The 71756-nt window shown below is 44.0% G+C and overlaps 3 protein-coding genes, 1 long non-coding RNA gene and 3 pseudogenes across 4 annotated transcripts; 5 read left to right on the top strand and 2 right to left on the bottom strand.

The window, feature by feature from the left end:
- The first annotated feature begins 8214 nt into the window (after window positions 1–8214).
- On the top strand, window positions 8215–10304 carry LOC147982593 (ABC transporter B family member 20 pseudogene; annotated as a pseudogene).
- Window positions 10305–10515: 211 nt separating this feature from the next.
- Window positions 10516–16156, top strand: LOC147982592 (ABC transporter B family member 20-like). The gene is made up of 2 exons (XM_087514471.1): window positions 10516–10600; window positions 14570–16156. Exons 1-2 carry the CDS (start codon window positions 10526–10528, stop codon window positions 15797–15799), a joined length of 1305 nt encoding a protein of 434 aa, XP_087370597.1. The 5' UTR covers window positions 10516–10525; the 3' UTR covers window positions 15800–16156.
- Window positions 16157–19156: 3000 nt separating this feature from the next.
- On the top strand, window positions 19157–23103 carry LOC125546407 (disease resistance protein RGA5). The gene is made up of 4 exons (XM_048710664.2): window positions 19157–20114; window positions 20354–22396; window positions 22547–22589; window positions 22768–23103. The coding sequence occupies exons 1-2, from the start codon at window positions 19294–19296 to the stop codon at window positions 22305–22307; spliced, it is 2775 nt and encodes a 924-aa protein (XP_048566621.2). The 5' UTR covers window positions 19157–19293; the 3' UTR covers window positions 22308–22396; window positions 22547–22589; window positions 22768–23103.
- Window positions 23104–24131: 1028 nt separating this feature from the next.
- Window positions 24132–24569, bottom strand: LOC147982591 (uncharacterized). The gene is made up of 2 exons (XR_015617870.1): window positions 24476–24569; window positions 24132–24359 (listed from the first exon to the last, which is right to left on the bottom strand). It is a non-coding gene; the product is annotated as an uncharacterized LOC147982591 (long non-coding RNA).
- A 13071-nt stretch (window positions 24570–37640) lies between these two features.
- On the top strand, window positions 37641–38922 carry LOC147982590 (uncharacterized). The gene is made up of 3 exons (XM_087545722.1): window positions 37641–37703; window positions 37824–37970; window positions 38398–38922. Exons 1-3 carry the CDS (start codon window positions 37641–37643, stop codon window positions 38920–38922), a joined length of 735 nt encoding a protein of 244 aa, XP_087401848.1.
- A 748-nt stretch (window positions 38923–39670) lies between these two features.
- Window positions 39671–43680, bottom strand: LOC147982589 (uncharacterized; annotated as a pseudogene).
- A 2211-nt stretch (window positions 43681–45891) lies between these two features.
- Window positions 45892–64231, top strand: LOC125547408 (disease resistance protein RGA5-like; annotated as a pseudogene).
- The last annotated feature ends 7525 nt before the right edge of the window (window positions 64232–71756 follow it).

Here is a 71756-nt window from a genome sequence, read left to right as displayed (position 1 = left end):
TTCACGAAGAAGAAGAGGTGACCTGGAGGAGGGAATGCTAGTGTTGCTGACGCATGAAATAGGGACAATGGAGCCGTCGCCGATGGTTATGGATGGAAACAGAATAGAAGGATGCAGAGAGGAAAGCGTACGACTAGATGCAGACATATGAGAAGATGCACCAGAGTCGAAGATCCAGTCGGTACCTGTGTCCTGTGTGGTAAGTGAATTCAGAGCGGCAATGAGAGCAGCTTGATCCCAGGCAGGCGGTGCCGATGTGGAAGTAGAGGCAGCCGGCGGGTACGGTGATGAAGATGGCCGCGTCGAGGGACCACCCACGTCCCAGGTTGCGAGCGGAGGAGCGCCGTAGGGGTACATGGATGATGCTGTGGGAGCTGGTGCAGATTGGTACAGCGGCGCATAAGCTGTGTAGGCGTGTGGCGGCGGCCTGGAGCCGAGGAGGCCGGGGGCACCGACAGACGGGCGCATGCCAGGTGCCCAAGCCCCACTGTTGGAGAAGGCACTGTCCAGGGCATGGGCCAGGCTTGAACAAGCCCAGTCCATGGGTCAGGAGAAGGACGCCATGCCGGAGAAGCTGGTGATGAAGGCATCGATGGCGGTGGTGGTGGCGCCGGGGGACCCGAAGGGGAAGGTGCAGAAGACGACGAGGAAGCCGACGCCCCGTGCTTTGGTGGACGATAAATGGGGTTCTTCCCCTTGTAGTTGGGGCTGGGACGCCATCCTGGAGGCGGCTGCGCGGCGGGCGGTGTAGGTGATGGGGCCGCCGGTGGTGGAGCAGGCCGCGCTGTGGTGTGGAAGAGACAAGGAGCGGCAGTCTTGCGCGCCTGCGTCTGTTCCTCGAGCTGCAGCATAGATCGTGCCTCGGAGAGGATCGGCAGGGGACGAAGGAGCGGGATCAGCGACGCCTGCTGAGCGAACCGCTCATCGAGGCCGCCCATGAGCGCGTGAAGAAGAGATCGATCGCCAACGGTTTCGCCGAGTTCACGGAGCTCGTCGCCGATTGCCTTGATCTGCTGGCAGAAGACGCCAACGGGGCGATCTCCCTGGGTGATCGTGCGAAGCTCGGTGTTGAGGGCGGAGATGCGCGCATCACGATTGTCCTGGAAAAGACGTCGGAGCTCCGTCCAGATGCCGCGTGCCGTGGCGCCGTCCTTGACGACGAGGTTGAATAGCTCGGTGGAGATGCGCGTGTATAACCACTGGATGATGGCCAGATCATCTTTGAGCCAGCGACGGTTGTGTGGCTCGGGGGGAGACTGATAACCCACAAGTGTAGGGGATCGCAACAACTTTCGAGGGTAAAGTATTCAACCCAAATTTATTGATTCGACACAAGGGGAGCCAAAGAATATTATTGAGTATTAGCAGTTGAGTTGTCAATTCAACCACACCTGGATAACTTAGTATCTGCAGCAAAGTATTTAGTAGCAAAGTAGTATGATAATAAAGGTAACGATAGCAAAAGTAATATTTTTTGGTTTTGTAGTGATTGTAACAGTAGCAACGGAAAAGTAAATAAGCAAAGCACAAGATGTGAAAAGCTTGTAGGCATTGGATCAGTGATGGATAATTATGTCGGATGCGATTCCTCATGTAATAGCTATAACATAGGGTGACACAGAACTAGCTCCATCAATGTAATGTAGGCATGTATTCCGTAAATAGTCATACGTGCTTATGGAAAAGAACTTGCATGACATCTTTTGTCCTACCCTCCCGTGGCAGCGGGGTCCTAGCGGAAACTATGGGATATTAAGGCCCCCTTTTAATAGAGAACCGGAACAAAGCATTAGCACATAGTGAATACATGAACCCCTCAAACTACGGTCATCACCGAGAAGTATCCCGATTATTGTCACTTCGGGGTTGTCGGATCATAACACATAATAGGTGACTATAGACTTGCAAGATAGGATCAAGAACACACATATATTCATGAAAACATAATAGGTTCAGATCTGAAATCATGGCACTCGGGCCCTAGTGACAAGCATTAAGCATAGCAAAGTCATAGCAACATCAATCTCAGAACATAGTGGATACTAGGGATCAAACCCTAACAAAATTAACTTGATTACATGGTAAATCTCATCCAACCCATCACCGTCCAGCAAGCCTACGATGAAATTACTCACGCACGGCGTTGCGCATCATGAAATTGGTGATGGAGGATGGTTGATATGACGATGGTGACGAATCCCCCTCTCCGGAGCCCCGAACGAACTCCAGATCAGCCCTCCCGAGAGAGATTAGGGCTTGGCGGCGGCTCCGTATCGTAAAACGCGATGAAACTTTCTCTCTGATTTTTTTCTCCGTGAAACGGAATATATGGAGTTGGAGTTGAGGTGGGTGGAGTGTCAGGGGGCCCATGAGACAGGGGGGCGCGCCCAGGGGGTGGGCGCGCCCCCCACCCTCGTGGACAGGGTGTGGGCCCCTTGGTCTTGATTCTTTCGCCAGTATTTTTTATATTTTCCAAAACGTGCCTCCGTGGATTTTCAGGTCATTCCGAGAACTTTTGTTTTCTACACATAAAACAATATTATGGCAGTTCTGCTGAAAACAGCGTCATTCCGGGTTAGTTTCATTCAAATCATGCAAGTTAGAGTTCAAAATAAGGGCAAAAGTGTTTGGAAAAGTAGATACGTTGGAGACGTATCAACTCCCCCAAGCTTAAACCTTTGGTTGTCCTCAAGCAATTCAGTTGATAAACTGAAAGTGATAAAGAAAAACTTTTACAAACTTTGTTTGCTCTTGTTGTTGTAAACATGCAAAGCCAGCATTCAGGTTTCAGCAAATATTATGAACTAACCATACTCACAATAACACCTTGGTCTCACAATTACTCATATCAATGGCATAATCAGCTAGCGAGCCATAATAATAAAACTCGGATGACAACACTTTCTCAAAACAATCATAACATGATATAACAAAATGGTATCTCGCTAGCCCTTTCTGAGACCGCAAAACATAAATGCAGAGCACCTTTAAAGATCAAGGACTGACTAAACATTGTAATTCATGGTAAAAGAGATCCAGTCAAGTCATACCCAATATAAACCAATAATAATGAATGCAAATTACAGTGTGCTCTCCAGCGGGTGCTTTTTAATAAGAAGGTGATGACTCAACATAAAAGTAAATAGATAGGCCCTTCGCAGAGGGAAGCAAGGATTTGTAGAGGTGCCAGAGCTCGATTTTAAAATAGAGATTGAATAACATTTTGAGCAGCATACTTTTGCTATCAACGCAACAACTATGAGATGGTTGTATCTTCCATACTACATGCATTATAGGCAGTTCCGAAATAGAATGGTAAAGGTTTATACTCCTCCAACCACCAACAAGCATCAATCCATGGCTTGCTCGAAACAACGAGTGCCTCCAACTAACAACAGCCTTGGGGGAGTTTTGTTTAATTATATTGATTTGCTTTGATCTTTTTGGATCGTGGGACTGGGCATCCCGGTTACCGGCCCTTTCTCGTGAATGAGGAGCGGAGTCCACTCCTCTTGAGAATAACCCACATAGCATGGAAGATATAGGCAGCCCTAATTGAAACATGAGCTGCTCGAGCATATAAAACATAATTTCATTTGAAGGTTTGGAGTTTGGTACATACAAATTTACTTGGAACGGTAGGTAAATACCGCAATAGGTAGGCATGGTGGACTCATAGGGAATAACTTTGGGGTTTAAGGAGTTTGGATGCACAAGCAGTATTCCCGCTTAGTACAGGTGAAGGCTAGCAGAAGACTGGGAAGCGACCAACTGAGAGAGCGACAACAGTCATAAACATGCATTAAAATTAATTCACACCGAGTACAAGCATGAGTAGGATATAATTTACCATGAATATAAATATCATGAAGGCTATGTTGATTTGTTTCAACTACATGCGTGAACATGTGCCAAGTCGAGTCACTCAATTCATTCAAAGGAGGATACCATCCCATCATACCACATCATAATCATTCTAATAGCATGTCGGCACGCAAGGTAAACCATTATAACTCATAGCTAATCAAGCATGGCACAAGTAACTATAATCTCTAAATTTCATTGCAAATATGTTTACTTCATAATAAGCTGAATCAGGAACGATGAACTCATCATATTTACAAAAACAAGAGAGGTCGAGTTCATACCAGCTTTTCTCATCTCAATAAGTCCATCATATATCGTCATTATTGCCTTTCACTTGCACGACCGAACGATGTGTATAATAATAATAGTGCACGTGCATTGGACTAAGCTGGAATGTGCAAGCATTCAACTCCAAAAAGAAGACAAGGTAATATGGGCTCTAAGTTAAATAAACAATCATGCATATGAGAGCCACTAAACATTTTCAATATGGTCTTCTACTCTCGACCCCCAAATAAAAGAAAAAGAAAATAAAACTATTTACACGGGAAAGCTCCCAACAAGTAAGAAGAAGAACGAGAAATCTTTTTGGGTTTTCATTTTAATTACTACTACAAGCATGGAAATTAAACTAACCATTTTTTTGATTTTTCTTAAGGTTTATCAAACACACAAGAAGAAAACTAGAAAAAGAAAATTAAACTAGCATGGATAATACAATGAAATAGTGTGAGCACCGACAACTAGAATAGTGTGTGAACATGAATGTAAAGTCGGTGAGAAATACGTACTCCCCCAAGCTTAGGCTTTTGGCCTAAGTTGGTCTAATACCAAGGACCGTGGCTACTCTCCTCGGTGTACTGGGAGGTGTAATCAGGATACCACTGGCTGGCCATCTCCGGGTCCCACTGGTAGGACGATGCACGATAAGGGTCCAGTTTAGGTTCTGGAGTGGATGCTTGGCCTCGATGAGCGTACACCGCTTCCGGTGTGACAATAAAATTATCTACAATCAAATCAAACAATAGAGGCACATGCAAAATAATAGTCTCACTGTGTTTCTTATTAAATCTCAGGTTATGCAAGAGCATCTTATCTTTGTTGTCAACAATGAACTCATGCGCTACCATGCTCTTGTAATCTAAAATGTAAGGAGGCAATTTTGTCTCCTCTTTCTCATGATGCCTAATAGGTATCTCAAAATGTCTAGCAAGACGTGAAGCATAGATACCTCCAAAGATGGGGCCTTTTGTACGATTTAGGCTTAGCCGTTTAGCAATGACGGCACCCATACTAAAACTATTATCTCCAAATAATGCATGTTGAAGAATGATAATATCAGGAACACTAAAGTTTCCACTATTTCCATGACCAATCAAGCATCTACTAGCAAATATGGCAAAGTAGCGTAAAACAGGAAAGTGTATGCTAGAGATTTTCGCATCGGAACCCTTCTTTGGATCTTCTACAGTGATGGTGTTAACAAAGCCATCCACATCTTTACGATGGGGTTCCTCTAATTCTCCCTCAAAGGGTGTCCTACATACCGCGCGAAAATTACGTAAAGACATTTCTCTGAATTCATCATATAAATGAAATGATACTGAAGGCGGTGACTTCTTAGGATAATAATAAAAAATTTGCATGAAAGTATTGGTAAGTAAGAGATACTGATCAATCCGGTCATGGAGGAAATCGGTGAGGTCTGCATTCTCGATTAAAGAATGAATTCCAGCTTCTTTCAAGAAATTATCGCATGGCCATTCACACGGCCGTACTTCCGCTACGCGAGGAAGATTATACTTGGCTTTTTCCTTCTCTTTAGCTTGTTTTTCCTGAGAGCCTTGGCTAGAAGAGCCCCTCAAAAGTCTCCTTCACATTTTCTGAAAATTTCTGAAATTTTAGTAACTTCAAAATAAAAGTGAATAAAACTAAACAAGATTGGTAGCAACTACTCCTACAAGTGCCTAGAGCCTATATCATGCACTAGAATTGCTTGGGACCTCATAAATTTAACATGCAAGCTCAAGAACATGGTCACCTATACAGCAAAAATTTGCAATGAATAAAGCACTAGAACAAAAACTAATTGGACCAATGGAGGAGTCACATACGAAGCAACAATCTCCCAAAGCAGTTTTGTGAATGGAGCTTTGAGCAAGGAGATCGAAAATCGCAGCAAAATAAGCTAAAACTCGTGCTTGAGCTGGATGGAGATTTTTTGAGAAGAAGATGGAGTGTGTGGGTGCTGGCATAAGTGGAGGGGGGCCACCAGGGGCCCACGAGACACGGGGGCGCGCCCAGGGTAGGTGGGCGCGCCCTCCACTCTCGTGGCCTGGTGCTTGCCCCTCCTGCAGTGATTTCAGTGCCTAAAATCCTCAAATATTCCATAAAAAATCATACTAAATTTGCAGGGCATTTGGAGCACTTTTATTTTCAGGATATTTTTTGTTGCATGGATAATTCAGAAAACAAACAGATAATACTATTTTTGCTTTATTTATTCTAAATAACAGAAAGTAAAAAGAGGGTACAGAAGGTTGTGCCTTCTAGTTTCATCCATCTCATAATCATCAAAATGAATCCACTAACAAGGTTGATCAAGTCTTGTTAACAAACTCATTTCGAATAACACAGAACCGGAGAAATTTCGAATAACACTAAGTTACCTCAACGGGGATATGAAAATCCCAACAATAAGAATATCATACTTTTTGTTGACAGTAGAGAGAGGAAATTCAAACCTCCAATAATGATAGTTGGAACTTTTCCAATAGAATTGATGCTATGAACTTGAGATTGTTTCCTCGGGAAGTGTACCGTATGCTCATTACCATTAACATGAAAAGTGACATTGCCTTTGTTACAATCAATAACAGCCCCTGCAGTATTAAAAAAGGGTCTACCAAGGATAATCGACATACTATCATCCTCGGGAATACCAAGAATAACAAAGTCCGTTAAGATAGTGACATTTGCAACCACAACAGGCACGTCCTCACAAATACCGACAGGTATAGCAGTTGATTTATCAGCCATTTGTAAAGATATTTCAGTAGGTGTCAACTTATTCAATTCAAGTCTACGATATAAAGAGAGAGGCATAACACTAACACCGGCTCCAAGATCACATAAAGCAGTCCTAACATAATTTCTTTTAATGGAGCATGGTATAGTTGGTACCCCGGGGTGTCCAAGTTTCTTTGGTATTCCACCCTTAAAAGTGTAGTTAGCAAGCATGGTGGAAATTCCAGCTTCCGGTATCTTTCTTTTATTTGTAATGATATCCTTCATATACTTAGCATAAGGATTTACTTTAAGCATATAAGTTAAGCGCATACGTAAGAAGATAGGTCTAATCATTTCAGCAAAGCGCTCAAAATCCTCATCATCCTTTGTCTTGGATGGTTTAGGAGGAAAGGGCATGGGTTTCTGAATCCATGGTTCTCTTTCTCTACCGTGCTTCCTAACAACAAAATCTCTCTTATCATAACGTTGATTCTTTGATTGTGGGTTATCAAGATCAACAGCAGGTTCAATCTCTACATCATTGTTTTTGCTAGGTTAAGCATCAACATGAACATTATCATTAACTTTATCACTAGGTTCATGTTCATCACCTGATTGTGTTTCAGCATCAGAAATAGAAATATCATTGGGATTCTCAGGTGTGTCTACAACAGGTTCACTAGAAGCATGCAAAGTCCTATCATTTTTCTTTTTCTTTTTTTAGAAGAACTAGGTGCCTCTAGATTATTTCTCTAAGAATCTTGCTCGATTCTCTTAGGGTGGCCTTCAGGATACAGAGGTTCCTGAGTCATTCTACCAGTTCTAGTAGCCACTCTAACAGCAAAGTCAGGTTTATTATTTAATTCATCAAGCAAATCATTTTGAGTTTTAAGTACTTGCTCAGCTTGAGTAGCAACCATAGAAGCATATTTGCTAATGAGTTTGAGTTCATCTTTAACTCTAGCCATATTATCGCTCACACGTCCTATTTCGAAAGCATTATTCTATAACTCTCTACCAACATAAGCATTAAAACTTTCTTGTCTAGCCATAAAGTCATCAAATTCATCTAAGCATGGGCTATAAAATTTAGCAGAGGAGATTTTAACTTTATCATATCTATAGAGAGAATTTACCTTTACTACCTGTGTCGGGTTATCAAGACAATGTGGTTCTTCAACAGGCGGTATATTAATACCATGTTTTGATTTATCATATCTTGATTTTGAGGCTGAGAAAGCTGTTCAGGAAGCACTAGATGTTTTGATGCTTGGGAGGTCTACTATCATCACAGCTAGACGTCTCAGCCTTATCAGGAATGCTGATTATATAGTAGTGATGGAGGAAGGCCAACTTGTTGAGATGGGGACACATGAAGAATTGTTGAATCTTGATGGTCTTTATGCTGAACTTCTTAAGTGTGAGGAAGCAGCAAAACTTCCAAAGAGGTCAGTGCATCATCTCTTGCGCAACTAGCAATTCACTAATTCCCTGGAAATAGAACTTGTATGTTGGTGTAGAACTTCCTGATCCTTGTTTGGTGAACAGCTGCTGTTTATTTTGGTTTGAGTTCCTATATTGATGCAGAATTATGATCAAAAATACATGTGCTTGTACGGGACTACCATTCCACATTTCATGGCTGATTTGTCATATCTTTACTGGTTTAGTATTTTTTGGAATCCATGCTTTATTTTTGTCAATATTGTGTTCCATACCATGTTAAATTTTGTCTAATTTTATGTCAAATGTTTTGGTGATATTTCCCCGTTCTTGTTGTTTTATTTGTTTGTAACATCTATCTCTAGTTTCTGTTCACCGAATAAAGAATAAAGATGGTAATTCATTTGCACAAGTGGTATTTTATTTTCATATTATATGGTAATATGGACAGATGACGTTGAGGTGGAATTTGCTCATTGATTCCTGGTCTCACTCATCTATCCATTTGATATGTACAAATTTTATTTTTACTACACATGTGACCTACATGATAAAACATCCAAGTTATGTACATATATGTTTTGATTGGGCTGCTTGTGTCGAGCAATATGTATAACTGGCCTCTTAGCTTGCAGAAGAGCTGTTAGTTTTGAATCCTTATTCCATACACCACATATCTTTGGCTTCTGAAATTGTTTTAGTTACACAATTTCAGTCCCTTGTATATACACCTTACCTACTGTAAGCTCTGAACTATTTATTGCACCATTAGCTTTAAATTGATGTAATTTTGTTTCTTGTATACACCTACTGTAAGATCTTAACTACTCCCTCTGTAAAGAAATATAAGATGGTTTAGATCACTAAAGTAGTGATCTAAATGATCTTATATTTCTTTACAGAGAGAGTATTTATTTTGCTCAGCTATCATAAAATGTTTGTTCTTCATGTCTGCGCCAACAGGCATAATATTTTTTCACAGATTTATTAAGTTTTGTTGGTCCTTTGAAATGTTTATTTGTTTTGTTTGTTGATCGAGGCACTTGTTTTCTCCTGAACTGTTTCAGGACACCTATGAGAAACTACAAAGAGCCCAGCTCCTTCCAAATTGAACGGGATTCGTCAGCAAGTCACAGCTTCCAGGAGTCATCTTCTCCTATCATGTCAAAATCACCTTCACTTCAGAAAACACATGGTTTTCTTGCATTTCGAAATTCTGGTGTTAACCCTAACTCACGTGAGTCGCCAAACATTCAGAGTCCTCCTTCAGAGCAAATGGCAGAAATCAGACTACCTATGGTTCCTTCTGAGAGAGCTCCATCCATCAAAAGGCAGGATAGTTTTGAAATGAAATTGCCTGATCTTCCCAAAATCGATGTCCCCCTACATCGACAGTCTTCTAATAATTCAGATCCAGAATCACCAATATCACCATTATTGACTTCTGATCCAAAAAATGAGCGTTCCCACTCGAAAACTTTCAGCCGAACTCTTGATATGTTCGATAATTTTCGTTCTGATCCATCAAAGAAGCATCAAACAAAGGCTCCATCATTTTGGAAGCTTGCCGAGCTTAGCCTCACAGAGTATTTTTATGCTCTGCTGGGGAGTGTTGGTGCTGCCTGCTTTGGTTCATTTAATCCTCTTCTTGCTTATACGATATCCTTAATACTGGTGGCATACTACAGAATAGGTGTCCGCGATGTACATGATGAAGTGAACAAGTATTGTTCATTCATTGTTGGCATGGGTATAATTACTGTGCTGGCTAACTTCTTGCAACACTTTTATTTTGGTATAATGGGAGAGAAAATGACTGAGCGTGTAAGAAGGACGATGTTTTCAGGTATGTTCTATACTACGGAAAGTTCCATTCTTGCGTCATAACATATTCTTGACCTAATATCATACTGTTACATCAACCACATCTCATCAATATCTAATGCATTTAATAATGCCACAAATGTTCTAACATCATAGCTTAGTATAAAAAATGTCATTGACTGATCTGTGATTGCTGCCCCTTCACTGCAATCCAGCGATTCTGCGCAATGAAGTCGGATGGTTTGATGATGAGGAGAACAGTGCAGACATTTTGTCAACGCGACTTGCAAATGATGCAACATTTGTTCGTGCTGCTTTCAGCAACAGGCTTTCTATATTCATCCAAGATACATCGGCTATTTTTGTGGCACTTCTCCTGGGTATGCTGCTAGAATGGCGGGTTGCTCTTGTTGCACTCGCAACCTTGCCTATCCTTGTGATTTCTGCAGTTGCACAGGTTAGCCCTCATCAAATTTCATCATTCTGATTCCTGAAAATTGCAAGGTCATTTGTTTTGGAACTTCCATTTTGCATGTACGGATACATCTTTGTACCAAATGTCTATGTATGTTACACTGTTACGGTTTATTACCTCTGTACGCTAAATAAGATGTTTGCAGTTAAAATTGAGCTGCAAAACGTCTTACATTAGTTTACAGACGGAGACATGATTTGTTTAGTTTTTTCTTGGTAAGGTTCAAACTGTGTCCAAGTATGAGCTACATTAAAATTTGAATCATGTTTTTATGATATAGATATATCTGTTGTGTTATCTTTATCTGGCAATTGCAATACTTAATAGTGCCCTGATGGCCTTTCTCTCTGTTAGCGTAATCTTGATTGTTAGGTTTGGATAGTAGTGTTTGTGTTAGACTAAGTATTAGACGTGTAGGATTAGCAGCCGTGGCTAAGTAGTACTCCTACGTACTAGTATAGTAGTCCGGCTAGGATTTGTACATTGTCTAGTACGTGTCGTAGGAGTTTGAGTCTGGTTAGAAGTCCAAGTAGAAGTACTAGTAGGTTTCGGTGTAGCTGGTCGTGGCTTGGCTGTGTCATATATATACACAGTCAAGGCATCAGATTGAAACGTGGTATTGAGAAAAAGAGAAAAAGAAATAAAGAGAAGAAGGGGCACGACACGTGCCCTTGGCCAAAGTTTTTGCGCGTGTGTGTTCATCGTGATTTGATGTGATCGATTCTGTGGGCGAGTTCCAACAATTGGTATCAGAGCAAGGTTGATTTGAAGCCGCGCTTGCCCCGGGGTGGCGATCTGCTAGCTCCTCGGGGCGGGCGATACGGTCGTTGGGTGGTGCAGCGACGAGGAGGATCACGTGATCTTCGTTCGTTGGAGCGACAAGGATGGAGGCGATAGGCTATCATCGGCAAGGCGGTGGAAGGAGGTCGTCGATGGGAGAGGTGGTGCCGAGGTGCGGCGCTGGAGCTCATCAAGATCGTCGTCCGAGGGATTCGGATGAGTGAAGGAGTCGTGCGAGATTGCACGATCAGTCGTCGTTGCGTCTGTGAGTCGTCGTCGTGTCCAAGTGCTCGTCTTGGCGATGATTCGTTGAAGTGGAAGCGGTGTGCACGGTGTTCCGTGAGTCATGTCCATGTCCTCGTGGAGCGTCCTGGTTGCGGCCAGTGTGGATTCGGTATGGTGCCGAAGGCGGACGGTGGTAGGCGAAGCCATCGTAAAGCGAGGAGATGTGCGGGCAGTGGAGAGTGGATCTACTGTAAGCAAGTACAAGGAGTATGGTGCGGACCGAGTGCAAGGCAGCGGCCAAGCAATGGCGGTGGCACAACATTGTAGAGCAAGGAGGTTTTGCATGTTTCCAGGCGGGTCGTACTCAGTGTACGGATATGGCAGTTGAAGATCAAGCTTGGCGTGTAGTGGGACAGTGACCAGTTAAGTTGACGACATGAAGATTGATGGTGCCTCCAATCTTGCATGTTGCATGCGTAGATGCGATCGTGTGAGCTGGTAGTCCGGATCATGCGTTGGAGTTTGGATCGACAAGTCGCGGATCTACAACAAGTCAATATCGGAAGAAGCACGAGGAATGTGACAAGTCAAGACTAGGGGGAGATTGTTAGCATAATCTTGATTGTTAGGTTTGGATAGTAGTGTTTGTGTTAGACTAAGTATTAGACGTGTAGGATTAGCAGCCGTGGCTAAGTAGTACTCCTACGTACTAGTATAGTAGTCCGGCTAGGATTTGTACATTGTCTAGTACGTGTCGTAGGAGTTTGAGTCTGGTTAGAAGTCCAAATAGAAGTACTAGTAGGTTTCGGTGTAGCTGGTCGTGGCTTGGCTGTGTCATATATATACACAGTCAAGGCGTCAGATTGAAACGTGGTATTGAGAAAAAGAGAAAAAGAAATAAAGAGAAGAAGGGGCACGACACGTGCCCTTGGCCAAAGTTTTTGCGCGTGTGTGTTCATCGTGATTTGATGTGATCGATCCTGTGGGCGAGTTCCAACAATTGGTATCAGAGCAAGGTTGATTTGAAGCCGCGCTTGCCCCGGGGTGGTGATCTGCTAGCTCCTCGGGGCGGGCGATACGGTCGTTGGGTGGTGCAGCGACGAGGAGGATCACGTGATCGTCGTTCGTTGGAGCGACAAGGATGGAGGCGATAGGCTATCGTCGGCAAGGCGGTGGAAGGAGGTCGTCGATGGGAGAGGTGGTGCCGAGGTGCGGCGCTGGAGCTCATCAAGATCGTCGTCCTAGGGATTTGGATGAGTGAAGGAGTCGTGCGAGATTGCACGATCAGTCGTCGTTGCGTCTGTGAGTCGCCGTCGTGTCCAAGTGCTCGTCTTGGCGATGATTCGTTGAAGTGGAAGCGGTGTGCACGGTGTTCCGTGAGTCATGTCCATGTCCTCGTGGAGCGTCCTAGTTGCGGCCAGTGTGGATTCGGTATGGTGCCGAAGGCGGACGGTGGTAGGCGAAGCCATCGTAAAGCGAGGAGATGTGCGGGCAGTGGAGAGTGGATCTACTGTAAGCAAGTACAAGGAGTATGGTGCGGACCGAGTGCAAGGCAGCGGCCAAGCAATGGCGGTGGCACAACATTGTAGAGCAAGGAGGTTTTGCATGTTTCCAGGCGGGTCGTACTCAGTGTACGGATATGGCAGTTGAAGATCAAGCTCGGCGTGTAGTGGGACAGTGACCAGTTAAGTTGACGACATGAAGATTGATGGTGCGTCCAATCTTGCATGTTGCATGCGTAGATGCGATCGTGTGAGCTGGTAGTCCGGATCATGCGTTGGAGTTTGGATCGACAAGTCGCGGATCTACAACAAGTCAATAACGGAACAAGCACGAGGAATGTGACAAGTCAAGACTAGGGGGAGATTGTTAGCATAATCTTGATTGTTAGGTTTGGATAGTAGTGTTTGTGTTAGACTAAGTATTAGACGTGTAGGATTAGCAGCCGTGGCTAAGTAGTACTCCTACGTACTAGTATAGTAGTCCGGCTAGGATTTGTACATTGTCTAGTACGTGTCGTAGGAGTTTGAGTCTGGTTAGAAGTCCAAATAGAAGTACTAGTAGGTTTCGGTGTAGCTGGTCGTGGCTTGGCTGTGTCATATATATACACAGTCAAGGCGTCAGATTGAAATGTGGTATTGAGAAAAAGAGAAAAAGAAATAAAGAGAAGAAGGGGCACGACACGTGCCCTTGGCCAAAGTTTTTGCGCATGTGTGTTCATCATGATTTGATGTGATCGATCCTGTGGGCGAGTTCCAACACTATCTAGCTATGTTCCAAGTAAAGCAACCTCCTAAGGGCTGCTAAAACAACAGCATGCACAATATAATCACATTTATAGTACAAGATGCTTAACTTCACAGCTCTGTTGAACACCGAGTGCACTTCCTGGTGTCACAGGCTTGATGTTTTTGTGTTACCTGTGCAAATTCAGCTCTGTCGAGGCACTTTACTAGCAGATGTTCCTGTCATCGCTAATTTATTTGGCAATTGTTATGGTATCAAAACTGGTTTTGTATAAAAGAAATATTTTTCTACATGGTGTAGTCAAACCTGAACTCAGATTTGACACTATGACAGTACAGAGTTAGTTTTGCATTGACCAAATTTGTTCTGGAACAGCGTGACATCTTTCACATAGGTGGACTTCAGGCTGCTACACTAGTCCACCTGTATTCCCACCATATAACCATTTACAAAGGTTACTTTCAATTGGTATATTTCTAACACTGTCAGTGATATACTTCTAGTGTGTCTACTGTCTAGGAGACTATGTCAGTATCGTTGGCAATTATTTTAACTGCTTTTACTTCTCTGTTTTCAGCCCATTTAAGTTCAAGTACGCAATTTAATCCATAGTTGCATTACTTTTGAGTAAGTTCTTACTGAGCTCTTATTAAACTGTACAGTGGGGCTGATACTTGGATTCTTCCGTTCTTTTTTCAGAAAATGTGGCTTTCTGGCTTTTCTAGAGGAATTCAGGAGATGCACAGGAAAGCTTCTTTAGTTCTTGAAGATGCAGTCAGGAATATCTATACTGTGGTGGCATTCTGTGCTGGTAACAAAATAATGGAGCTTTACAGATTGCAGCTTGGAAGTATTCTCACAAAAAGCTTTGTTCATGGGATGGGCATTGGCTTTGCCTTTGGCTTCTCTCAGTTCCTTCTTTTCGCCTGCAATGCGCTTCTGCTGTGGTATACAGCCGTAGCTGTCAAGGCTGGGCATCTCAGCCTGGTAACAGCACTCAAAGAGTACATTGTCTTTTCTTTTGCAACTTTTGCACTGGTGGAGCCATTTGGCCTTGCGCCATACATCCTCAAGCGTCGGAAATCCCTCACCTCAGTCTTTGAGATCATTGACCGTGTACCCAAGATTGATCCAGATGATGCCAGTGGCCTGAAACCGCCTAATGTGTACGGGAGCATTGAGTTCAGGAGTATTGATTTTTGCTACCCAACTCGTCCTGAGATGATGGTTTTGAGTAATTTTAGCCTTAAAGTCAATGGTGGACAGACAATTGCTGTGGTGGGTGTATCTGGGTCAGGGAAGAGCACGATAATTTCTTTGATCGAGAGGTTCTATGACCCCACTGCTGGCCAAGTTTTGCTGGATGGCCGTGATCTGAAGTTGTTCAATGTGAGATGGCTGCGAAGCCACATGGGGCTGGTTCCTCAGGACCCTGTCATATTCTCCACAACCATAAGAGAGAACATCATATATGCCAGGCACAATGCGACGGAATCCGAGATGAAAGAGGCTGCCAGGATCGCGAATGCCCATCATTTCATCAGCAGCCTGCCTCACGGCTACGACACGCACGTGGGGATGCGTGGAGTGGATCTGACACCTGGGCAGAAGCAGCGGATCGCAATCGCCCGTGTCGTGCTGAAGAACGCGCCCATTGTGTTGCTTGATGAAGCCAGCTCAGCCATCGAGTCCGAGTCGAGCAGGGTGGTGCAGGAGGCACTTGATACATTGATAATGGGGAACAAGACGACGATCCTCATCGCACACAGGGCGGCCATGATGAAGCACGTGGACAACATTGTGGTTCTCAATGGTGGCAAGATTGTGGAGCAAGGGACGCACGACTCGCTGGTGCAGATGAATGGATTGTACATCAAGTTGATGCAGCCTCACTTCACCAAGGGGTTCCGGCAGCGTAGGCTAATATAGATGATGGTCCGGTAGATCTTGTACATTACCTTACTCCAATGGAATTAAGCTAACCGGTTCCGCTTTGCTGACTGGTAATGGGCAAACATGGATGGAAGGCAGCTTCCTGTCACTGCGTGGTCTGAGAGAATAGGATTGGCAGATGGTATTCAATATTGATTGTATGTTACTGGGGCTTCGATGGGGCTAAAATTCTATTGGTATTTGTCATTTTGAAAATCACACCGGGGCGTGGAGTGGATGGAGCTGGAATACCATTGTAGCGCATCAGATCGGCTCCATCGTTGCATGATTTGGCGAGCGAGCATGGACTTTCTTCTCAAGACATTTGACATGTGCAGGCTGTCCTACCTATACATTCATTGTTTAGTTTGTGGTGGTAGCTTAGCACAGCCTAGGACCATTGATCTTGTTTCATCATGTTCATCATACATACTCAACCTCTTAATTTTGTTTCGTCGTGTTTGTCATACATATCCAACCTTTTAATTTTGCTGGGTGTGTTTCTATGGTCTATATAAGTTTCCTGTTTTATTTAGCCGCAGAGGGTGTTACATTTTATTTGAGGCAAACAAAAATATGAATTTGCTGCTACGTACATTTGTTTGTTTATTTTGAATGTTGCAGGCGAGGAAAAAAAGCAATCTGATCAGCGATCGACAAACTATAACAATGACCATATATACATCAATCATCTTATGACACCATATAGAGAACGAGGTTCTTCAACAGCAACGCCTTTAGAAAAGGAGCGACACTCAAGCGCTGCCGTCACCGGATCCGACCACAAGGCCAGAATCTAGGTTTTCACCTTGAAGAGTTAGTCCGAGCATATCCGAGCAATGCCTTCAACAAGGTAATGACATGAAAACATGGTCATTGCCAGGTATATTCAAGACGGAGGACCTAGGTTTTCACCCCGGAACTAGAGACCGGGTGCTCGTGTAGCACCACCATCGCCATCAGTTATGTGTTTTCACCACCACTTTTCCGCAATCCTGACAGCCACTGCACAACCATCCCTCTGCATCAAGTCACCGACCATAGTTTGCATCTCTTCGCTGAAGTCAGCCAACGGGTGTGGAGATACCTTTCGATGGCCACAGTAATCCGCGGCGAGTCCGCCACTTAGGTCGGAAACCGATGGCGAAGCACACCTCCTCGGACTACCACCCCGTCGAAGAGAGCCTGCTCAGACCCGTCGGCCTAGAGACCGACATCACTCGCACGGAGCGCAGCCGCTGCTAGCCTGCAGATCAGTACCATGGACCTCAACTGCCGCGATCTAGCCGCCGTTGGGTCAGCAGCTGCAGGAACAGATCTGGGCAGAGAAGCCAAGCCATCCGCTCGATCCCGCGCCGACCACGCCCACGCGTGCCACCGCATGGCCATGCTGCCCCAACCTGGTGTCGCCGCGTGCTGATTGCAACGGCCGCCACGCAAAGGTGCATCGGCCAAGCCCACCACCACCGATGCGCGATGACAGCATGACAACTCAGCCAGGAAGCCGTCCCCCGCGTGCAGGCGAGCTAACCATCTCTGCCCCAGCAGTTCCAGTCAGTTGCCGCCCCCTCAACCCCTAGCCACCTTTGGCAGTAGGGCCGCCGCCACCACGGCCGAGGCCGGCGGCGGGGGCTTTCTCGAGCGGATCTGGGTCACGCCCCGATGCCGCCCCGGGGAACGACACAGGAGCGGCTTCCGTAGTGATATATAAAAAATTACACTGAATTGACGGTTGAAGGCAAGTTTATATAAACATTAAGGCAAATTTTAACATGGTCCCTCTTACCTTCTTTTTTTACATGTGAGGTAAGAATGTAAGAGTCAATCAAGCCATTCATTGATGAGATCAACGGCTAAAATCTATTTTATACTCTTACCTTTCATGTGAAAAGAGGGGGTAAGAGGGACCATGTTAAAACTGATGAAAAAAACTATACATATCTTATACTTTATAAATGCATAAAACAATATCTATGTTTGCTCTTACACGAATGACCGCGTCCACGGTCATGCTCCTCTTTTCCCTTCATTCAGGTGTGGTGCCACGTGTCGTCCACTTCACTAATTCACGTCGCCCTGTTTGATCAAGCACTAATTCATCTCAGTTTCATGACGCCCGAGTTTTTGTTTGGATTTTTTGCTGAAAGTTATACATGATTCTCTAGAAGTTTGGCATTTTTCTGTTGAATGTTCAATGATTGGAAAACATTGTTCATACACGTGCGAATAATATATGTTCATATAATGTGGAACCAGGTGGCGCAGTGGATCCTAACCCTTGCTGGTGGAGGTCTCCGTTCTTAGATGTTTCTTTGGATTTTGTTAGGGTTTGTGTCCTGCTCAGGAACATGAGTTAGCAACGGCTCCCTGTAGATGGAATAAGGTTCTTCCCGCCTATCCCCCGTCCCAGTGGTGCGTCTTGTATTGTCGGTGGGCATGTCGAGGCATGTCTTCGGTGGATCTGTCTTTGCTGGATTTGCTCGGATGTGGTTATTATTCGTCTACATTTGTGTGTCTTCAGGTTGGATCCTTTCGATCAATGCTATTCTTCATCGGCAGCGGTTGCTGTTCTGGTGCGCTAGTCCTATGGGGCCTTAGCACGACGACTTCCCGACTATCTACTGCAATAAGTTTTGCCCGGCTCCATTGAGGAAGGGCGATGATGGTGACGCGCCTTCGGCTTAGCTTCGGTGCTTGTAGTCGTCGCTAGGTGGTCTGCTGATCTGGATGTAATTTTATTTTTCTGATGTTCGTTGTACTGCCATGATTGAAGATGAATTTATCAGAAGTTTTTTTTAAAGCAGTACACAATTCATGCAACTTAAGATAAATACTATTGAAATTGTTTTCAGATAGAAAGTTAACGGTATACGATTTTGTTTCATAAAAAATGGTGTACCTTTTGGTATATAATCTACATTTTAACCAAAATAAAACGTAAGTGCTCTTTTTTTAGATAGGAGGGACTAACCATACCAGATAAAGCGTACATAGTGTCATTACATTTAACTAGCTGCAGCTTTGATTCATCCAAGGATGGTGGTAGCAGTATTCAAAGAAAAAGTATTCAAGTAGTAATTATCTTGTCAGTGCATGTGATGGTGCATCGGTTGTAGTAATCTTTGTGATTACTCTGTGATGTTACCGTTTGCACAATTTGGCAGTTAGTGCTATTCAACTAAGTGCCGACCTGACTACCCAGTAATCTAGGCAGCATCCAAGGCCATTGTCGCGTGTTCTTGTATAGAGAGAGAGACACAGCTCACGTGCCTGCGCGTGACCGCTTTTACCAATACCCTAAAAGCTGTGCTGCATCACATGAATAATCTATCTTTACCACACCCCAAAACCAAGGGCAAAACACCTATCTCAACCCACTTTCACATTTTCTCCTCTACACCAGCAAACGAATAGCACACTGTGAGAGCATCCCTTGTTCCGCTCACACTGCCAATACACTAGCACAATCTCACACCCATAGAGGTCTAGCCATGGAGGTCGCCATGCTGGCCATCCGTCCCCTCCTCCCGAAGCTGGGGAGCCTGCTCGCAGGCGAGTTCACCTTGAAGAAGCGCGTGAGGAAAGGCATCGACACCCTCAACAGGGAGCTGAAGCTGATGCATGCCGCCCTCGGCAAGGTGGCCAAAGTGCCGCCGGATCAGCTCGACGAGGGGGTCAAGATCTGGGCAGGAATGGTGAGGGACCTGGCCTACCACATGGAGGACATCGTCGACACCTTCATGGTGCGCGTCTATGATGGATCTTCCAACCCGAAGAACAGAGTGAAGAAGTTACTCAAGAAGACAGGCAGATTATTTAGTAAGGGTAAAGATCACCATCGAATCTCCGATGCTCTAAAACAAGCGGTTGCTCAGGCTGAACAGTTGGCTGAGCAGCGCCAAAGGTACGAGGTGGAGACGCCAGACACCGGCCCTGGTATTAGCATTGATCCTCGCATCAAGGCTATGTACACAGATGTGACAGAGCTCATTGGCATCGAAGAACCACGAGAAGAGTTGATCAACATGTTACTTCAGGGTGATGATTGGTCGAATAATCCATTGAAGACGGTCTCAATTGTTGGATTTGGCGGGTTAGGCAAGACGACTCTTGCCAAAACAGTGTATGACAAGATCAAAGTGAAATTTGATTGTCGTGCCTTTGTGTCGGTTTCTCAGAATCCCGACATAAAGAAAATATTGAAGGATATTCTTTTTGGACTTGACAAGGACAAGTATGCAAAGATATATAATGTATCACGAGAAGCAAGCCATCTCATAGACGAACTCATTGAATTCCTCAATGACAAAAGGTATGCCTCATTTTTTTCATGCTATAGATCGATAGCCGTTTCATCTAGTAAATTCAAAACCACGTTGTATTGGTTTATACACATCCTAATAGCACATACTTAATTGGTTAGTTATAGGTTTACAGTGTTTCATGTAAATTTTTGGGGTTTAATATGGTCCATTTTACCGTAAATATAACCTGTAGTCTCTCCTTATAAAATACCTTATATCTGTCTTCATTTATTGATTATTAATATAGGTATCTCATCATAATTGATGACATATGGGATGAAGAATCATGGGAAATAATCAAGCTTTCTTTCTTCAAGAAGAGTCTCGGAAGTCGATTAATCACGACAACCCGCAATGTCAATGTCGCTAAAGCATGTTGCACTTCTACTGATGATATTTATAGAATGAAACCTCTTTGTGATGATGTCTCAAGAAGGCTCTTCTGCAAAAGAGTATTTTCTCCCAGTGAAGGATGTCCTCATGAGTTGTTGGAAGTATCTCAACACATCTTGAAGACATGTGGCGGAATACCATTAGCCATTATCACTATAGCAAGTCTTCTGGCTAATAATCACCGGATGAAAACAAAGGACCACTGGGATGCCGTGCTCAACTCCATTGGCCGTGGACTCACAGAAGATCGCAATGTAAAGGAGATGAAGAAGATATTATTATTCAGCTATTATGATCTACCTTCTTATCTTAAGCCATGCTTATTGTATCTCAGTATCTTTCCAGAAGATCATCTGATTATGAGACGCCAGCTGATATTGAAATGGATATCTGAAGGTATCGTTTATAGTGAAGAAGAAGAGACTAGCTTATATGAGCTCGGTGACAGCTACTTCAATGAGTTAGTAAACAGAAGTATGATACAGCCGATAGGTATTGATGAGGAAGAGAAAGTAGAAGCTTGTCGTGTACACGATATGGTGCTTGACCTCATATGTTCATTGGCTAGTGAAGAGAACTTTGTCACTATATTGAATGGCACCAAGAGAATAATTCCTGACTCGCAAAGCAAGGTCCGAAGATTGTCAATCCAAAATAGCAATGTAGAAGTGGCTACCATCAGTATGGCTCAAGTAAGATCAATTTCTATTTTCACAAATGATAATGTTGACCAGCCGTACAAAGTTTCAAGCTGTCCAGTTTTGCGTGTGTCGGATTTAGAATATTGTCCGTCTCCAGACACTTGGAATTTTTTGCATTTGAGGCTGCTACGACTGAAAGGTCATGGGGTTAAGGAGCTTCCAATGGAAATAGGAAAGCTATTGTTTTTGCAAGTCCTGGATATTAGTGAAACAAGTATAAAAGAAATACCTTCAAGTATTGTTGCACTTGGTCGTTTGATGTACTTGCATCTTGGCTCGGGTGTGAAGCTCCCGTCCGGGGTTGGTAACTTAACTTCCCTAGAAGTGCTAATGGGACTGACAGTGGGTAAAACACGGGGATCTTCTGACAGCTGTAATCACCATCTTGTGAAAGAGCTGTGCAATTTGACCAAGCTGAGGGTGCTCCATCTTTATTGGGGAGTTTTGGATGAGAGCATAGCTAAAACTTTGGTGGAATCCCTAAGTAATCTCCACAGATTGCAAGTGCTAGAGATTTTTGGTGGCAAAGGCGGACATGTCAATCTCATGCACGATGGTTGGGTGCCGTCTCAACAACTCCGTAGAGTATTCATTATGGATTGCTCGTTCTGGACACTGCCGGCATGGATTAATCCTTCATCGCTTCCTCTGCTCTCGTATCTGGTAATAACTCTGAGTAAAGTGCGACCGGAGGACATCCCGCTTCTTGGGATGTTGCCCGCCCTTCGTCATCTCAGTCTAAGCGTTGATGGATATGGGTCCCGACCTGGGCTGATGGTAACGGAAATGGAAAAGTCTGTTGTTACTGCTGATGCATTTCCATGTGTTGAAGTGTGCTGCTTCCATGGTATCGTTATTGCGCCATCTAAATTTCCACGAGGAGCCGCACCAAGGCTTAAAGGACTTCACTTCTGGTTCCCAGCTAGGTGGATCGTCCGTGGCGACAATGATTTGAGCATGGGGCACCTCCCGTCCCTCAAGGAAGTCTGGGTTTGCCTTTTGCATAGGCAAGCCAGCGATGAGGTGGTGGAGGAAGCAGATGCGGCTCTAAGGGCCGCAGCGGAAGACCATCCCAACCGTCCCGTCATTAAAATCAACAGAATTTAGAAATATCTCCTTCCTTCATTCATTCAGAAATCTATTGACGCCGAATTCGCATCAGCTGACTGATGTGCAGCTAAACTGAATAGGAACAGGTATACATCTCTCTTGAATTCCCGTTTTCTGCAACTAGTGCTCCCAAGTGCCCATTCCTCTCTCCGGATTTCTGCAACTAGTGTTTTTCATTCCTTACTTTTCATAGTGTTCAGTAATCATTTCCCCACTTTTTTCTTCTTCATTTTCAGGTGGATCAAGGGCTCGATTCATCTTTTCCTGCAGCATCATCAGGTACAACCAATCGACTGTTCTTTCACCATTTTCCCTAGCTAGTGTGTTTCCTTATCCTGTTGGGTTGCAATGTTAATTAGTATGAAGTACGAACTGGTTTTCTTTCTTCGTCCTGTTACATGCACTCAACTGAACCATTTGCATGCATGCATGTGTGTGCTTCCAAATGGCGTTGCAGGTGGGAGGAGCTAACTGCAGATTAGTTTCGTCGACGTCTACGACTCGACCGCTTCGATGAAGAATCGGACGATGAGGGTCTACAGCACTACGTTTGATCCGTCTTCCTTGCGCAGCGAACGAGATGAAGCGCACATTATGTTTGTCCGCTCATGTCCGAATTCCCTTCTTGCTCCCGGCAGGCAATTCAGGAACCACCAAGTTTGTAGGGCATTTTGCCCATGATGATGAATTATTGCAGCTGGTTGGTTTGCCTATTAATCCTTCGCTGCCCTGCTTGATTTGTTCCTAGCAGCTTAATTTTAGACTCTATGCTGATTTGTTTCTAGCAGCTTAATTTCAGACTCGATGCCCCGTTCAGTTTGTACGATGATTTTGTAAACTTTCACCTTATATTTGTCATGTTGGTTCGATAAAACGAAATAAACAGGGGTCCGATCCGTCTTGCTGACCTGTGTCGACGGTTGGATCTTGGAACTTTGTGCTATAGTAGTTCATCGTACATGTACATACCAGCTGTGGTTGGAACATGGAAGACACGAGGATCGATTGGATGCTAGACCAGCTTTAATCCATCCCTAAAAGTTAATTAGACCTCCAAAAACCATGGGTATTAGGTGTTTTTAATTTTCAAGACCTAATTTAATTCCATAAGCCAAGAGGTTAGTGTCGAACCACCAACATCTACGGCAGACAAGCACGAGACGGAAACAAGAAGGAATAAGTATCAGCGCAAAGTCTTGCGATCATTGATGGTGCTGAGGTACTGCCATGCGGGATTTCTGCTGCTCTGATGACAGAACAGGTTGACACTATCAGACAGCGATGAGAATTGGGCTCAGCGCCAGAGATGCAAAAAAAAGTGTCAAATCTAGAAATAATTCAAATGGATTGCTGAAATTTTATAATGCAGCTGAATTTGTACATTATAAATATGGCTTACACTTGTTTTCCTTGTTTGAAATGTGACAGAGCCATGTCAGAATGTGAAAGGGTCAATTTTTTGGCCGGAAATTGTGCTCATTTCAAAAGTGCTTGAGAAAAGCAAAATAAATAAATAAAAGTGGTAATGTTGGTAAACTGTAATCCCTTCTCAAGCTCCTAATAGTATAGTATTTCCAAGTGAAGTCGCCGGGTGATAAGTCCCTGATGAAGACGAAGCAGCCGCTCTCATCGCATCAGAAAACCATTAGAATTGGGAGTGTCGATACTGTAATCTTTGTTCATTCATGTTGTAACCGTGAGGCCATGCAAACAAAGGAAATCTCGTAATCACGAAAAAATCAAGGCTGTTTTATTATTGGAAAAATCTCGTAATAGAAAAACAAAGTAGAACAATCAAAATTGGCGATCAATACACATTGCCACAAGAATATTTTATTATTGAATCACATCACTGTCCATTGATTGGCGTGATGGGTACCAGCAACAATCACTTTTCATCACAAATAAAGCAGTAACAATATTGCTGAGTTTCGCCAGCCCTACAATAAGCTCTATAGACGTGTTCTTCCCAGGAATCCTGGCAGGATCTCCGGCAATCTAATGTTGAGCATTCAGCGGCTGTAAAAGCAATCACCTTCACGCAATCATCTGTAGACAAGAACATGCATCATTGAGGTAAGTCCAAATTGTGAAACATTGCAATGAAATTCGTGCAGGTCTGCTGAAAATATAGACATGTAGGAGAAAGGAGATCAATTTCGTACCAATATGAATGGGATTGCCTATGCCTAGTTGCACAATCACCATAAGGCAAAGGAGAATGATTTTTCCCTCCATAAGATAAGACACAAACTTCTCCTTCTCGTCTTGTTTAGGTGTCCAGAAGAATACACGACGTCATATTTATAGACTTGTGGCTAGGGAACATTTACCTGCATTTCAATCAATAAGATCAAAACTATCCAACTATATCGTCCTTATAATTGGTAAAAACTGATCCCATCTTTAATTGTATATATATATATATATATATATATATATATATATATATATATTTGATGTTATTATATCTGTCCATATATGTGACAATATAAATTTAGGAGATATTTATTAGTAATAATTAGTTTGCGAAAATAGGTTATGTATATCTTGTAAGATAGTAACCACTTGATCTCGTTATATGTTTCTATTTCTATGCCAATATAAATTAGGAGATACTGAAAGTTTATCTCCGAGCGACCGATGGAAAGGGATGGGACCTGCGCCAGCATTGCTTTTCTTTTTCCGTACGTGATTATAGGAAAGTAGTAACTGGCCACAAATCACATGGTTGGAGGAAACAAATCCATGATTTAAGGACGCAAAATAAATCATAGTAGAAAACTGCTTCTAGATTTTAAAGCATAATAACCAATCTGGCATAATAAGCTTCCGCACCATGCAGTTTGTTTCCATATGAAGCGAAAATTGTATCCAGTGTTACCAAAATTTGCTTCCAATGCAATTAAAACTTTTGATTATGCGTCGACTGAAATTAACATGCTTCATTGGCTCGTATAACATGTTACCAATACCCAAATATTTGCTTAATTCTGATATGATCATCAAAATCATAGGCTATCCGTGTCCTTGCTTCCTTGCGTGCTTAATATAATCCATTAAACAAGTTGGTAGCCATTGTCGAGTGCCGACTGAGTGTGTGTTGTGAAACAACAGGTTGAAGTCATTGACAAGATCAGACCAGGTGATCAAATTCGAAGCATCCTTCCATTGAACCATGAAAGCAAGTTATATGTTGCAGAAGAACAAAATGTACTCGAAGCATGTTTCCATGGAAGCATGAACACAAGTTGTTTGAAGCAGAAAAAACATGTAACTAGTCACATTACTTGCTGAGAAATTTCTTCCAAGCCAGTTGATAATTGCTTCTATTGAGTGAAAATTTATGTACAACATAGCAATGTATTATATTTGCTATGCATAGACAATACATGAACCGGAAATTTGTTTCTAATGTAACATGGAATTCGTTCCAACAGCAAAATATAATTGTTTCCAGAAATCAAACATTGCTTCCAGAGATGTTAGAATATGCTTCCGAAAGAAAATATTATTTGCATCGAAAGAAATCAAAAAATTGCTTCAACTTGGGCCAGATGCTAGCACATTATCCCTTCCGCAAATTTTTCTGGAGTTTTCTCGGTCAAAAAAGATTGATAAATGGCCGAACGTGACACAAGTTGCATATAGTATTGAAAATCGTTCAAACCTAGCATGGATGCATAACATGGGCATGCCCACCTACTTGCAAAAGTTGGGGTCATTTCAAGATTGTCCAATAACAGACCAGATGTGTCGCAATGTGCATATGGTGTCGGAAATCATTCAAACCAGGCATGTATGCATAAAATGCCCACTTGCTTGCAAAAGTGGGGTCAGTCCCGAGATTTGTAGAAAAATAGCATATTCAACGGAGAGTGTTCGGGTAAGCAGAGGGGTCCGTTTGGGGGCCCTAATTTCTCGACATCCCTTAAATGGCCCAAATTTCTTTTACATTGTCTTGTATGACTAATTCAAAGCACGACATCTAGTTGTTTGGGTTTTTGACAAGTTTTGCATTTTCTGGAGTTTCCTCTGTCAAAAAAGACCGATAAATGGTCGGACGTGTCGTAACTTGCATACTATGTAAAAAGTCATTCAAACCAGGCATGGACACCTACCATAGGCGTGCTCACCTACTTGCAAAAGTTGGGGCCATTTCAACGATGCCCAAAAATAGACCATGTTCAAAAGAAGAGTGTTTAGGTAGGCCAGAAGGTACGGTTCAAAACACGTTGTTTTTCGACTTCCGTCAAATGACACTATTTTTTCCATCAACTGACCAATTCTTTTTTACAAATAGACCAACTGACCAATTCAAGGCACCATGAAAAGCTGTTTGGATTTGTGGCAAGTTATCGACCATTTTTCACCGAGAAAACTTCAAAAAATGCAATACTCGAAAACCCAAACAACTTGACATGGTGCCTTGAATTGGTCATACATGACCACGAGAAATCTATTCACAAATTCAAAGAAATGTTCGGGGATTTTCAAATAATGTCCGCACTTTCAAAATTTGTTAAGAATTTCAAAAAAAATCCCATTTTTGAAAATCTACACAAATACAAAAAAATGTTCGAAGAAATTGAAAAGCAAGTTGGTTTCGAATTTTTATTCATATTTTTATAATTTTTTAAACTCCAAATTTGTTAGTGTTTTCAAAAAATTGAAAAATAAAAAAATAAAAAAAATCATTTCAAAATTCTGTTTGCTCTTTTTAAAAAGTGTATTTGACATTCTGAGCAGTTTTGAAAGACACAAACATTTTTCTGAAATTTCTGTACAATTTTTGAAAATGCGAATATTTATTTCATGAACCAAATTTGAAAAGGTGATTTTTAAAATTTTGAAATAAAATAAAGGTGTGAACATTTTTGAAAAATAATAAGGAAATGAAAAAAATGAATATGAAAAAAAAATGGATATTCTAAAAGAAAGAAATAATTGAGAAAAGACTGGTTCAACAATATGCCGGCCCAGCAAAACCGTGGGCTTCCGCAAACTGAAGAAGAAGAAAAGGAATAAAAAGAAAAATAAGCATGAGCCTTAAGATGTTCTAATTGGTTAGTGTGGTTCTCTCTCAACGTAGAGGTCAAGTGTACGATTCATGTGAAGCATACTTTTTTTTGAAGTTTAAAAAGAAAGAGAGAAAAAGTTGAGGGCACCATGTATAGGCGGTATGTATACAGGCCGTGTATCGGCGCCAGCGACATATTTTTGAAAAAGATCATCTTACCCTTTATTATGAAGGGATGCGGAGAGATCTATTGATGTGTTTAGAGAGGTTTCCGTGTAGTTAGAGCCGAAATGTTATTGACAAGATTTTTTTTTCTTCGTCTGAATATGATATGAGTGTGTTTCTAAAAAGATAAAAATGATGTCCGCCTGCATCCCTATTGATATTCTTTGTTGTTCGAACTGCGCTGGAAACCACATAGAAATGGAAATGATGGACGGTAAGAAATACAGCACGGATGCCACACTTGCTTATATCCGCCCAAAATGTACTAGCCCCTATTGCTTTAAATTTTATGCGTTCTTTAAATTTGCTGTTGCGGACAGACGCGGACGCGCGGACACCGACGTCTTGCATGCCTAGATATCAATGAGACACACATGCCATGTTGCCTAGCTAGCTCACTAAGAGCAACTCTAACGCGACGACTCATTTCGTTCGCGCGCGCCTGTTTGGGTCAATGCGAATAGAAAAGTCGGCCAACACGCCGACTAAACGGACGCATGTTCGCTTTTCGTCCGTCTGTCGACCCATTCTCGGCCCATTATTTACCCTCATTTATATAGGCGCAGACACAAAACGGACGCGCGCCGCGTCCGCTAGTCGGTGGCACATTGGCCATCCTCTCTCATTCCAACAGCAAACCCTCGCCCGTCTCCTTCTTCGCCGATGTCGCCGCCCATTTTTCCGGTGCCTTTGCCAGCTGCCGGTGCCGCAACATCCCCTCTACAATGCCACCACCTCCCACATTGCTGCTACCACCGTCTTGCCACCGAGGATCCGAAAGCTTTCCATCCCACTCCCGAACACAGCCGCGACCAAGAAGCCGCCTCGCCGCCCGCCAGCTCCTTCACCTTGACACCGGCAAGCTCGTCGGATGCCGCCAGGGCAGCTAGCTAGTCCGAGGGCGGCGCGACTCCCTTCGCCGGCTGGCTCCTTCGTCGACGCCCGCAAGCTGTTCGACGGTTTGCCAAGGTACAAAGTGGACTCCGCTGACGAGTTCTTTTTTTCACAATTTTCTTTGCGACTCCGACGATTCCTCGTCCGATGATGAGGAGGAGATCTTGGCTGCCGTGTTGGTCCATCACCACCTCAATAGCCAGTGGCCGTTGTTCCGTGGCTCCATTCCGGACACCTTTCGGCGCCGAATGGCAACCGAGAGAGTGAGCATTTCCTTCTTTGGAAGGACTACTTTGACACAACGAACCTGTTGTTCAAACATCGGAAATTCCACCACCGTTTCCATATGAGTAGGCATCTTTTCAACCGTATTAGAGAGGGGGTGGTCGGCTACGATGACTATTTCGAGTGCAAAGAGGATGCTCTTGGAAAGATTGGCTTCTCCTCTTACCAAAAATGCACTGCAGCCGTCCGGATGCTTGCATACGGAGTGCCCGATGATCTCATTGACGAGTACGTCCGTATGAGCGAATCTACATGCCTAGACTCCATGTACAAGTTCTCAAGGTTGTGATTGTTGTGTTTGGCCCTGAGTACTTGAGAGAGTCGACTCCTCAAGGTACAGCCCGTTTGTTAGCGATGAATGCCAGCAGGGGCTTCCCAGGGATGCTTGGCAGCATAGAATGCATGCAGTGGGAGTGGAAGAACTACCCTTATGCTTGGCAAGGGCAGTATGAGGGCCATGTCAGGGTTTGCACTGTCATACTTGAGGCCGTGGCATCTCAAGATCTCTGGATCTGGCACTCTTTCTTTGTCATAGCCAGATCACACAATGATCTCAACATGCTTCATCGCTCGCCAGTGTTTGCTCGGCTAGCCGAACGCAACAACCCACCGGTGAACGTTACCATCAACAGCCACAACTACGACAAAGGATACTACCTGGATGATGGTATATATCCTTAGTGTATCATTATTGTGAAGACAATTCCCAACCCTGTCGAAGAAAAGAGGAAAAGATTTTCCCAAGAACAAGAGAGTGCTAGGAAGGACGTCTAGCGTGCCTTTGGTGTTTTGCAATCTCAATGGGGCATCGTTCGGTATCCTGCTAGGACTTGGAGCACGAAGAAACTGTGGGAGGTGATGACTGCTTATGTGATCATGCATAATATGATCATACAAGATGAGCGTGGAACGTCTCTACGTTCAAGGGTTTCAGTTTTAGGGTGAGAATGTTGTGCCTGAGCATGGAGGAGCGGCAACGTTTGAACAGTTCACCCAATTTCATTGTGACATGCGTGATTGGAAAACTCACATAGAACTGCAAAATGATTTGGTTGAGCATATGTGGGTTCATGTTGGCAACCAATAGATGTATCTTTTTTATTCGGCTTGCAAAACTATGTGAGACTATTTTATTTTTATTCGGCTTGTAAAACTATGCTATTTATTTGGTTGAAACTATGCTATTTGTTTGGTTGTGGATTATATGCTTGCTTGTGAAATAATGCAAAAATTGTGTGTGAAATAATGCAAAATTTGTGCTATTTGTTGAAAAAGGGCGGCCAGCCGCCCACGCCGGCATATATGAGTCGGCGCGTTGGACGCACTGCCGACCCAAATCTCAAATAGGGCGGACGCCGAGCAGGCGGCCACCCAAACGGACAAAAGCGCCGTCCATTTAGGTCGGCGCGTTGGAGTTGCTCTCAGTATTCTATTCTGGAATAAGAAAGACCATCTTGCATGCATGTTCCTAAAAAGCAGTGAGCAGTCCCATTAATCATATATACCTAAATATTTTATTTCCACTATCTCTATTCACTGCTTGTACATTGTAATGGATGTATCACATCTAGTAGCATACATGTCAACTACGCTATTTTGCCGAGGTGACAGACTTAAACGAAGAAAGAAAGGGTTAAATTTCATAGCATAATATATTATCATAATAAAATATTGTACTACTATGATTCTTGCATGACAATAAATAAGATCATTTAAAAGATTAATCTATAATACTATGCATTAAGAGGCAGTATCATACACTAGTATGATACGGTTATACTAACTCATGATACTAACTTAACATGCACACACGCTATCTCATCAAAGACCTACCACAGCTAGCATGAGATTTATTTTTCTCCATTATTAGTGAATCCAATGCACACATCTCATCTTACCACACATGCCACCTCATTAAAGGTCCACTCAACATTCATGGTAATAAGTTTTTCATTATCTTATGCCACTTATATGCAAAATGTTTTTTTGGCTAAACAATCATCAAATACATATATAATTTTTATTTTTATTTTGAGTTCATATTTCGTTAATTCAACTATGATTATTTCATACAATCAAATCAAAGAAATATATTGCAAACTATTCCCGTAGCAACGTGTGGGGTGTTCTCTAGTTTACTAGTTTTTCTATGTTTCTGACCAAGTTTCGTTGCTAGCTGTGCACTGAACAGGCACATATAAATTTTTCAGGCCACGTAACATTCAGTCCACAGTACCATGTACCGCAACCAACTTCAACAACATATATTACCCACCCTGTTCATTTAATAAAAACTAGCGGAGTCACCCGCGCATTTGCGCGGCTAGATTGACGACATATACTGGTATATTTGGGATTATTTTTATTTTCCAACATTATGGCCTCTTACTTATATATCCTCTAATTTAGTTTTCCACTGCTTATGTTCCATATCATTAGATTATAGTCAAAAGGCAAGTTTGGACGAAACATGCTCAGAATATTGAGTGCATTGTAGTTTCTTGACAAAATTCCTTGATGTGAGGTCAGAAGACGGGCACAATATAATATACAGACTTTTGTACCAATCTTCATGTTTCCTACCTTCGATTCTCACCTCATCCCTTGTTATGTATCTTTGCACAAATATATCTTTGGAGTTCGAATAATTGGAACTTAAGATTGATGGCTTCTATGTATACCAAATGTTCTCTTGTTCTGCCCAAATCAATCACTGGTTGTATTCTTAGTTGCCTTGACTTTCTTGACTACCTACAAATGCATCCACACATGCTCATCAACATGACCACTGACCTCTGTATATTGGTATTTGTGCTTGAAGTTTTTTTTTCATTCAGTTGCTTCATAGCTTAATCATGTTGACCATTTCTTTACCGGTTTGCAATATCTTGTCTACCAAATATAAGCATCCACACTTGTTGACCTTGATATGATTGGTTATCATTGTATATTGGTATTTGTGCGTTCATAGATTAAGGATTTTCTCTGGATCACTTCATAGCTTAATAATTTTTTCGCATTTACATATATTTCTCAAGATATAAACCCAACTACTAATTACGTAGTTTTTTCATGAAAATTTACATGTGAAAAATGGTACACAATGCATATACATGATTATATATCATACTTAATGCAAGGGCTAGCCCAATTTTTAAAAAAATTAATTTCTACTTTGAATTTCAAAAAGGACGATTCATGCGGCATGTATGCCCAACTCATATTTACCTGCCAATATGGTGGCGATGTCGGCGGTATAATGAGTTGTGTGTGAATGTTGCACTTTCCGATTTTCATCTAACATGTGTGCTTTCTGATCAGTTTGTTGTGCTTAGTACTAGACACCGGGTATACTACCATATTTTGTATTATTAAATTTAAACTGCTATAGTTAATTATTATCCACCCTATAAAAAATGGTGGTGCTAGTCAATATATGTGGTTGAATACTTGCGCTCCTTAGGTGGCGAGTTGGACTCGTATTTACCTAAAATGAATTTAGGTTTCGTATCGGTGGTGAAGCCAGCGCCACCTCTATTCCCTATATCTTGTAGCATCTGTTGTTTTTATATTTTGATGCATAACTTTGGCAACTTTTTATAGATTTGTATTGGTATATAAAATTGTAAATGATATTATAATTTAAATAATTAGAAATAATAAATTGTTGTTACTTTTACTGGACCCCTCTAAGTATTTATAGGAATGCTCTTAAATATTCGTGCTACATTTGATCTCATTATAGCACACTTAAATTACATGGCTTATTCGCCTTTTGCTCATTTATATTAGTTCATTTCCACAAACTCATTTCTACTCCCTCCGTCCCATAATGTAAGACGTTTTTTGACTCTATTGTAGTGTCAAAAAACATCTTACATTATGGGACGGAGGGAGTACTATATAAGCTCCCATACATTCATTTTTTTTAGTTCCTTGCGTTTTTTCGAGCAATTTTGAGTTTCTCACGTACAATAACCAACGCACATATATACCATATCTTGTGACCCAACAACATGCGGCTAATTGATTTTTAGCTTTCGTTTTTTCTCCTTCTGCGGTGGGTATTATGCCAAAGACCTTCCCAAATTATTAGCTATAGTCCCATTGGTTGGTTCCTACTCCGTATAGGATAGGAACACATGTTTCCATATTGACTTTTTTTGTGTGGATTCTGATTGCCTTTTTTACGGGAGGACTCAAGTTGCCTTGGTTCCTATTCGGAATATTTTTGTGGGGATTCCGATTGCGTTTTTTATAGGAGGATTCTGATTGGCTGCTAATAGGGACGTACATGTTTTTTTATACATCGCGTACATGTTGTTGTGTTTGTGCAATCGTAGCCTCGTGGGTTTGTCTATCACATGATGTAATTGTGATGCCTACACTAACATTCCTTTAAATCTGAGCCGTTTCGTTTATGTGCTTAATCTGAATCATTACTTTCCTTCTGTTTAAATTATAAAATACATAGATAGATAGATTTATATACTATGTGTAGAAATAAAATTTGTAATAGTACTTTATCTCTCATTTCAAATTTCGTACCTAAAATGGATTTATATTATTTTTAGTTTTTAGTTTAACCAAATTAGAAGAGTAAGACTAATGGCTGAAACGTCCATACTAAAATTTGTGCGGTTATTTTTATTGAGTAATTGCTATGGATTTTTCCTTAAGAAAGAGCAATCACTTTCATACCAAAAATAATGTTATATTAAAAGAGTATGGAAGAAATTGTTTAATTATTCTTATCTTATGTGATGTATTCATGCAATAGAATTTAGTTCTTTTTGTCTAGGCTCAAGATGATTTTCGTAAGATAGTTTGTTTTGTCTATACTTCACAATAAATAATGTGCTTTAAGTTTTCAAGTTTTAGCACGAGAAAGATGAAGTATATTAGGTATGCATACGAGTTGGCCTAACTATATCGGCATGCAAGTGGCACGCGGCTGCTGAAGAAGGCTTTGCACATGTTCGTGCCTTTTTATTGGATGTGCATGCGCTGTTCTTGTATGTGAATTACAACTCAGTCCGGCCCAAAATCCTATTACATTTGCTCTCGCATACTATCTCCAATTAGTACGTGGACTAATTAATGCATTTTTTCCCCAATAAAAATTAATGTTTTTTTAAAAAAAATCCAAGTAGTTGACCGGTCCTGGCAATGCACAACAGCTGGATGACCATATGTCGTTTCAGCCTCAATCTCCTTACGTTCAGAGGCTTTTGGAGTTTTTTTTTACGTCGTCCTTTTCCCTTTAAAGGCAGAGTCCACAGTTTTTTATAAAGAAGAAAAGCACAGTCCGTGTGTTTGATTCCTTTTCTCAACCGGTGATTCTCTTTCCGGTACGTGTTTCAGATTGTGTTTTTTTACATGTACCATACATGCATATGCACAGACGTGACAACATGCTAGTCCATTATATTCCATATCATTAGATTATAGTCAAAAGGCAAGTTTGGACGAAACATGCTCAGAATATTGAGTGCATTGTAGTTTCTTGACAAAATTCCTTGATGTGAGGTCAGAAGACGGGCACAATATAATATACAGACTTCTGTACCAATCTTCATGTTTCCTACCTTCGATTCTCACCTCATCCCTTGTTATGTATCTTTGCACAAATATATCTTTGGAGTTCGAATAATTGGAACTTAAGATTGATGGCTTCTATGTATACCAAATGTTCTCTTGTTCTGCACAAATCAATCACTGGTTGTATTCTTAGTTGCCTTGACTTTCTTGACTACCTACAAATGCATCCACACATGCTCATCAACATGACCACTGACCTCTGTATATTGGTATTTGTGCTTAAAGTTTTTTTTTTCATTCAGTTGCTTCATAGCTTAATCATGTTGACCATTTCTTTACCGGTTTGCAATATCTTGTCTACCAAATATAAGCATCCACACTTGTTGACCTTGATATGATTGGTTATCATTGTATATTGGTATTTGTGCGTTCATAGATTAAGGATTTTCTCTGGATCACTTCATAGCTTAATAAATTTTTCGCATTTACATATATTTCTCAAGATATAAACCCAACTACTAATTACATAGTTTTTTCATGAAAATTTACATGTGAAAAATGGCACACAATGCATATACATGATTATATATCATATTTCATGGAAGGGCTAGCCCAATTTTTAAAAAATTAATTTCTACTTTGAATTTCAAAAAGGACGATTCATGCGGCATGTATGCCCAACTCCTATTTACCTGCCAATATGGTGGTGATGTCGGCGGTATAATGAGTTGTGTGTGAATGTTGCACTTTCCGATTTTCTTCTAACATGTGTGCTTTCTGATCAGTTTGTTGTGCTTAGTACTGGACACTGGGTATACTACCATATTTTGTATTATTAAATTTAAACTGCTATAGTTAATTATTATCCACCCTATAAAAAATGGTGGTGCTAGTCAATATATGTGGTTGAATACTTGCGCTCCTTAGGTGGCGAGTTGGACTCGTATTTACCTAAAATGAATTTAGGTTTCGTATCGGTGGTGAAGCCAGCGCCACCTCTATTCCCTATATCTTGTAGCATCTGTTGTTTTTATATTTTGATGCATAACTTTGGCAACTTTTTATAGATTTGTATTGGTATATAAAATTGTAAATGATATTATAATTTAAATAATTAGAAATAATAAATTGTTGTTACTTTTACTGGACCCCTCTAAGTATTTATAGGAATGCTCTTAAATATTCGTGCTACATTTGATCTCATTATAGCACACTTAAATTACATGGCTTATTCGCCTTTTGCTCATTTATATTAGTTCATTTCCATAAACTCATTTCTACTCCCTCCGTCCCATAATGTAAGACGTTTTTTGACTCTATTGTAGTGTCAAAAAACATCTTACATTATGGGACGGAGGGAGTACTATATAAGCTCCCATACATTCATTTTTTTAGTTCCTCGCGTTTTTTCGAGCAATTTTGAGTTTCTCACGTACAATAACCAACGCACATATATACCATATCTTGTGACCCAACAACATGCGGCTAATTGATTTTTAGCTTTCGTTTTTTCTCCTTCTGCGGTGGGTATTATGCCAAAGACCTTCCCAAATTATTAGCTATAGTCCCATTGGTTGGTTCCTACTCCGTATAGGATAGGAACACATGTTTCCATATTGACTTTTTTTGTGTGGATTCTGATTGCCTTTTTTACGGGAGGACTCAAGTTGCCTTGGTTCCTATTCGGAATATTTTTGTGGGGATTCCGATTGCGTTTTTTATAGGAGGATTCTGATTGGCTGCTAATAGGGACGTACATGTTTTTTTATACATCACGTACATGTTGTTGTGTTTGTGCAATCGTAGCCTCGTGGGTTTGTCTATCACATGATGTAATTGTGATGCCTACACTAACATTCCTTTAAATCTGAGCCGTTTCGTTTATGTGCTTAATCTGAATCATTACGTTCCTTCTGTTTAAATTATAAAATACATAGATAGATAGATTTATATATTATGTGTAGAAATAAAATTTGTAATAGTACTTTATCTCTCATTTCAAATTTCGTACCTAAAATGGATTTATATTATTTTTAGTTTTTAGTTTAACCAAATTAGAAGAGTAAGACTAATGGCTGAAACGTCCATACTAAAATTTGTGCGGTTATTTTTATTGAGTACTCCCTCCGTTCTGAATTACTTGTCTTAGATTTGTCTAGATACAGATGTATCTAGACTCATTTTAGTGCTAGATACATCCGTATCTAGACAAATCGAAGACAAGTAATTCGGAACGGAGGGAGTAATTGCTATGGCTTTTTCCTTAAGAAAGAGCAATCACTTTCATACCAAAAATAAAGTTATATTAAAAGAGTATGGAAGAAATTGTTTAATTATTCTTATCTTATGTGATGTATTCATGCGATAGAATTTAGTTCTTTTTGTCTAGGCTCAGGATGATTTTCGTAAGATAGTTTGTTTTGTCTATACTTCACAATAAATAATGTGCTTTAAGTTTTCAAGTTTTGGCACGAGAAAGATGAAGTATATTAGGTATGCATACGAGTTGGCCCGAAAGTACCATTCTACACCCAGGAGCAAATGCTCCTGGTGTGAACAGTAAAATCAAAAAAATAGAAAAAAAATTCAAAAAATTCTGAAATTTTTTTGTGACATACTTTCACAAGTGTTTCTTGTGCATGAAAATTTTCATCACGAAATCACATACATGGAAGTCGTGCCGAAAAAAACAAAATCAGAGCTCCAAAATGCTTTTGTAAGTAACATTTTCAGAGCATCGATTTTGTTTTTTTTACCACACCTTCCACCAATGTGATTTCGCGATGAAATTTTACGTGCACAACAAACATTTGCATAAGTATGCCACAAAAAATATTCAGAATTTTTTGACATTTTTTTGAAATTTTTTATTTTACTGTTCACACCAGGAGCATTTGCTCCTGGGTGTAGAAACTCCACGTCCCGAGTTGGCCTAACCATATCGGCATGCAAGTGGCACGCGGCTGCTGAAGAAGGCTTTGCACATGTTCGTGCCTTTTTATTGAGTTATTTACCCAAAACCACCACATTATGGGTTAGGGTAACAGATCAGTACCACATTTGAGGCAGGGCACACAAAACCACCAACAATGGGTCTAATTTGTAACGTAGAGCACTGACGCTGCGTTTTAGCCCAGAAAACACCGAATCCGATAGGTGAGTCCCGCATGTCGGGCTGACGTGGCGCGTGTTGACGGACGCCGTTAGATGGCGAGAGACGGCCGTTTCGGCGCGCCCGTTTAAGTGGCCGCACCGGTCGTTGTTCGAACCAGGCCAGCCTGTTCATCACTCTCGCTCTCTAGTCTCTCGACCCCGACCACCGCCGGCGCCGGCACTGTCGAGTCGCCGCCTTTCGCCGCTCCGCCATGGTTTCTTGGAGCGAGACGTCCTCGAGCTCTTCTTCGGACGGCGACGAAGTGACTAGCCAGGTATGCGTGTTCGCCTCTCGCCTTCCCCACGGATTAGGGTTCATCCCGCTACGGTTAGGGTTCATCATTTGGGGATTTTTTTACCAGGTCGCTCATTTGTGCAATTTGTGTGTTGTTTAGCTTCCTAGGACAATCTCTTGCTATGAATGGAGTGGCATTGCTCACGATCTGTCGTCTCGTTGTCTGCATCAACAACCTTGCATCAGGCTTGTTGCATTTGAATCTGTGGACACAGGCAGACGTTTTCTTGCGTGTGCTGAGGAGAAGGTATGTTGGTTAGTACTGTAAGTGAGTACTCACTGTAAGTAGATTAGCTTAGTTAGTTTTTGGTCCATTCACTTGTCATTAATCCAATTTTTTGTATCAAAGATTTGTTTCTGGATAGTTGTTGCTTCAGTACTCAAATCTTGTGTTGCTTCAGTTGTTGTAATATATGCATATACAATTTTATAGATTAAAAAAATTATATATGAAATTATAATTGTTTCTTCCCAGAATTTGTGCATACAATTTTCACAATATATAAGTATATCTATTAATTAATGATGTAATATTTGATGCATAGAATATAATTCAGTGGATAGAAGTAAATTATAATTTCATATAATTCAGTGTAATATTTCATATAGTATTATATAATTTGTGCATAATTTGTGCATACAATCTTATTGAGAATATATTTATTTAATTGTAGGCAGAACTAAAGTGCAACTATCTGGAGTGGATAGACCAAGAGTGGTCAGTGGCTATGCAGTTCTCCCTCACTGAATTGTGGAGCATGTATGACAAAGATATGAAGGACAGGCACAAAGAAAATGTTGAGCTTGCTGAAAGAAATTTCAAACTAGTTGGAGAAAAGAGGAAGATGGAGGAAGATCTTAGGTTTTTCAAACTGGACTTTGCTAAAATGGTTGCTGACAAGGAGGATGCTATCACAGAGTTGGGCAATGTTAGGTTGGCTCTAAGTGATCTCAAAGAGGAGATGGAGAAGAAGAAGCTGGCAGACCATGGTTGTACCAATCTTCATCAGGTACTTAGGGAAAAGGCAGAGAAAGAGAGGGACCAGCTAGTTGTAGAGAGAGACCAAGTTGTGACAGAGAGGGACCAACTGAAACAAGAGAAGAAAAAACTGGAGTACATCATTGCAGATCTGCTAAAACAGAAACATGGGTACAAGGACAAGATCAAGAAGTTGAAGGAGATATGTGATGATTTTTAACTATGTATTGTGCTGTGGTTTAGGGTAGCACTGCAGTTGAATGTGCTCTTATGCACTTAATAAGCTGTAATGCTTTATGTATCTTTATGTCCAAGACTTGTGTTGTGTACTCTGAAGACTTGTGTTGTTTACTCCCAAGAACTAATGTCCAACTTATTATCATTGCATCTTTGGATCAATGCCCTACTTATTAATGTATTTTGTTTGTATCAACTGAAATGTTTGTGGTTGTTTTGCCATAATATTTGCAGAGAACATATAGATCTGTTACCATTTACTTTGTGGTTGTTTTGCCATAATATTGGCATGATCTGTTTTGCACAGAAAATATTTGTGGTTGTTTTGGCATGATCTGTTTTGCACAGAGGATATTTTGCACACATCATATATTGCACAAATCACAGAAAATATTTTGCACACATCACAGCAAATATGTTGCACACATCACAGCAAATATTTTGCACACAGAGAAAATATATTCTAAAGAGAACATTTACTTTGCACAGAACAACTCCACGGAACATATATTTGCAGAGAATTTTAACAGCAGGAGATAAACAAGGATAACTTCACAGTGCCATACATAGGTTCATAATGCCATACAAAGGTTTAACAAACATATGTTCTGAGTGCCATAGTGCCATAGTGCCATAATGCCATACATAGGTTCATAAAATGTCATAATTAAAGTGATGTAATGCCTGATTTAGCACACATGCACTTGCATACAGACTTCAAATTTGAGCATTTAGTAGTTCCCACTAGCATAGAAGTACCCCTCCATCCTCTTGCTCATGTACTTTGTCCTCCTTGGCCTACTGCCTGCAGGCTGGCTAGTAGAAGCTTCTGCAGAACTTCTTGGAGGCTTGAACCTTGCTCCTCTTCCAGCAGCAGCAGATGAAGTAGCACCCCTTCTAGCACCCCTTCCAAGAGTAGAAGCAGACCTTGCTCCTCTTCCAGCAGCAGCAGATGAGGCTCCTCCCCTTCCAGTAGCAGGAGCTGAGGCTGCTCCCCTTCCAGTAGCACCCCTTCCAGCAGTAGTCTTTGCACCTCTTGCAGCAGCAGGAGAGGAATTTGTAGTAGATGATGATGGTGCACCCCTAGCACTTCCAGTAGCTGATGAAGCTGCACCATGGTGCCATTCAGGTACAGTCCTGTTTGCCTGTAACTAAAAAATTAGACAACTTTATAATAATCAGTCAATAGAAATGAACACTCAAGTAATTTAAAAATGAAAATACCATGTGCTTGTTCCTCCTGATTTGCAAATCAGGCCTTAATGGCTTAGGACAACTTGTGTACTTGTGTCCTTGCAGCTTGCAGTTCCCACATGTTATAGTAGCCATCCTAGAAGTCTGTTTTGCTTGAGGTGGCTCAAACTTCCCTTTTTTCCTTTTCTCTTCTGCTGGCCCCTTCTTGTCATCTTTGAACTGTGGTGGTTCAATGTCAGGTGTTGGAGTTTTCACCCAGCTATCTTGACCAGGAACAGGGTAAATTACTGGCTTATATGCCTCCAAGTACATAGATTTCTTGAAGAACACATTGATATGATCCTCTAGCAGCTGTTTAGACCTATAGATGGCAAAACAAGCATGGTTGCAAGGAACTCCAGTGATGCCCCATTTCCTGCACCCACATATCTATATGTTTGTGTCAACACCATAGGTCTTGTCTCCACTAGTGACTTGGAAAAGTCCTTGGCCAACTATCAGTGCTTTGCAATCCCTTGCAAACTTCTTGTTCACCTCCAACTTCTCTGCATAGGTTGGTGCAATCTCCCATCTAGCAGATTTTCCACCCTCTCTCTTCTGGTGGAACCTCACTAGGAACTTGTCCTTGATCCCATTGATCATTATGACAATTGGCTTGTTCCTTACATCTAGAATGTACTTATTAAAAACTTCACTTAAGTTATTCACCACCAAATCAGTTTTGCAATTAGTGTCCATTGCATGCCTAGACCAAGCTTTAGCAGGAATTCTTGACATCCACTCCCAAGCAGCAGTGCACTCAGCCTTCATGCTTTCCATGGCCAAATTGAAGTCATGTTCAGTGTAAGCATAGGCAGCTGCATCCATGCATCTCTTCAAATCCTCTCCTCCAAATCCTGCTCTCTGAAAGTTTGCATAGATGTGCCTCAAACAGTACCTATGATGGCAGTTTGGGAATACTGCTGTCACTGCATTGAGTAGACCCTGCATGAAAGTGAATTGAAATAATTTTTAAATGATTTTATATGATTTTAAATGATGTTAAATGATTTTATATGAGTTAATATGATTTTATATGATTTAAAATGATTTTATATGATTTTATATGAGTTAATATGATTTTATATGAGTTAATATGATTTTATATGAGTTAATATGATTTAAAATGATTTTATATGATTTTATATGATTTAAAATGATTTAAAATGTTTTTATATGATTTTATATGGGTTAATATGATTCTATATGATTTAAAATGATTTTATATGATTTTAAAATGATTTAAAATGTTTTTATATGAGTTAATATGATTTTATATGACTTTGATGATCAACTAGTCTAGATTGGTCACCTAGGCTATCTATGCCTAAGTGTCGACAAGAAGGGTTACGACTCGACACCTACCAACTAGTCATGATGGCATCACTTTGATGATGGATATGTTCTTTGATACCACATGGGTCACCCTAGGACTCCTATCTATGCCTAAGTGTCGACAAGAAGGGTTACGACTCGACACCTACCAACTAGTCATGAACAAGTAAATGAACTAAATCAACATGTAAATGAACAAGTAAATGAACTAAATGAACAACTAAATAAACAAGCAAATGAACTAAATGAACAACTAAATAAACAAGCAAATGAACTAAATGAACTAACCTTCTGTCTATCAGACATGAATGTGTACTTTCCAAACTTGCCCTCTTCACTTCCTCCTAGAGCATACTTTAGCTGTGTCAAGAACTAGGACCAGTTAACTGTATCTTCAACTCCAACCACTCCAAAGGCAATGGGGTACATATTGTTGTTTGCATCCCTTCCAGTAGCTGCTAGTATCTGTGCACCACTAGTCAATTTGATGAAGCAGCCATCTAGACCTATGAATGGCCTACATCCATTCAAGAAGCCCTCACAACATGCATTGAAACTGAAAAATAGACCATGGAACCTTGGTCCAGCAGTAGGATTTTCTCTGGTTTTGCCACTAACAGTAGTGACAATGCACCTAGATCCAGGATTTGTAAGCTTCACAGTCTCCAAATAGTCTCTCAGTCTCTTATATTGCTTCTTGTGATCACCAAGCACAATCTATTTTGCTTTCTTCTTAGCCCTCCATGCCATCATCCTAGGAATCTCAAGCCCAAATTGCCTCTTTGCCTTGTCAACAAATAGCAGGTACAGTAGTGTTGGGATCTGATCTGATGGTCTCAAGCATTTTGTTGCCAAGCCACCTTGAACTAATCCTAGTTTTCTCAGACTGGGTGGGACATGTGTGCTCCAACCTCATCTTCTTAATGCAGAAAGTGGGCTCATTTGTTATCTGTGCTGCTACCATGTAGAACTGACAACCATCTCCCTCACAGCAAACAATTACCCTATCACTGCAGTTTCTGTGGTATTTATATCTTCTAAGTTGTTTCACATGAAAATTGACAAGGGCCTCTCTGAATTGGTAAACATCTTTGAAACAGAGCTTTAGCTGGAATTGCTGTTCTGGATGCATCCTGTCCTCATCATACCAGTCCATAGGTGGTCTTTTCTTAGCCCTACTCCTTCTGCCAGAGCTGATAACAAAGGACATTGGTTCATTTCCATCATCATCTGCTTCAAAGCATGTATCTTCCTCTTCTGAAGATGGAAACCAATCAGGATTAATGCTTGGACCAGCACTAGAGTGGGACCTACTTGTAGGACCTGGCCTCTTTGCCTTCTTCTTAACAGGCTCAGGAACTGGCATCTCTTGGGCCTCCTCATCATCTTCTTCCTGCTCCATGTCATATATGTCTTCAGGATCTGTGTCCCCCTCACAGTGTGTACTTGACATGTATTCAGCTCTCTTCCTCTTTATTTCAGAAAGAGTTTCATCTAGCTCAGGTTCCTCTGTCCTCCTATTTGCAATTTGTTCTTCTACATACTGCACTGAATCTGAGTCATCTTCTTCTTCTCCTGCATGTAAGTGGTCAACATCAACTACAAAATCTTCATCACTGCTTGAACCTTCCTCACTAACTGCATTGTCCTCCTCATCAGTGTCCATGCCTACAGGAATTGCTTCCTCACTAACTGCATTGTCCTCCTCATCTGAGTCAAACTGAAAATCAGCATAATTGACACTTACTTCAGTGTTAAGCTGTGTCCCAAGATGGAACTGACAGTTTGGAGGAACTGATTTGAGTGGCAAAAAATTTACACTTTCCTGTGTCCCAAGATGTAACTGACAGTTAGGAGCAACTGATTTGTGCACAACACCTGATTCAGCAACAGCAAAAACAACAGGTGCCTCTTCTTCTATTTTCTGTGCATGTTGATCTTCTCCAACTGGTGGTTCAATAACTACCTTTCCCTTTCTAACTGTCAGTGACAATGTCTGGGTGCTCTCAAATTGTCTCAGCATGTGAACTACTTCAATGTTGCCTTTAATGACACAAATACCTTGCAGCCCTATATTTTCCTCTTTCAAGTAGCAAAGATTGTCATCCTTACAGTATCCATTGCTGACCATTACATTAACCAAACTACCATAAGTGATTTCTCTTTCAGACATCTTAACAAGAGCATACTTCTCTCCAGGAAACTGGAAATAGATTGACCATAAATCTTCAGGCCTAAAATAGACATACAAATGAATATTAACAAGTCAATTGTATTAACATAACTGACCATTATATCTGACAATTATAATGAACTATTTTAAATTATACTAACATGGCAAATCAGTACTAACATTACTATCAGTGTAAGCAAAATTTTAAATTACAGTAACATGACAATGCAGTGTAAGCAATTCAGGCCTAAAATAGACATATATTAACAAGACAATATCTTCAAGCCTAATATAGCTCAGACTGGTTACAATGCAGTGTAAAGCATTACAATGCAGTGTAGCAATACCATAAATGAACACTACAGTGTGATTTTCTCCAAAAATTCAGAACCATACAGTACTACTCAGATAACTGAACCCTAACTAAAGATGTGATATTCGACAAATATTTAGGAATACAATCACTTCTAAATGACTAACAAATCAATGTATAAAACAGATCCTGCAGTAAGGAGGAAAGATTGAAAGAACAGATTTTGAAAGATTCAGATTACCTAGTTGAAGATGGGGCGAACGGGAGCACATCCGCGGGACCAATCTGCGAAGCTGCTTCCTCTGTACCATGCTCCGGCGACAGGCCCGCCGCCGCGGCAGACTCTGGATCTAGGTCGTAGCCGCCATCGGTGTGGGGGCCGATGACCCCGCATTGCGAGCGCAACAGCTTCTGCCCTGAAGTAGTACCACCGCCCTCGCCGCTGAGTGCGGCGTCGCCGCTCCCGTCGACTCCTTGTGCGCCGTCGCCGCCGGAGCTGGTCGCCATCGGAGCGGAGCGGGGAAGGACCGAATTGAGTGGATTGAATCGAGCGGGGGAAGGGAACGGACGGCTTGACCTAGTAGACGGACGCGCCGAAACGGCCGTCTCTCGCCGTCTAACGGCGTCCGTCAACACGCACCACGTCAGCCCGACAGGCGGGACCCACCTGTCGGATTCGCTGTTTTCTGGGCTAAAACGCAGCGTCAGTGCTTCGCGTTACAAATTAGACCCATTGTTGGTGGTTTTGTGTGACCTGCCACTAATGTGGTACCGATCTGTTACCCTAGCCCATAATGTGGTGGTTTTGGGTAAATAACTCCTTTTTATTGGATGTGCATGCGCTGTTCTTGTATGTGAATTACAACTCAGTCCGGCCCAAAATCCTATTACATTTGCTCTCGGATACTATCTCCAATTAGTACGTGGACTAATTAATGCATTTTTTCCCCAATAAAAATTAATGTTTTTTTTCAAAAATCCAAGTAGTTGACCGGTCCTGGCAATGCACAACAGCTGGATGACCATAAGTCGTTTCAGCCTCAATCTCCTTACGTTCAGAGGCTTTTGGAGTTTTTTTTTTACGTCATCCTTTTCCCTTTTAAAGGCAGAGTCCACAGTTTTTTATAAAGAAAAGCACAGTCCGTGTGTTTGATTCCTTTTCTCAACCGGTGATTCTCTTTCCGGTACGTGTTTCAGATTGTGTTTTTTTACATGTACCATACATGCATATGCACAGACGTGACAACATGCTAGTCCAAATAAGTTGGTAAATACATGTTAGCATGTTACGTAAATACTTTTAATCCCAGCCATTATTACTCAGATCAAACGGTGCAAAAAATATTAGCATATGTGGATAAACGTGGTAGCTTATTTGTCTCTTGTTTTAAGTATATAATAGATAGAAGATAGATAGATAGATAGATAGATAGATAGAAGATACAAATAGTGATGAAAACAGGCATGCCACAATCATTCTCGACAAACAAAAGACCACCAAATATCTAAGGAACAGAAAATAAAAAAAGACTAGCTAACAGCAGAGCTCTACAAACACTTGTTAGTACATGCTTTCTTGGCCTCATTTTCTTCTTGTTCTGATAGCAATTCGTTGACGGGCTACACACGGCGCACGCATGGACCAGCCAGCTCTGGCTCGGTTCGGTCAGCATGTCCCCGTCCTGCTCTTTCTCCATGTCACTGTCTCTCGTTTATAGGGAGAATAGTGCAGCTGCCAGGCTGGGGAGATAACATTGGGCTGCAAAGGACCACATGTTCCACTGGCTGAATTCTCAACCGCACAGCGCTGCAGATGAGAAGGCCTTATCTCAACTCTGAAGAACGTCTCCTCTAGAACAACAAACCAATGGAATAAACATACTGCGAGAGGTCCAACCATGGAGCTCGCCATGCTAGCCATCCGCCCTCTCACTACCAGAAATTATCTAGTTGCCGACGGCCTCATCTATGCCGACGGCGCCCGTCGGCATAAATGGACATATGCCGACGGCCAAGGGCAGGCCGTAGGCGTAGAATAGCCGTCGGCATATGTGTATCTATGCGGACGGGGGCCGTCGACATATTACGGCTGTCGGGACAGCTCGCGGTATGCCTACGGGCACCGTCGGCATAGAAAGGGCCCACCTACCCGATTAGCGGCTACCGTTTGACGGCGTCAAAACTACGCCGACGGGGGATAACGGCGGTCGTCGGCATAGAATTGCTAACATCACCGATCCGCGCCGTCGACACGTCATCGATCCGAGGGAGTGAGGGCCTGTGGTGTGGCAGAGATATGCCGACGGCATAGCCGTCGGCATAGTCCTAGCCCATGCTATTTGCCATGTCATCAATCCGCGTGCAATGCCATGTCATCGATCCGTGGGATCGTAGCTCCGTGTGCGCAGCTATGCCGACGGCCTTGCCGTCGGCATACCTTTATTTTTTTATTTTTAGTTTATATATTTATTATTTTGTGTTTTTTCACAACATAAATGTGCCTTATCTAAACAAAAAACATGCCCCGATGGTATATCGATTGCCCCCCTCACGGACGTCACTGCCGCCGTGTCACGGAGGGGGGAAACGGTCGACATGGAGGGAATCTGGTTAGAGGGGGGATTCGGGGTGGCCTTCGGGGTGTAGCTATGCTACCGAAACATCGCATGGGTCCCGATGCATGTGTGAAAGTGTTCTGGCATGCGTAGATGCCCGTCTTGGGGCTCCATGGTGTGGCCCCCTCCACGGAAGGCAGAGCAGCCGTCACTTGGAGGGGGGAAGGTGCGGGTGCGGTGGAACCGGAGGGAATCTAGTGTTGGGTTGGGTCCAAACCGTGTTCGGGGATGTTGCTATGGGCTGACCTATCGCAACCAGGTGGAAGAGTCTACCCTTCAAAGCCGCCCGGCGAAAGTCAAAGGGCTAGATCTACTCGTCGACTAGGATTCGGGGTGGCCTTCGGGGTGTAGCTATGCCACCGAAACATCGCACGGGTCCTGATGCATGTGTGAAAGTGTTCTGGCATGCGTAGACGCCTGTCTTGGGGCTCCATGGTGTGTCCCCCTCCACGGTAGGCAGAGCCGCCGTCACTTGGAGGGGGGATGGTGCGGGTGCGGTGGAATCGGAGGGAATCTAGTGTTGGGTTGGGTCCAAACCGTGTTCAGGGATGTTGCTATGGGCTGACCTATCGCAACCAGGTGGAAGAGTCCACCGGTCAAAGCCCGTCCGGCGAAAGTCAAAGGGCTAGATCTACTTGTCAACTGGGATTCGGGATGGCCTTCGGGGTGTAGCTATGCCACCGAAACATCGCATGGGTCGCGATGCATGTGTGAAAGTGTTCTGGCATGCGTAGACACCCGTCTTGGGGCTCCGTGGTGTGGCCCCCCTCCACGGAAGGCAGAACAGCCGTCAGTTAGAGGGGGGGATGGTGCGGGTGCGGTGGAACCGGAGGGAATCTAGTGTTGGGTTGGGTCCAGACCATGTTCGGGGATGTTGCTATGGGCTGACCTATCGCAACCAGGTGGAAGAGTCCACCGGTCAAAGCCCGTCCGACGAAAGTCAAAGGGCTAGATCTACTGGTCAACTGGGATTCGGGGTGGCCTTCGGGGTATAGCTATGTCACCGAAACATCGCGCGGGTCCCGATGCATGTGTGAAAGTGTTCTGGCATGTGTAGACGCCCGTCTTGGGGCTCCGTGGTGTGGCCCCCCTCCACGGAAGGCAGAGCAGCCGTCACTTAGAGGGGGGATGGTGCGGGTGCGGTGGAACCGGAGGGAATCTAGTGTTGGGTTGGGTCCAGACCGTGTTCGGGGATGTTGCTATGGGCTGACCTATCGCAACCAGGTGGAAGAGTCCACCGGTCAAAGCCCGTCCAGCGAAAGTCAAAGGGCTAGATCTACTGGTCAACTGGGATTCGGGGTGGCCTTCGGGGTGTTGCTATGCCACCGAAACATCGCATGGGTCCCGATGCATGTGTGAAGGTGTGCTGGCATGCGTAGACGCCCGTCTTGGGGCTCCATGGTGTGGCCCCCCTCCACGGAAGGTAGAGCAGCCGTCACTTAGAGGGGGGGATGGTGCGGGTGCGGTGGAACCGGAGGGAATCTAGTGTTGGGTTGGGTCCAGACCGTGTTCGGGGATGTTGCTATGGGCTGACCTATCGCAACCAGGTGGAAGAGTCCACCGGTCAAAGCCCGTCCAGTGAAATTCAAAGGGCTAGATCTACTGCTCAACTAGGATTCGGGGTGGCCTTCGGGGTGTTGCTATGCCACCAAAACATCGCACGGGCCCCGATGCATGTGTGAAAGTGTTCTGGCATGCGTAGACGCCCGTCTTGGGGCTCCATGGTGTGGCCCCCCTCCACGGAAGGCAGAGCCGCCGTCACTTGGAGGGGGGATGGTGCGGGTGCGGTGGAACCGGAGGGAATCTTGTGTTGGGTTGGGTCCAAACCGTGTTCGAGGATGTTGCTATGGGCTGACCTATCGCAACCAGGTGGAAGAGTCCACCGGTCAAAGCCCGTCCGGCGAAAGTCAAAGGGCTAGATCTACTGGTCAACTGGGATTCGGGATGGCTTTCGGGGTGTAGCTATGCCACCGAAACATCGCATGGGTCCCGATGCATGTGTGAAAGTGTTCTGGCATGCGTAGACACCCGTCTTGGGGCTCCATGGTGTGGCCCCCCTCCACGGAAGGTAGAGCAGCCGTCAGTTAGAGGGGGGGATGGTGTTGGTGCGTTGGAACCGGAGGGAATCTAGTGTTGGGTTGGGTCCAGACCGTGTTCGGGGATGTTGCTATGGGCTGACCTATCGCAACCAGGTGGAAGAGTCCACCGGTCAAAGCCCGTCCGACGAAAGTTAAAGGGCTAGATCTACTGGTCAACTGGGATTCGGGGTGGCCTTCGGGGTATAGCTATGCCACCGAAACATCGCAACGGTCCCGATTCATGTGTGAAAGTGTTCTGGCATGTGTAGACGCCCGTCCTGGGGCTCCGTGGTGTGGCCCCCTCCACGGAAGGCGGAGTAGCCGTCACTGAGAGGGGGGGATGGTGCGGGTGCGGTGGAACCGGTGGGAATCTAGTGTTGGGTTGGGTCCAGACCGTGTTCGGGGATGTTGCTATGGGCTGACCTATCGCAACCAGCTGGAAGAGTCCACCGGTCAAAGCCCGTCTAGCGAAAGTCAAAGGGCTAGATCTACTGGCCAACTGGGATTCGGGGTGGCCTTCGGGGTGTTGCTATGCCACCAAAACATCGCACGGGTCCCGATGCATGTGTGAAAGTGGTCTGGCATGCGTAGAGGCCCGTCTTCGGGCTCCATGGTGTGGCCCCCCTGCAAGGAAGGCAGAACAGCCGTCAGTTAGAGGGGGGGATGGTGCGGGTGCGGTGGAACCGGAGGGAATCTAGTGTTGGGTTGGGTCCAGACCGTGTTCGGGGATGTTGCTATGGGCTGACCTATCGCAACCAGGTGGAATCGTCCTTCGGTCAAAGCCCGTCCGACGAAAGTCACAGGGCTAGATCTACTGGTCAACTGGGATTCGGGGTGGCCTTCGGGGTATAGCATTGCCACCGAAACATCGCACGGGTCCCGATGCATGTGTGAAAGTGTTCTGGCATGCGTAGACGCCCGTCTTGGGGCTCCATGGTGTGGCCCCCCTCCACGGAAGGCAGAATAGCCGTCAGTTAGAGGGGGGGATGGTGCGGGTGCGGTGGAACCGGAGGGAATCTAGTGTTGGGTTGGGTCCAGACCGTGTTCGGGGATGTTGCTATGGGCTGACCTATCGCAACCAGGTGGAAGAGTCCACCGGTCAAAGCCCGTCCGACGAAAGTCAAAGGGCTAGATCTACTGGTCAACTGGGATTCGGGGTGGCCTTCGGGGTATAGCTATGCCACCGAAACATCGCACGGGTCCCGATGCATTTGTGAAAGTGTTCTGGCATGTGTAGACGCCCGTCTTGGGGCTCCGTGGTGTGGCCCCCCTCCACGGAAGGCAGAGCAGCCGTCACTTAGAGGGGGGATGGTGCGGGTGCGGTGGAACCGGAGGGAATCTAGTGTTGGGTTGGGTCCAGACCGTGTTCGGGGATGTTGCTATGGGCTGACCTATCGCAACCAGGTGGAAGAGTCCACCGGTCAAAGCCCGTCCAGCGAAAGTCAAAGGGCTAGATCTACTGGTCAACTGGGATTCGGGGTGGCCTTCGGGGTGTTGCTATGCCACCGAAACATCGCATGGGTCCCGATGCATGTGTGAAGGTGTGCTGGCATGCGTAGACGCCCGTCTTGGGGCTCCATGGTGTGGCCCCCCTCCACGGAAGGTAGAGCAGCCGTCACTTAGAGGGGGGGATGGTGCGGGTGCGGTGGAACCGGAGGGAATCTAGTTTTGGGTTGGGTCCAGACCGTGTTCGGGGATGTTGCTATGGGCTGACCTATCGCAACCAGGTGGAAGAGTCCACCGGTCAAAGCCCGTCCAGTGAAAGTCAAAGGGCTAGATCTACTGGTCAACTAGGATTCGGGGTGGCCTTCAGGGTGTTGCTATGCCACCAAAACATCGCACGGGCCCCGATGCATGTGTGAAAGTGTTCTGGCATGCGTAGACGCCCGTCTTGGGGCTCCATGGTGTGGCCCCCCTCCACGGAAGGCAGAGCCACCGTCACTTGGAGGGGGGATGGTGCGGGTGCGGTGGAACCGGAGGGAATCTTGTGTTGGGTTGGGTCCAAACCGTGTTCGGGGATGTTGCTATGGGCTGACCTATCGCAACCAGGTGGAAGAGTCCGCCGGTCAAAGCCCGTCCGGCGAAAGTCAAAGGACTAGATCTACTGGTCAACTGGGATTCGGGATGGCCTTCGGGGTGTAGCTATGCCACCGAAACATCGCATGGGTCCCGATGCATGTGTGAAAGTGTTCTGGCATGCGTAGACACCCGTCTTGGGGCTCCATGGTGTGGCCCCCCTCCACGGAAGGCAGAACAGCCGTCAGTTAGAGGGGGGGATGGTGTGGGTGCGGTGGAACCGGAGGGAATCTAGTGTTGGGTTGGGTCCAGACCGTGTTCGGGGATGTTGCTATGGGCTGACCTATCGCAACCAGGTGGAAGAGTCCACCGGTCAAAGCCCGTCCAGCGAAAGTCAAAGGGCTAGATCTACTGGTCAACTGGGATTCGGGGTGGCCTTCGGGGTGTTGCTATGCCACCGAAACATCGCATGGGTCCCGATGCATGTGTGAAGGTGTGCTGGCATGCGTAGACGCCCGTCTTGGGGCTCCATGGTGTGGCCCCCCTCCACGGAAGGTAGAGCAGCCGTCACTTAGAGGGGGGGATGGTGCGGGTGCGGTGGAACCGGAGGGAATCTAGTGTTGGGTTGGGTCCAGACCGTGTTCGGGGATGTTGCTATGGGCTGACCTATCGCAACCAGGTGGAAGAGTCCACCGGTCAAAGCCCGTCTAGCGAAAGTCAAAGGGCTAGATCTACTGGCCAACTGGGATTCGGGGTGGCCTTCGGGGTGTTGCTATGCCACCAAAACATCGCACGGGTCCCGATGCATGTGTGAAAGTGGTCTGGCATGCGTAGAGGCCCGTCTTGGGGCTCCATGGTGTGGCCCCCCTCCAAGGAAGGCAGAACAGCCGTCAGTTAGAGGGGGGGGGGATGGTGCGGGTGCGGTGGAACCGGAGGGAATCTAGTGTTGGGTTGGGTCCAGACCATGTTCGGGGATGTTGCTATGGGCTGACCTATCGCAACCAGGTGGAAGAGTCCACCGGTCAAAGCCCGTCTGACGAAAGTCAAAGGGCTAGATCTACTGGTCAACTGGGATTCGAGGTGGCCTTCGGGGTGTAGCTATGCCACCGAAACATCGCACGGGTCCCGATGCATGTGTGAAAGTGTTCTGGCATGCGTAGACGCCCGTCTTGGGGCTCCATGGTGTGGCCCCCCTCAACGGAAGGCAGAGCCGCCGTCACTTGGAGGGGGGATGGTGCGGCTGCGGTGGAACCGGAGGGAATCTTGTGTTGGGTTGGGTCCAAACCGTGTTCGGGGATGTTGCTATGGGCTGACCTATCACAACCAGGTGGAAGAGTCCACCGGTCAAAGCCCGTCCGGCGAAAGTCAAAGGGCTAGATCTACTGGTCAACTGGGATTCGGGATGGCCTTCGGGGTGTAGCTATGCCACCGAAACATCGCATGGGTCCCGATGCATGTGTGAAAGTGTTCTGGCATGCGTAGACACCCGTCTTGGGGCTCCATGGTGTGGCCCCCCTCCACGGAAGGCAGAACAGCCGTCAGTTAGAGGGGGGGGGGATGGTGCGGGTGCGGTGGAACCGGAGGGAATCTAGTGTTGGGTTGGGTCCAGACCGTGTTCGGGGATGTTGCTATGGGCTGACCTATCGCAACCAGGTGGAATAGTCCTTCGGTCAAAGCCCGTCCGACGAAAGTCAAAGGGCTAGATCTACTGGTCAACTGGGATTCGGGGTGGCCTTCGGGGTATAGCTGTGCCACCGAAACATCGCACGGGTCCCGATGCATGTGTGAAAGTGTTCTGGCATGCGTAGACGCCCGTCTTGGGGCTCCATGGTGTGGCCCCCCTCCACGGAAGGCAGAATAGCCGTCAGTTAGAGGGGGGGATGGTGCGGGTGCGGTGGAACCGGAGGGAATCTAGTGTTGGGTTGGGTCCAGACCGTGTTCGGGGATGTTGCTATGGGCTGACCTATCGCAACCAGGTGGAAGAGTCCACCGGTCAAAGCCCGTCCGACGAAAGTCAAAGGGCTAGATCTACTGGTCAACTGGGATTCGGGGTGGCCTTCGGGGTATAGCTATGCCACCGAAACATCGCACGGGTCCCGATGCATTTGTGAAAGTGTTCTGGCATGTGTAGACGCCCGTCTTGGGGCTCCGTGGTGTGGCCCCCCTCCACAGAAGGCAGAGCAGCCGTCACTTAGAGGGGGGATGGTGCGGGTGCGGTGGAACCGGAGGGAATCTAGTGTTGGGTTGGGTCCAGACCGTGTTCGGGGATGTTGCTATGGACTGACCTATCGCAACCAGGTGGAAGAGTCCACCGGTCAAAGCCCTTCCAGCGAAAGTCAAAGGGCTAGATCTACTGGTCAACTGGGATTCGGGGTGGCCTTCGGGGTGTTGCTATGCCACCGAAACATCGCATGGGTCCCGATGCATGTGTGAAGGTGTGCTGGCATGCGTAGACGCCCGTCTTGGGGCTCCATGGTGTGGCCCCCCTCCACGGAAGGTAGAGCAGCCGTCACTTAGAGGGGGGGATGGTGCGGGTGCGGTGGAACCGGAGGGAATCTAGTGTTGGGTTGGGTCCAGACCGTGTTCGGGGATGTTGCTATGGGCTGACCTATCGCAACCAGGTGGAAGAGTCCACCGGTCAAAGCCCGTCCAGTGAAAGTCAAAGGGCTAGATCTACTGGTCAACTAGGATTCGGGGTGGCCTCCGGGGTGTAGCTATGCCACCGAAACATTGCACGGGTCCCGATCTACGGCTGTGGCCGGCGGCCTCCGGGGGATAGCATGCCGCCAAATCTTGCGTAGGCGGCCTCTCACAAGTCTGGAAGTGTTGTGGCGGTTGCAAACGCCCGGCACGCGTGTCCGGGGTGTGCCCCCCCTCACGGACGGCACCGCCGCCGGCACCTGGAGGGGGGAAACGGACGCGTGGGGTCTACACGGAGGGGATCTTGCTGTGGGTCTGGCCCGGCTGTTGCTCCAAAGTGTTCCTATGGGCTGACCTAACACAACCGGGTGGGAAGGTCCACTGGTCAAAGCCCGTCCGTGCAAAGTCAAAGGGCTTGATCCCGTGGTCAAACGCTACAGGGTTAGGCGGGACGGGGGCACTAGGGGGTAGCAATGCCACCGGAGCGTCGCACCGGGCCCTCATACATGCGGGGTGGTGTGGTGGCATGTCCGAAGAGGCGGGACGCGTCTCCGGGGCGTGGCCCCCCCTCACGGACGGCGATGACACGGTAGTAGACGTTCTGCGGTAACGATGCGGCGTCAATATTACTAAATACTCGGAGCGCGATAAAATCATAAGTTCCGGGAGAGGAGAGGGCTGAGCGGTTTAAAAAAATAAAAAATTTATATGAAATAGTAATACATAAAAAAGGAAAATTATAACTATAAAAAATTTAAAAATCTATATAAAATAAAAAAGAATAAATATATAACTATAAGAAAACATTAAAAAAATTATATAAAATAAAAAAACTATGCCTACGGCTAAGCCGTCGGCATAGGTGACACGTGGCATCACTACATATGCCGACGGCTTAGCCGTCGGCATAGTTGCCTTATCCATATCCAGTCAACCCCCTCCACTCGTTCGTCCCCGGCCAGATCCCACGCGCCCCCGAGCCCGACCCGCGCTGCCGCCGCCGCCCGCCGCTGCTCCCCGCCGCCCGCGACGCTCCCGCCGCCCGCCCGCCGCCGCTCCACCCGCGCCACTCTCCCCTTCCCTCGCCCGTCCCCCCTCCCCGCCGTCCTCGTCGTCTCCACCCCTGCCTCCCCCGTCGCCCCGGCCTCCCCCGACCCCAATGCCGCACCAGCCTCCCCCCGACCGCGAGCCGGCCGCAGCTCCTGCCGGCCCGCGCGCCCAGCCCTCTTGTCCCCGGCCGCCCCTGCCTCGGCCCTCCACTGCCGCCCCTGCTCGCCCGCTGCCCCGGCCGCCCCTGCCTCGGCCCTCCACCGCCGCCCCTGCTCGCTCGCTGCCCCGGCCGCCCCTGCCTCGGCCCTCCACCGCCGCCCCCCTGCTCGCCCGCTGCCCCGGCCGCCCTGCCTCGCCGTCCCGGCTGGCCCGGTGAGCTTTTTTTTTTCATTTTTTTGCATTTTTACTGCTTGTTATGTGATAGATGCATGTTGTATGGATGAATGGATGGATTGATGTATATTGGTTAGTTATTTTATCATGATGATCTTGCTAAAAAAATGTTGTCAAATGTATGTGATAGATGCATGTTGTCAAATGTTGTCAAATTTGAAGAACAAAATTGGTATATTTGAGATGTTGTCAAATAGCTATAGTTTCATTTTGTGATGTTGACAAAATTGGTATCTGATGAGTAGTTATTTTATCATGATGATCTTGCTAAAATAAATTGAAGAACAAAATTTGACACTTGATGAAAATTAGGATTTGAAGTATCATGATGATCTAAAACCTTGACTAGATGTCATTAGCAATATGATTTTTTTCATAGTTTGAAGTGTCAATGCTTTATGTGATGTGGTGCCGTCAAATTTTTTGACTCGGTAAAATTTACAGGCTTTGTGGTATTTCATCTCCCTGGAGCCTTAGTCGTCTGGGTTTGGTCCGTGATCCTGCCGCTGCTCGACTACTTCCTCTACAGCGGAGGGTGAGCTACGAATCCACCTTCACCTCCTAGCCTCTTTTAACTAGATTAAATTTTCACATCAAATCGCATAACCTAGGTCTCCCGTCCGAAAGGGTTGCATCGATAAATATGCATTCAATTGCATATTTATCACCGCAGCTCTTTCGGATTGTCCAGCGCTTTCCACGGACAGCCCGAGGATGTGTAGATTGGGTACGTTGTTCATGCTCTACCCCGTTCCGAGACAAGATTTCGGCGGCGCCTCCCTGTTGTTCTCCGGATGCACATTCTCTCGGCATTTTGCCGAGACGTGTATTTGGAGAACAACGGGGAGGTGCTGCCGAAATTTTGTCTCGGAACGGGGTAGAATGGAGAACGTACTCAATCTACACATCCTCGGGTGGGATTAGGACCCATCTTTACCTATTAGAGATGTAGGTGGATTCAACGCGGTAGAAACTAAAAATTTGATGTGATTAATTTAAGTGAATCCTTAATTATGTTGTGTGGCTTGCAAAAAAGCAGAGGATGGCAGATAATCAGTGGATGTACAGTGGTTTTATCCGTCGGAATCGAGTAACATCAGAGTGGATCGCGAAAACCGATGTGTATTTAAAGGAGATATTCCGTCGTCCAATGAGAATTATCCCACCATGCCCCTGTGTGAGATGTGCCAGACGTCACCGTAGAAATCAGACGGACATGAGTGAGCACCTTCGCACACACGGATATATGCCAAACTTTGACATGCCGCCGATAAACATAGCCGAGCAGGACCGTGGTAGAGAGGAGGTGATGCGACAACTCATCGATGGATATGAGGACGACGGGGTCAGGGACATGCTAGATGATGTCATTGTTGCAGAAACGGAAAATGCGACACCTTCAGAGAATGAACCGGAGGAGCCGGAGGCAACCGCAAAGGCCTTCTTGGAGGTCTTGGCCTCGTCGAAGAAACCTCTTTATGTGGGTGCGAAAATATCTCAGTTGGATGCCATCTCGCAACTGATTGTAGTCAAGGCTGAGTACGGCTGTAGCCAGAAATGCTTCGAAGCATTCCTGGGAGTATGGGCTAACAGCCTCCCTGAGGGTCATGAACTGCCGAAAAGCATGTACGATACAAAGAAAATCATGAAGGCACTCTCTATGGATTATGAGAAAATAGATGTTTGCCCGAAGAATTGCCTTTTGTTTAGGCACGAGTATGCGGATGACAAGTACTGTAGGAAGTGCGGTTCGTCTCGGTACATTGAGGTGGTCGGTGAGGATGGTGAGAAAAAGCAGCTAACCATCCCCGTTAAGGTTCTTCGGTATCTTGATTTTATAAAAAGACTGCAGCGCCTTTTCATCACGAAGGAGTCTGCCAAAATGATGAAGTGGCACAAGGAAGGTATAAGGTACAATCCAAAAAAAATCATACATCCATCGGGAGGGGAAGCATGGAAGTCATTCGATGAAGAATACCCCGAGGAAGCAGCCGAGGCTGGGAATGTCAGAATAGCCATATCAGGTGATGGGTTGAATTCATATGGTATGTTGTCCAATCCATATAGCTGCTGTCCTGTGTTTGTAATTCCGCTCAATCTTCCTCCCGGTGCCCTAATGCAACGGAAGACCCTGTTCTTGTCGCTCATCATTCCGGGGACTGACTACCCGGGGAAGCAATTGGGTGTGTTTATGCAGCCGCTTGTGGATGCTTTGCACCATTCTTGGTACTTTCCGAGGTTGACATACGACCGGGATCTGCAGAGAAATTTCTTGATGAAAGTTTGGTTGCACTATTGCATGCATGACTTTCCCGGCTATGCTCTATTCTGCGGATGGTGTACAAGTGGTAAGATGCCATGCCCAGTGTGCATGCAGGCTCTGCGAATGATTTGGCTGAGTAAGGGTGGCAAGTATGTAGCCTTTGACCTGCATCGACAGTTCCTCCCTCCAGACCATCCAGACAGGGAAGATAAGAAGAACTTCACGAAAGGCCGGGTTGTTCATGAAGTAACCGAGATTCCAACATTTTCGGGGGCAGATGTTCTTGCTCAGCCAAAAGCTCTCAAGCCTAAAGTCAAAGGCAAAGCCAAAGCCAAAGCCAAAGGCTTCGAGGGATATGGTGAGACGCACAACTGGACGCACATTACCCCCTTCTCGCAGCTTCCCTATTTCAAGGACCTCAAACTTCCTTACAATATTGATGTGATGCACACCGAAAAGAATGTGGCAGAGTCCCTTTTCCACACGATCCTCAACATTCCTGATAAGATGAAGGATAACGTAAAAGCTAGAGCCGATCAACAGAGAATTTGTGATAGACTACTATGGAAGGGTACAAAATATATACGAGGTTAAATTCCGCCAGGGGCGTGAGACCCTAAGTCTGCCTGTGTTCAAATGCCGATGGTTCGATCCGCGGGAGGGGGTAAAACATACGCCTTCCATTGGTTTGGTCGAAGTTAAACCATCAACCGTCTATGCCGGAGCCGATCTCTTCATTGCGGCTACCCAAGCTACACAAGTATATTATCTGCCTTACCCATGCCAGAAAGTGTATCTAAAGGGTTGGGAAGTTGTGTTCAAGGTGTCGCCACATGGTAAGCTACCAGACTCGAATGAAGACGATTACTACAACATTAACCCCATGACATACGAGGGAGTGTTCTATCAAGAGCAACTTGATGATGATGATGATGATGTGGTTAGAAACGATGACGCTAGACCATTGGATGATGATGATGATGTGGTTAGAAACGATGACGCTAGACCATTGGGTGATGATGATATGGACCCAAACGTCGACGATGCACAGAATGATGGTGAGACCATTGTCAATGAAAATGACATACTTATGCTAGAAAAGTTAAACGAAGACGCTGACGACGAGGAAGAGCCTCCACCTCCGTCGGATAACGAAGATGATATGATTGATAGTGATGATGAGACGGACCGAGAAAGAGGTTACAACAGTGATGATTCATATGGGTTCTAGCAGATGTACGTTTCAAGTATTTTTTTCTATAGTTTAGGAATATGCCCTTTTATGCATTTTTATTAATGTGTTTATTATCATGCCTTTTCCTTCATTTCATTAATTTACTAATTTATTTTTCTCTTTTCAATGCAGGTTCGTGGAACATGGGCAAGGGGAAGGCCGACGGCGTGGGTTTCCTACGCAAGGTCGTCGGCCTGCCTAGTCGGAGTGGTCGAGCACGTAATCCTCCCCCTCGGCTACTTGACGATGACTCCTCACAGGGAGGTCGAGGGAGAGGTGCCCCTAGAGGAGGAGGGGGCGGGGGGAGAGCCTCTAGAGGACGAGGTGCTGGGGGGAGAGCCACTATAGGGGGTCGCGGCCAGAAAGAGTGCACCCTCACCGACTTAGGGGTGTTGTCTTCGAGGCCCTCCTCTAGTGAGGTACACTCTAGGGAGGAGGAGGAGGTGGAGGTGGTGGTGGAGGAGGAGGAGGAGGTGGAGGAGGAGGCAGGCGAGGAGGAGGAGGAGGAGGTTGGGGAGGAGGTTGGGGAGGGGGAGGTAGGCGAGGAGGAGGGTGGTGGCGGGGATGATGGTGGTGACGGGAAGGGGGTTGACAAGAAGGGGTGGCTGCGTGGCAACGCAAAGCTACCAAAGCAGGTTCCTGCTACTGAGGAGCAGAAGTGGCTCATTGAGCCCACGGGAAAAGAGTAAGTGGTTCATTATTTTGCTTGTCACATGCTTATTCCGGTTGTTATTTATTTTGCTTGTCACATGCTAATAGTTCATTCTTTTGCAGCAACTGGATATATTCTAAAGGGGACCGTATTCCCAACGGCCTCATCACCGTCTTGCTGAAGTTATATTGGCCGGGGTTGTACTGTCTTGATCCAGTCAGGCAGCCGGACCGTCGGGTTTTGGCCACGAGCTGGGACCACTGGGAAGCGGCCCGCCACGCGGACCATGAGACCCATGCCAAGGCCGTGATCACTACTTTCTGGGTGAGTTCTCTTCAGAAGCACAAGTCCATTCTAGTTTCATGAATGATTTAACTCATGGCTTCTTCCATTCTTGTTTCATGCATGATTGTAGACATTCTATCAAGTTCTTCCGGAGCACAGGGCTAGAGCAGACCAGATCGTGCTGCGCCAATGCAAGAAGAAGGCCCGCCAGATGCAGTACGAGGTGCGCTATGTGGCCATCTCCACATACTACCACGACTATCTTGGTGTGAAGATGACCAAGGAAGAAGCGCGGAGGATGGCCATTACCTTGGAGAGGCCCGAGTTCTTGGCGGTAAGTATAAAAGATTTTTCATTATGCTTTCATTACCTTGTGGTACATTATGCTTTATGCTTTATGCTTCCATAACACCAATTTGGACACACCTACATGCCATTATGCTTTTATTATGTAGGTGTGTCCAAATTGGTGTTATGGAAAAGACGAGTCCTGGGCGGCATTGGTGGATCTTCGGTGTGATGAGGCTGGAGCCTGGGAGGCTGTGAGAACCAAAAATAAGGCTAACCGAGGGATGGAGGGAGTACATGCTCAGGGAAACCGAAACCACTATCTCCACAAGGCAGTTAATGTATGACTAACCCCATTAAACATTCTTCTTCTTCTATTTACCATCACTTTCTTATGTATGACTAATCTCTGTTTGGTGGTGCAGGAGGAGAAACTGAAGCGGCCGCTCTCAGACATGCAGGCGTGGGAGATCGCCCATACGCGGAAGGACTCCAAGCCTGGCGAGCCCCAGTACTACGGCAAGAAGACCGCGGGGAGGAAGCAGGCCTACTCCGAAGCGTATCTGAAGTTGCATCCTGACACACCTAACCCCATTGCGGCGCCTCTGGACGACAGGGCGGTGGTGAGCATGGGGCCCAAGGAGCACGGTCGGGAGGCAGTTCTCGATGCTGTGATCACTCCTAGTATCTCCTACACACAGCTTCGTCGGATCGACCCGAGCCTGAGCCAGCGCACGAGCCAGCCAGTGACCAGTACACAGTCCCTCTTTCAGGAGCAACAATCTGTAAGTATTTTCCCTCTTATCTTCATTGCTCACTTCATTTTCCGCATTTAGTAGTTTTATGAGTTCCATCATGTCATACCGTAGGCCTACATGGAGTACACACGCCAGGAGACCATGGCGTGGCATCAGAGGCTTTATGAACACCAAGTGCAGAGGGATAGCCAGATGCACCAGGCTTTTCAGGATATGGCGGCCGGCAGGTGTCCTCAGTTCCCTCCAGCACAATGCCCTCCAGCACAACCAATGCTGATGAGCTTTGAGGAGTTTGTGGCACAGAATGTTGGCCCCTCGCCGGTTAGTTCATCCCCAATCTATTCACCCAAAGCATGTCATGCCTTTCAACACAGTCATATATCCCGTGCATATGTCTTTTCAACATCCAGGGAACATGTGGATCTACCGTTGGCGGCGGTCTTCGCAGCACTCCGGAGACATGGAGCCCGACCACTCCGATCCACGGAGGCGGAGGCGGTCTTGGCGGTAGCGCTGCCGCTAGCAGTGACGACCTGGGCTTTGGCCGTCTTGGCGGTGACGACCTCCGCGGTGCTCGATGATCCTTGTGTGGTGATGATGCTTGAGATGACTTGTGTGTGGTGATGATCATTTAGATGACTTGTGTGCTTCTCTATATGCTTATGTTGGTTGTGATGATGTTCATTTAGAGACTTGTGTGTGATGATGCTTATGCATATATTGTTGTGATGGTGCCGGATGATATCCCGTTGTGTTTTATATGTCTATCTCATCATATATATTTGCTGATATGTGCTGCTATTTGAATTGAATTGATCTGAAAACAAACAGAAAAAAGAAAAAAAAAGCAAAAGCAAACTATGCCGACGGCTAGGCCGTCGGCATAGGGCTAGCGTGAGCTCCCAGTAGCTGACACGTGGGCGCCTATGCCGACGGCCTAGCCGTCGGTTTAGTTTAAAAACTGTGCCGATGGCTAGGCCATCGGCATAGGCGCCCACGTGTCAGCTACTGAGAGCTCTGTATGAAGGACTATGCCGACGGCCTGGCCGTCGGCTTAGTTTCACATTATGCCGACGGCCAGGACGTCGGCATAGCCCTGGTCCTAGAGCAGCGGCTGGTCGCCACGTGGCACACCTATGCCGACGGTCGAGCCGTCGGCATAGTTTTTGACTAAGCCGACGGCTATGCCGTCGGCATAGTGGTGCCACGTGGCGACTGTTCGTTGGGCAGACTTGACGGCGGCCGCCGTTAGGCGTGATAGTTGCCGACGACCAGGGCCGTCGGCTTAGATGTACGGCCCCCGTCGGCGTATCATATATGCCGACGGCTTTTCTATGCCGACGGCCTCCCTGGCTGTGCCGACGCATATGTTGCCGACGGCCCTATGCCGACGGGGGCCGTCGGCATAGGCATATCCCGACGGGACTCAGGCCTATGCCGACGGCCCTGGCTGTCGGCATAGGGGGCGATTCTGGTAGTGTCTCCTCTCGGAGCTGGGGGACCTGCTCGCAGGCGAGTTCGCCCTTGAGAAGCGTGTGAGGGAAGGCGTCGAGTCTCTTAGCAAGGAGATGTTGCTGATGCAGGCTGCCCTTGGCAAGGTGGCGAAAGTGCCGCCCGAGGAGCTCGATGAGGGGGTCAAGATCTGGGCAGGAATGGTAAGGGACCTGGCCTACCAAATGGAAGACATCGTGGATGTCTTCATTGTGTGTGTGGATGATTTATCTGCCAACCCAAAGAACAGAGTGAAGAAGTTGCTTAAGAAGACAGGCAAGTTATTCAAGAAGGGCAAAGATCTTCATCGAATCTCCGATGCTCTAGAAGAAGCAGTTACTCAGGCTAAGCAGCTGGCTGAGTTGCGCCAAAGGTACGAGCTCGAGACACTGAACACCCGCATTGGTGCTAGCATTGATCCTCGCACCATAGCTCTGTGCACAGATGTGAGAGAGCTTGTCGTCATCGAAGAACCACGAGACGAGTTGATCAACAAGTTACTTCAATTGGTCGAAGCATCCGTTGAAGACAGTCTCTGTTGTTGGATTTGGTGGGTTAGGCAAGACAACCCTTGCTAAAACAGTGTATGACAAGATCAAAGTGCAATTTGATTGTAGTGCTTTTGTTTCGGTTTCTCGGAATCCCAACATGAAAAAATCTTGAAGAATATCCTTTTTGAGCTCGACAAGAAAATGTATTCAAACATACATAATACGTCACGAGAAGAAAAGCATCTCATCGACGAACTCATTGAATTTCTTAATGACAAAAGGTATGCTTATGTTTTCATGCTATAGATCGATAGTCATTTTGTTTAGTAAAATAATGGCCATGAAGTATTGGTGCAATTACATTCTAAAAGGGTATTGTTGATGAGTTGAAGATTTACAGTGTTCATATAATTCCTTGAGTTTACTATGGTCCATTTTACTCTACATATAAATATATAATCCATAGTCTCTACATATAAAAAAACCTTACATATATCTTCCTTTATTGGGTTGTGAACTAACTCACATAATATATTCGTACAGGTACCTCATTGTAATTGATGACATATGGAATGAAAATGTGTGGCAATTAATCAAGTGCGCTTTCTCCAAGAATAGTCTTGGAAGTCGAGTAATCATGACAACCCGTATCTTCAGTGTCTCTGAAGCATGTTGCTCTTCTGCTGGTGATATTTATAGGATGAAACCTCCTTCTGATGATGTCTCAAGAAGGCTCTTCTATGAAAGAGTATTTTCTTCCGATAAAGGATGTCCTCATGAGTTGATGGAAGTATCTAAACACATCTTGAAGAAATGTGGTGGAATACCATTAGCCGTTATTACCATAGCAAGTCTTCTAGCTAATAATCATCGGATGAAACCAAAGGACCAATGGGACACCGTGCTCAACTCCATTGGTCGTGGACTCACAGAGGATCGTAGTGTAATTGAGATGAAAAAGATACTATTGTTCAGTTATTATGATCTACCTTCTTATCTTAAGCCATGTTTATTATATCTAAGCATCTTTCCAGAAGATCACGAGATTATTAGAGGCAAGCTAATATTGAAATGGATATCCGAAGGATTTGTCTATAGTGAAGAAGAAGAAACTAGCTTATATGAGCTCGGTGACTACTACTTCAATGAGCTAGTAAATAGAAGTATGATCCAGCCAATAGGCCTTGATAATGAAGAAAAGGCAAAAGCTTGTCATGTACATGACATGGTGCTAGATCTTATATGTTCATTAGCAAGCGAAGAGAACTTTGTCACTATATTGGATGGCACCGAGAGAAAAGTACCTAACTCGCAAAGCAAGGTCCGCAGATTGTCAATCCAAAATAGCAAGGTAGATGTGGCTACCATCAGTATGACACAAGTAAGATCTATTACTGTTTTCACGAATGATATTGTTGATCAGCTGCAGAAAATTTCAAGTTTTCAAGTTGTGCGTGTGTTGGATTTAGGAGATTGTCCTATTCTGGATACCAGGACTTTTTTGAATTTGAGGTACCTACGACTGAACGGTGACGGGGTTAAGGACTTTCCAATGGAAATTGGAAAGCTACAGTTTTTGCAAGTCTTGGATATTAGTGGAATGAGTATAAAAGAAATGCCGCCAAGTGTTATTCGGCTAAGACGTTTGATGTACCTACATATTGGCCGGGGTGTGAAGCTCCCATCTGGGATAGGTAACTTGACTTCCCTAGAAGTGCTACTTGGTCTAGAGGTGGGCAAGTTTTCTTCGTGTGGTTTCAATCACCATCTTGTGAAAGAGTTGGGCCACCTGACCAAGCTGAGGGTGCTCCGGTTTTTGTGGGGTGATTTGGATGGGAGCACCTGTAGAACTTTGGCCAAATCCCTAATTAATCTGCACAAGTTGGAAGTTCTACAGAATTATGTCAAAGGTGGATGCGTTGATCTCATGCGCGTAGGCTGGGTTCCCTCTCCACAAATCCGCAGATTACGAATTATTGGTTGATCATTGTAGGCATTGTCCGCATGGATTAATCCTTCATTAATTGCTTCCGTTCATGTCCTATCTAGCAATAACAGTGAGTGAAGTGCGATCGGAGGACACTCAATTTCTTGGGATGTTGTGTGCCCTTCGTTATCTCGATCTACGTGTTGAGGGCAACTTCTCAGAAGAGAATCATGTGGTGGAAATGTCTGTTGTCACCACTGATGCATTTCCATGTGCGACTGAGTGCTACTTTCTAGGAATTGTGTCTACGCCATCTATATTTCCGCAAGGAGCCGGGCCAAGGCTTAAGGAACTTTGCTTCGACTTCCCAGCTATTTGGATCGGCCGTGCCGACTATAATTTAAGCATGGGGCATCTCCCTTCCCTCGAGGCTGTGTATGTGAACCTTTTGTGTATGGAAGCCAGCAATGAGGTGGTGGACGAAGCAGTTGCGGCTCTAAGGGCCGCAGCCAAAGACCATCCCAACCATCTCGGCATTCTTCTAAAAAAATACCATCCCGACATTGAAATCAACAAAACATACGAATAGGAAGATACAATTTTTGTATGCACCACGTTATCAATTTCAGGCAAAGGAAGATGGGAAGCCTGCATGTTCTTAGGGGCTGTTTGGTTCCTGTCCTCGCTATTTTGTGCATGGCCGAAAGCCTCCCTGACATGTCCCTAGGGTGTGTTTGGTTGATGTCCTGAGAATGTGTAAAGTAGCCTGGCCTGGATGCACGACCAACGTAGTTAGCCTGGCTTGGCACCCTAGCTGCTTCATTAGCCTGGCCAGGCATCCCTTTCCCCACGCCTGGCGGGAGCAGCAGCTGCCTGGGATTGCTAATCCCATCAATTAGTTAGCGATCTGGCGTTTCTTATTTTAAACTAGTACACCTTTTTCATCTGTCACTTGTTCTTCTCGTACCAAGGCTGGAGGCCTCCAACCAAACGCTCCACCTCCAGGCGTGCCTGATCAGGCAGAAAATACCTACTCACTCAGGCTACTTTCAGGCACTACTTTTTACCAGGCAAGCAACTCACGTCATGATCCAAACTGTTCCTTAATCCTTTTGATTTCGCCAAGTGTTGAGTAGCCCTTTTCCCTTCTTTTCAGTCACGTGGATCAAGGGCTTGGTCCGCCAAGTGTTGAGTAGCTCTTTTCTCCCGTTTAGTTTCTTTGGCACTGCAATGTGAATTTGGCGTTGGTTAAATATCAAGTGCGTCCCGCATGAGAAGGTTTCTTATCGAGTGCCCATGATTAAATTAGCAGAGAATGGACTAGTAGCATGTGTATGAACTGTGAACTCTGTTTCCGTTCTTCTTTCTGTTACAGTTAACTGAACCATTTGTTTGTAAGTTTGTGCTTCCAAATGGCGCTGGAGGTAGCAGGAGCTAGAGATTTCAATATAGACTACATGCGGAGCAAAATAAGTGAATCCGCACTCTAAAATAGGATGTATATAGTCTGTATTGAAATTCATAAAAAAGGGGTTATATTTAGAAACGGAGGGAGTAGCAGCTTACTTTCATACTTGATGTTTATTCCAGGCCAGTAAATTAAGATGTCGCAATCAGTTTGCAAGAATTTTCTGAAGTTTCACCTTGTATTTGTCATGTTGGTTTAATAAAATGAAGTAAATGGGGGGAGTCAACAGTGTTGTTTGGAATTGCAGCGTACATTCTTCATCTTTCACACTACTGGAATTGTCTTCTTTGCCAAGTGCCTAGAAAACTCGGTAAACTCTTTGCCCAGTGCAGCTGCTAGGGTTCATGCCTATATGCCGAGCAAGTGTTTGTGTTTCAACTTTTAACTTAGAACTAGAGATAACGGCATTGTTGTATGCATATGCTTCTGCAAGAAAGTATTTTGCATTTTATCTTCTCAAAAAATTATTTCTTTCCATTTAGTTTGTCATGCACGCATGACAAGAGGTAAAGAGGGGGCCTGCCAAGTTAGAACCCGGGCCGCACAGGTGGGTTGTAGGATGGTGCCAGATAGATTGCTCCTAGTCCACATGCTTTGTGGTGGGAGGCGAGCGAACACTAACCCCTCACCAGCACCAACGATAGTAGGCTAGCCCGGTAAACGCTCCCATGACTTGTCAGCATACTGTGCATTGGATGTTTTATCGGTTTTTGGTCATGTTATTTACTTCAGCCGGTTTCTATTAAAAAAGTCATCTAAAATTTAAAAATTTCTAGGAATTAAAAGTGTTTTTCAATCCTCAAAAAAGTGTTCATAAACTTTTAAAAATATTCAGGAATTGTTTTAAGTAATTTAAATATATTTGTAAATTTGAAATTGGTTTGTCAAATTGAAAAATGTTCATGAAATAAAAAGTACTCATAAATTTAAAATTTAATGGAATTTCAAAAACAATTCTTGGATTTCAGAAACTATTCATGGATTTGTAAAACAATTCACAAGTTCAGATTTTTTTGCAAATCTAAAATATTTTCACGAATTTGAAAATTATCTTGAACTATAAAATTGTAAGTAATTTTCAAAATAACCATGAATATAAATTAAATAAGGTAATATAAAGAAAAGCATATAAAGGGAAAAAATAAGAAAAAAGGAAAAAGGAAGGAAACGGAGCCTTCCTAAAACTAGAAGTCAGGAGCACGTTATGTGGGCACAGCACAAGTCGGGCGGCGCCGGGGGATGGGGGTGGGGCTTTGAGGGTGTGAATTTGGGCCAAACGCGCTGGTCGACAGGTGTTGACCAAACGCGCAGATTTGGGCCAGCCCAAGTAGTGCAGATCACTCTTCCGGTTTTAGGAAGGTTTATAAAACCTACACAGACTGTTTTTTGTTTCATTTGGTTATTTCCTATTTATTTTTTTGCCTTTTCCTTTTCATTTGTTTTTCTTACTTTATAAATAAATAAACAAATAAATTTATTTCCCTTATTCTTTTTTCTATTTTTTTCCTTTTCCCATAGTTCATTGTGAACATTTGTTTAAAATGATGAACATATTTTGTTCATCTAATTAACTTTTTATCAAATTATAAATTTTTTCATAGAATAAAAAAATTGTTTGTCGAATATAATAATTTTCTTCAAACTATTAAATAATTGTTCATCAAATATAACAAAATGAACGTTAATTTAAAATATGTTCACCGTATCCAAAACTTATTCATCCAGTAATTTATTTTTTCGTGGAACTCATAATTTGTAATCGTGAACATTTAATCAAAATCTTGAACAATTTTTGAGTCTGAGAACATTCTTTCAAATTCGTGAATAATTTTTCATGAACAACTTTTTAAATGTTGAAATTTTTCGAATTTGTCTGCAGTTTTACAAGTTATAAAACTTTTTCAAAATCATGAAGAGTTTTTGAATTCAAGAACATTTTTTCAAAAACTTGACAAACATTTTGTCGAAACCCATGAACATTTTTTTAAATTCGTGAACCTTTTTATGACACAATATGCCGAGTTAGTGTATTGTTTTAGCTTATAACTAGAGAGAAAACGTTATTGTTGTATGGATGTGCTTAAATGATATTTATGCACCGCATGTCCACAAAAAGAGTATGTTGCATTTTGTTCTCTCTGCCAATGATTTCTAAGCAATTGTTTTTTTGTCTTGCGAATATGATGAGGGGTAGAAAGTGGGACCTCGCCCGGTTAGAGCCCAGGGCGCACAAGTGGGTTGGCATGTGAGAGACTTATAGGCCGCAAGAGCTATTTCTCCCATCCAGCAAGATGGTAGGACGTCTCGCTCTAGGCGAGCACCAGCGGGCCGTCCCTTCATAGGGTGAGTATATGCTAGTATATGTGAGCGATTTTGATTGTATTGTGCTAAAAAAAGAAGCTCATGATAGGAAGGTATCATCACCTGAGTTGGCCGGCCCATCAGGTGATGTACATCGCAGGGGTAGGATCCATGAATGTTGTGTATTTCTTGAAGTGATACATGTACGTCCGATAGCATGCAGAGAGTCCTAGGTTGCGCTGGCCTATTTAAGGCACATGGGAACAACTTTGGAAATCCTAGAATATGTTTTATATTTATTAGTTTTTGGTTTATTTTTTATTTTCTTCCCTTTTCTATATTTTTATTTTTTTTCAAATATTATCAATTCAAATAAAAATCAAACATTGAATAATTGTTTTAGATTTCACAAAAATCATTTTTTAAAGATTCTTCAGGTTTTTAGAAAATTCTTTATTTTTTAAAATGATTGAAATTTCTAAATTCGTTCACATATCCAGCAAATGTTCAATTTTTTTTAAAAAAATATGGTTTCCAAAGTTTGTGCAGAACAAAAAGTTTTCACATTTTAAGAAAATGTTCAAGGAATTACGCAAAATGTTCCGGTCTTCAATAAATGTTCCTATTTCAAAAAAATCATCTTTTTCTCATATTCAAAATGTTGTCATGTTTTTAAAGAGCATTCTTTTTTGCAAAAAAGATAACATTTTTCTAATTTTCTTTATTTTATGATAATGTTCAGAATTTTAATATGTTTGTGTTTCAAAAAATAATCAAGAAACTCAAAATAGTTCACATTTTCAATTTTCGTAGTGATTTTAAAAATGTTAAGAAGTTTTAAAAAAATTCATTTTCGTTCCAGAACGGTTCATGATTTTAAAGAAAACTTGAGATTTTTTAAGAAATGTTCATGATTTATAGAAATAAACCTCGTTTTCTTGGAGCTCCATGGCTAGGAGTTCAGCTAGAGTAAACTTGGTTCGATCAAGTTTTATATTGTTATGTCTAAACTTATGATCACGAGGCTGTGCAAAACATAATGGATTACACATGGCAAAATGAAATCAAATCATAAGTACATCCAAAATTTGTAATCAATATAGATTCTCACATGAATGTTACAAGAAGATTTTATTACTGGATCCCAACATTTTTCATTGTTTGACGTGATAGCAGAGTGCAACTCTAGTCACATACAAGGCAGTTACAATTCTGTTGGGTAACACTGACGGCCACACAGTAAGATGACTTAGCGTGACGTCCCCAGGAATTCTGGCATGCTATATGGCAAGATACTGAATACACATCATTAAAATAAGTTCAAATTTACAAAGTTCCATGGAAAATTTAGTTTCAATCGACAAGGTTATTCTCTCTCCTAGTTGACATGAGAAAGAAAACATAGGGAGATCGATTTCGTACCAGCATGAGTGGAATTTCCTAGCAGAAAAAGCACCATAAGGCATAGAAGAATAGTTTTCCCCTCCATAGGATTTAACACAAATCTTCTTCTCGTTTATGTTTGGACGTCGAGAAGTATACATAGTGTTATCTTTATATATAGACTTGTAGCTAGAGAATATTTACTCTTGGTTTATTGAAAGAAGATTGGAAAGATCTTACTATATTATTGCCCTTAATTTGTACACCCTGGTTATATCTTCAAGATCATATCCATTTAATGCTATTATATTTCCCATATATATTGCAATATAAACCTTGGAGATACTCTAGACCGTGCACCAGTAAATATGTCTGATGAAATTAAACCCCTAATTAAATAGTGGATCATTTCAACTCAATTAACAGTTATGCGGCTACCAACTACTCACTGGCTGACAACCTTGTTTTTTTAAGGGGCTGACAACCTTGTTGGGTGTCAGGGTGTGCAGCGTAGTTTAACACCAACAGGTAACTATAGATACACGTGCTTTTCTTAATCCTTGGGCTAGTCATATTGGGAAGTAAACTATGTTAGTAATATCCATATATTACTAGTCCGCGTTACTATTTTTAGTACCGTATGGATGATATCATGCACGCCTTCCTTTATTTAGATGCACACTCATTTTGCCTTGGGATGCATTATGCTATAGTAATATATTATGTGACCACAAACACCTCTCTTCTCATTAACTACTTACCACATAAGCAAACTTGTCTTCGAGTGCGTTATGTTACAAGCTAAGTTACTGCCACTATGGCCCGCCTTATACGATATTGGGACCAAAAGCACAAGGATACATAATGTGAACAATTTTTTCCTCAATTAAGACATATCAAATTCACGAAAAGTGCATTCGAGCAAATGATCTTCCCTGCACATTATTAACAAACTTGACTTGTGTCACCACCAATTCTAGAGTTGTTTGAAGTGTTTGAAGAATTAATTGCACAAAATTAAAGGTAATGTATATGAAAGAGCAAGGTTGTTCTTATCAAAGAAAAGTAAACTGGGATTCATGATTTCACTAGTAGCATCTCTAAAAATGTAAACATCATTTAAAAAGCATATAGACATGTAAATAACGAAAGGATTTTTTTTCTTATAACTAAATCATAGTCATGATACTATGTAGGCAGTACATCCATAATTCTGTAGACCAACATCCGTCTGCATTCATCTATAGCTAATACTTCACTCAAAGACCGTTGCATGCATCTCTAATACTAAGTAAAAAAACATACTATTGCATTAAGCAAATTCACATACTGTAAATAGTATATTATCTTTACTGTCAGCTCGCGACTAAGGTAGTCAGTCAACTATATTTTTTTCCTTATGGCAATAATACAATTAAAGCCCCCCCCCCCCCCCCCTATCACCAAGGTACTCTCTTATCACGGGGTTTGACCCAACTAATGCACGTAACTGTATGAATGGTCTGTGTAGCCTCACTTCAGAGAAGGGTTCTCTGGTAGTGGGCAAACATGGTCAAAAGTATCAAAAAGATATGCTCGTATCATCATCCTTAGTTTGCACAATTTAGTTCTATCTTTAAGATGGTATCCGTTTAATGTAATTATATATTTTTATATCGACGCCAACATAAATTTGGGAGTTTTCACCATAAAATGTGATATGATCAAATCTAGTATTAAATGTCATCACATTTTAGTAGCTCGCCACCTCACCAACTACCTACTAGGAGAGAACCTTGTCCGCCTAGAATGTTGCATAGTCACATCAATTTTTGTTTCATTGAGCTTTTTTAACAGTGGACCTTATTAACTCAAAATGAAGCATTAAGTGGATAAACACAATGACTACACATCTGGGCTCTGTATAACGAAGATGCACACTGGAAGCACCAACTCGCACACATGTGCGTGTGCACAGAAAAATAAACACGCCGCAAAGAGCAAAGTCAATAAAGAACAAAGTAATTCCTAAGTGAAGAAAAACCCCCGAAGTGATCGAAATAATGATTGACAACCTACAGGAACAACCATACCAACCATCTTTTGACACAACAAAGACAATGAGGTTCTTCAACACCAACACCTTCAGGAAAGGAACGATGCTCAAACGCCACCGCCATCAGATCCAACTACCGGGGGCGAGATTATGGGTTTTGACCTTGAATAACAAATCAAACTATATTCAAACAATGCTTTCAACAAGTTAATGACGCAAAAACATTATTGTTGCCGGGCATAACCAAATCAGGTCAGACCTAGAATTTTCACCCCGAAGCTCAAGACCAGGTAGTCGAGAAGATCCACCAAATCAAAGTCAATCATGTGTTGTAGCCACCACTTTTCCATGATCCTAGCAACTACACAACCATACCCTCTACGTCAAAGCCGACA

This window comes from Triticum urartu, chromosome 3A (assembly GCF_056163025.1).
Source record: "Triticum urartu cultivar PI428250 chromosome 3A, HENAU_Tu73, whole genome shotgun sequence".
Lineage (NCBI taxonomy): Eukaryota > Viridiplantae > Streptophyta > Magnoliopsida > Poales > Poaceae > Triticum > Triticum urartu.
The sequence above is the reverse complement of the archived record's forward strand: the minus strand, read 5'-3'. Positions and strand labels throughout refer to the sequence as shown.

What these genes read in the sequence shown, in the direction of transcription:
- LOC147982590 (XM_087545722.1), top strand. Translation starts at nt 37,641, where the DNA reads ATGGTTTCTTGGAGCGAGACGTCCTCGAGCTCTTCTTCGGACGGCGAC. An exon ending in GCGACGAAGTGACTAGCCAG is followed by an intron (nt 37,704 to 37,823) that starts GTATGCGTGTTC and finishes TGTGTTGTTTAG; the next exon opens with CTTCCTAGGACAATCTCTTG. An exon ending in TTGCGTGTGCTGAGGAGAAG is followed by an intron (nt 37,971 to 38,397) that starts GTATGTTGGTTA and finishes ATTTAATTGTAG; the next exon opens with GCAGAACTAAAGTGCAACTA.
- LOC125546407 (XM_048710664.2), top strand. Translation starts at nt 19,294, where the DNA reads ATGGAGGTCGCCATGCTGGCCATCCGTCCCCTCCTCCCGAAGCTGGGG. An exon ending in GAATTCCTCAATGACAAAAG is followed by an intron (nt 20,115 to 20,353) that starts GTATGCCTCATT and finishes TTATTAATATAG; the next exon opens with GTATCTCATCATAATTGATG.
- LOC147982592 (XM_087514471.1), top strand. Translation starts at nt 10,526, where the DNA reads ATGCTGCTAGAATGGCGGGTTGCTCTTGTTGCACTCGCAACCTTGCCT. An exon ending in TGATTTCTGCAGTTGCACAG is followed by an intron (nt 10,601 to 14,569) that starts GTTAGCCCTCAT and finishes TTCTTTTTTCAG; the next exon opens with AAAATGTGGCTTTCTGGCTT.